Genomic DNA, 72,089 nt, shown 5'->3' with positions numbered 1-72,089 from the left:
TTTTACACCACTTTCAGACTAATTTCTGTTTTATTTTAAGTACATTTTTGGATTTATTGATTAATGCTACTTTGGAAGTTTACAGGAAGTACTTGATTTGCTGCCACAAGTAGTGGCTTTGGGTGTTTTACCATTTTAATCTTCAGAGTAGTTACAGATAAATGATCCTTACAAGGAAGTAAAGGAGGTTAGGCTGACTGGCATGCATGCAGTGCAGGGCTCCAGTGTACTGGCTGATGAAAGGTTCAGTTAATTGTTAAATGGTTATCATTAGCTTTAAGAAAGCAAGGTGTTACTTATAAATGTAAAAAAAATCCTTTTTGACGGGAAAAAACATTTTAAAGGACTGTCAAGATTTTAGACCGTCATTTCTGTCTAAGGCACGATGTACATCTTTTGCTTCTTTGCAAATGTAGAGCACATAATTACTGTTGTCAACAAAGCTGGAAAAATGCATTCTTAATGCAGCTGAAACTGTTTTCCATGTCAATGTGTGATTATTTTTTTAAAATCATGTCCATTTGAGAATATGAAGTGTACAGCTGTGTTTCATTAATGAATCATACCGAAAGGGATCGGATTTATTTACAAGTAGAGGGGGAGTTTATATAACTGATATAAAAATGCAGAGCACAGTCTGTTGCATTGCAGATATGTATTTGAGGTTTTTTTTATGTAGTCTACATTCTGAGTTTAAACACAGTAAAGTTTGTATGAGCAAATGAGGCTGTGTACTTAAAACCATGAGGAGCCTTGTCAGCTTCTACAGTGTAAGGGACTGAGACTCTTGTTATGGTGCTTGTTGAAATCGGATAAATATATAAAATACAGATGTGTTGCTTGTTTTCATGGTTTTGTGTGATTGACTTTAGTCATAAAATACCAGGCTTTGCTAAATATTAGTATAAGGAAAATGTAAAATATTTTTGGTGATCCCAGTATTTTATTCGCAGTTAAATATGCTTTTTATGACTTCTGTAGCTTAATCTGACAGATGCAGTTAATTCCTCAGAGTTGGCTAGTGTAGGTTCTTATAACTTCTTTGGTCTACTATGCAGTAGACCATTGGCTGCCTGTTGTGCTTTCTCCTTGATCTTTGACACTGGACGTCATTCCTCACCAGAGTATTCCTAATCCGATAATTTTCCCTACTGTCTGAGAAAAGATTGAGGCAGCCCAGTGCATCATACTCACACCCAAAGGAATTTTTTGGATTATTTTATTTATTTATTGGCATTTGTTGACCAGGAAAGTCCACTGGGTCAGAAACCCATTTTCAGTGGAGGCCCTGTGAGAAAAGCTCTAGGAGGATACAAAACATTAAATCATGTAACACACAGCATAGTACATGGAAGTAGTATTCAATTTTTAGTGTAAACTAACAATACAATATTTTTTACAGCTACAGATACAAATTGGTCATCTTAACATGTAATAAAGTATACAGACAACTTGAAAAATTAGCTGAAATGTGAGGAGGAGAAATTATTCTTTACCCATGTCCTGCCCCTGCTGCTGACATGCAGTTACAAAAGACCATTAAGGTCAAGAGCATGTGCCATTGCATGCCCCACTGTTTATAAGCTTAAGATGCATTCCATTTTGAACATCTTTCCTTCAGCGTTTCTCTTTAGGTAAAGCTTTTCTGTGGTAGTTTCCCTGTTTCATGGTATGCCTCACCTGTCAGATTGGCACTTGCACAGCTGATGATGGTGTGGTGTAAACGTGGATCCTTATTTCTTTAAGTTTAATTTCCATTTGAGGTCATCAGTATTTGAAGATTAACACATTCTCCTCGATGTTCATCATGTTACACTGCTGCAGTCATTACACTTGGGTTATCCTGCTGTCAGGCGGTTCCCCAGTCGGCCTGAGTTCCAAAGTCTTGGTCCGGCGTCGGTTGCTGTCGCCGCCTCCCTGACGTCAGTGCGATGGGTATATAAGATGCAGCCGATGCCATTTTCTTCAGTCTTTCTTGCCACGTGGTGCCCGAAGCAGAAGCAGTTCGCAAGTGCCGGTCAGCCGACTCCTGAGATTTTCATTCCGAATCCAGAACTGAAGTCTTCTACAAAGCTAAGTACCTCGTTGGGGAAACTTTTTCTTGCCTCAGACCGATGTCAGTAAAAGTTAATAACTGTATTTCATGTGGGAAGCAAATACCTCCTAAGGATTTCCACTCCTATTGTATTCCATGCCTAGGCCCAGACCACGACGTCACTGGTTGTCTATTTTGTGCTAGGTTTAACAAGCGTACTATTAAACATCTGATTTTGCCCAACATTATTTTGGCAGAAAATTCAGTTACACCATGCTGTCGGAACTCCCGATGACAGGATTACATAAAAAGCGCAAAGACAAGGACAGGCATCCGAGGCCCAAAACTGACTACGAGGCCTCTTCTAGGCCGGCCGCCGGTTCTCCGGTGTTAAGCGAGGCGCCTTCGCAGCCCCTGACGACCGGTTCCACAGAACCACAGACCGCATCCGACTCGCACGTGGAGCTTGCTAGGCCTTCGGGTGCTACATGTTTTCAGCCTACCGAAATTAACCCATCTGAGGGTACAGAAGTAGCTGAGCAATCCACAGCCTCAGAGGGTGTCTTCAGACCTACCCAGTTAACTATTAAACCCTCTACTAAGTCTAAGGTCTCCTTAAAAACAAAAACAGATTCAGCATTCTCCAGCATAGGCTTCCATGCCTAAGAAACAAATGCTCAAAATGGCCGAAGCCCTAATCACCCTGATCAGGGGGTCCCATCCCCCTCCTAATAAAAGGCCCAGACAGGAGGCAGACTATGAATTTTCCGACCAGGTGACCATTTCTTTAGATTCATCCTCAGATCTAGGATATTCCTTACCCCCTTATGAGGATTCTGATGCTGAGGAATCAATTCCATCAGCTTCTCGGCCTGAGGACTACTCCTTTGGGGAGACATTACATACCATGAGGGAGCACTTCTATTGGGAAGGCCAGGATTACTCAGAATCCAAGAAAAGGCTCAGAGACTTCCTTTTATTGCTTCAACACAGACCCCTTGCTATTCCGCCAGTGTTGGATATTGTGGATGATGTCTACACTGAATCCAGCTTAAACCCTGACTCCTTACCACCAGCCCCGGTTAAACCCGATAGATGTTACAGAGTTCCTGACTCTCTCAAATTTATGTATAAAAGCCCTGTTGCTGACCCTGAAACTATTTCTCAGGGACCCAAAGGGATTAAAGCCTCATCAGCAAAAAAAACAGTTCCCTCTGACAGAAATTCCAGAGCATTAGACAGATGATAAAAGTATATATGTCTGCAACCTTAGCAATGAGAGCCTTAAATTGCCAGTTTCACATGCTAAAATATCAGCAATTTTTGATGTCTAAATTAAAACAAAAAATGCTTCCAGATTCAGATCCTCCTAATTTTAAAGAAATGCAGGATTTATTGCATGCTGCTGAACAAGTGGGAAAGCGTACTTTGCAATGTGCTTTTGATTCTTTAGAGGCCTCCTGTAGAGCAGCAGTTACAGGCACTGTCATTAGAAGGCATGCTTGGTTAAAAGAACATACGTTACCAGATCATGTTAAAGCAAAATTATTGGATGCACCTTTACAGCAGGATGTGTTATTTGGAGTTAAGGCAGAAGAGGTATTAAAGAAAATGGAGGATAAGGCAAAATCTATGCAAACGGTAAAGGATTTCTTACAGGTTCAGCCACCAAGATTTAGCAGAAATTGGCCAACAAGGAATTGGTCCTTTCCGGCTGCACTCAGACCTCAAAGAGGAAGATATAGACGTCCGAGAGGTAGAGGTCAACCACAAGGTTCTTACAGGCCTCGACAATGGGGTGAACCAGGCCAGAAAGAAGGGGAAGACAGGCCCCAACCATATAAAAAGCAGCCTCAATGACTTCCCATTACAGCTGCCAGACAGCTCTCCCTTGGCAGCCCCCTTGGGAGGAAAACTAGCACTTTTCTATCACAATTGGCATTGGATCAGCAAAGACAAATGGGTTCTCAACGTTGTATCTCAAGGTTACAGGTTCCACTTTCACACTCTGCCAAGGTTAAAAGGAATGCCAAATCTGCCACCAAATCAGTGGGCAGAGGCTCAAAAACAAATTACAGCACTCATGGAAATGAGAGCTATTCAAGAGGTACCACCACCAGAGCAAGGACAAGGATTTTATTCAAGACTCTTTCTGGTTCCCAGAAAGGACAAAGCCTGGAGGCCCATTCTGGATCTTTCTTTAAACACATACCTGGATGTTCCGAAATTCAAAATGTTAACACTACAGCAGCTTCTTCCCATGCTGGGCAAGAAAGCTTGGCTCGTGACTTTGGACCTCAAGGAGGCATACCTGCATGTCCCTATCAGACAAAGCTGCAGAAGATACCTCAGATTCATAGCAGGTTCAATGCACTGTCAATTCTCTGCACTGCCCTTTGGCTTATCTACTGCGCCCAGGGTCTTTACAAAGTGCCTGGCACCAGTAATTGCATCTTCTAGAGCATCTGGCATTTGTAAAACAGTTAAGTTACCTGGGGTACACAGTAAACAAAAAGAAATCAAAACTAGTGCCCTCACAAGAGATAATATTCCTGAGTGCCAGCTTGAACACAACGGCCCAGATGGCTTATCTCATGCCAGACAAGCAAGGACAACTGACTCAGTACTTTCAATTGATGGCAACAAAAACCCAACTCCCTGCAAGAAAAATTCTGCAGGCCTTGGGTTACATGGCATCCTGCATACTACTAATTCCATATGCCAGACTGCATATGAGGAAACTACAATGGTACCTAAAGAATGTATGGTCTCAAACACTGTCAGAGTTTGGAAACAGTTATACCACTAATTCCTTGCCTTCAACAGGAGTTTCGATGGTGGGCTCAAGCTTGTCACCTCAACAAGGGGACAGCCTTTTACTCAACCCACAGCCAGGCAAACACTGACAACAGATGCATCGGATTACGCCTGGGGAGCACACATGGCAGGAAAATGTATTCAGGGCAAGTGGCCTGCAGAACAAAGGCATCTTCACATCAATCAAAAAGAGATGTTAGCTGTACAAAATGCCCTTGTAGCTTTCAAGGACATGTTGCATCCAGGACAACTGTTACTAAAAACAGACAACACCACAGTAATGTGGTACATAAACAAGCAAGCGGGCACTCACTCCTACCCCCTCTGCAGATAAGCCATGACCTTGTGGAACACATCTCTAAACTATCAAGTTCATCTTCAAGCACAATTCCTGCCAGGAGAGAAAAAAACACTGGCAGACGACTTAAGCAGAAACATCATGGATCCCCACGAATGAGAATTGAATCCACAAATATTCAGAATAACACAAAAATGGTGGATCCCGGACATAGATCTGTTTGCATCCCCAATGAACTGCCAGCTACAGAAATTCTGCACAAGGAGTTACCATCCACAAGCATGGAAAGTGGATGCCCTCTCATTCAGCTGAAAAAACCTGCAAGTATACGCTTTCCCTCCACTACCTCTCCTTCCAAAGGTTCTCATAAAAGCCAGGCAAGAAGAGCCAAAGATGATCCTGATTGCTTCAGACTGGCCACGCCAGCACTGGTGCCCAATCCTAAGGAATTTAGCACAAGAACCACCCTGGATATTGCCTCAAATCCCACACCTGCTGACTCAGCACAACAGTCGGATACTTCGCAGTCAGCTACAGACCTTAAACCTAGCTGCATGGAAAATTCTTCCTTAGTCAAGCAAGCGATGCCTCTCTCCAAAGCTGTTATGGATGTCATTCTGGAGGCCAGAAGGCCTAGTACCAGGAAAGCCTATTCGGATAAATGGAAGGGATTCTGTGCCTGGAACCAGGCTCACAGCCTTCACCCTCTTGTCCCAAACATTCCTCCGATTCCATAATTAACTGAGATGCTGGACAAAGGTCTCTCTTTTTCATCCATCAAGATCCACGCCTCTGCCATCTCTGCTCACTACAACACGGATCCTCCAATTTTCTCTAATCCATTGCTAAAACAGTACCTCAGAGGGGCTAAAACATAAGACTGCCCCGGAGAGCATCTACTCCAACTTGGGACCTCAACTTTGTTTTGGAAAAATTAACTTTACCTCCCTTTGAGCCAGCTAACACAGCAGAATTAAAATATATTTCTTGGAAGACTGCTCTGCTCCTGGCAATAACATCAGCTCGAAGAGTTTCAGAATTACAGGCACTAATGGCAGTGGAACCTTTCCTCATTTTCCACCAGGACAGGGTGTCCTTGAGAACTTAACCCTACATTTATGCCAAAGGTGGTTTCAAGTGTGGCTCTAAACCAAACTATTCACTTGCCAACTTTTTATCCAAAACCACAGAATAAAGGGGAGAGACTACTGCATTCTTTGGACATTCACAGGCAGTTACGCTTCTACTTGGACAAAACCAAAGCTTTCAGAAAATCTGTGCAATTACTGGTAGCATATGCTGCAGGAGCACAGGGAAAAGCCATTTCAAAACAGACTATTTCAAAATGGATAGGACATTGCATACGTTTCTGCTACACACACCATGGGAAACCTATACCTAGCAGCATTAGATCTCACTCCACTAGGGCAACAGCCACTTCACCTGCCTGCCTCAGAGGAGTGCCTACCAAGGACATTTTGGAAGCAGCAACATGGAGTTCTGGGCATACCTTCACCAAGCATTACCATCTGCCTTTATACTCTAAATCCAGAGTTGGCTTCGCCACTGCTGTGCTGCAGGTCCTTATAGCCACACCTAATGCCTTATAGAACCAGCCACCCTACCTCAGCTTTGGGATTCTACCCAAGTGTAATGACTGCAGCAGTGTAACACAATGAACATAGTACAGTTCTGTACCCACCGTAAATGTAGATGTTCGAGTGTCTACACTGCTGCAGTCCAGGTTACCCTCCCTCCTTCCCCTCTTACTTGCTGGTATGTACCTATGTCTTCTATCCTTTACTACCTATGGGGAGTATTTGCTGGCAACTGAAAGTTGTTGTTTGCTTTTCTTATGTATGTTTTATTAGCAGTTTGAATTGCCTACCTTTTTGGGGCATCTGACATCTGGGGCAAGAAAAACTGAAGAAAATGGCGTCTGCTGCATCTTATATACCCCTGTCGCACTGACGTCAGGGAGGAGGCGACAGCAACCGATGCCGGACCAAGACTTTGGAACTCAGGCCTGACGGCAGGATAACCCAAGTGTAATGACTGCAGCAGTGTATACACTCGAACATCTACATTTATGGTAGGTACAAAACTGTATTTTTTCCAGATGAAAGTTGGTTTTCCTTCATTTTTGTAAGTTCCTAAAGAAAATAATATATTGGGTACCCATTTTCCATGTTGTAGTTTTAGAAATATGTACATTTTCACTATTTTACTAGTATACAACATCTGTTATATTTTGAACTGTAGGAATGTTAAACTTGCCCATTATGATTCATATACATGCTGATAGGAGACAGGAAAAAGAGCAAAATACAAAAATATTGTTGCATAAAATGCTGTATTGCATCTTTTAAAAAGACTGTGCAAAAATAATTTTACATGAAGATGAAAGTAAAATTAAAAGGTGATTAATTCATCAAGTGAAAATCTGTTGCTGGTGTCTTGCAAATGTCCTTGCATATCACTGTTGCAGTGTTTCTTAGATCAGGGATCCCCTGCCAAGGGTAGCCAGATGTCTGGCCACTGTACCAAGTCCCGATCCATTTGTCTTTATTTTCTTATATTTGTTTACCAAGAAAGTCTAACTAGGTGTGAAACACAGAACAAAACCGTGAAAAAAATGACTGTCCACACAGATAAAAAGTTAAGTGCTTTCTTTCGTTTTAATCACAGTTCTGAAGAAGTTTGTTGTGATAAAATGAAAGAAAGTGCTTAACTTTTTATCTGTGTGACAGTCATCATTTTGTCTTTTTTTCACGGTTTTGTTATGATGTTTATTCTGTTTTTTGTGAATTTGGTGTTTTTTACATTACTAGGTGTGAAACACACTTTCAGTTGAAACCGGGGGAGAAAAACTCCATTAATTACAGAGCAGTACAGAGAAGAAAATATCAGTGCTTTTAACATCAGAATACAGTTAAAAAAACACAGAACATGTTCATCTAGCATCTTGTGATTGACAGATTTTGATTACAAAGTTTCTGCATTGAAGGTAAAGCCCTTCACCTGTATTACTCGTAATATATGATGTTAAGTTGTCTATCTCGCCTTCATTCTTGCTGGTTGGGTTCAGAGTGATCCTCTGCTCTGACTCGGCCATTTTCAAAAGCTCGAGAGCTGCTTACTGGCTCGAGGCCCCCCAATATCCCATGATGCCTGGCGCTAGATATCCAGATCTTGTTTGCCGCTTCTGCTATGAGGTTGCGTTTACTGGCTCAGGTCGTATTTTTTCACTTTATTGATATATATTTAGAACTTTTTGTATATTATTAATTAGAATAATTGGTGTTCATACATAGTTGTAGTATTGTAGATATTTGTTAGTGTTTAATTCCCCCCCTTGAAAACTCGTTTTCTTCTTAGAGAGTTTTCCCTTCCCTCCCCCATTCCTGTTTTCCTTTTTAAGGTAAGCCGTTTCAGTTAGAGGCTTATCCTTGTTTCCTTTTTTAAGGTAGTAAAACTTTTTCATTAAAAATTGTGGTAGTTGGTAGGTCCGTTTACCCTTTCTTATATTATAAAGTGTGTGTGTGCTGTTAGGGTGTGGTAACTTGTGTGGACTGTGTGTTTTTTTCTAGTTACCTACTTCCCTGTGTACTCTTTCTTTGTATTTTGATTTTTCCTTTACAGGAATGTCTAAAGACACAAAAGTGTCTGGATTCAAGAAGTGTGACTCATGCTGTCAGAAAATGTCACTGACAGATGGTTACACTTTTTGTGTCTATTGCTTGGGCGCCCTACACATGCAGGACTCTTGTTCAGTGTGTCACACCTTTAGTCCAAGAGTCCTGCAGGAGCGTAGGAATAAGCTTATCCTTAGAGGTTTGCTTAAACCTGAAGGATCACCGGCCAAGGCTCAGTCAGTGAAACCTTCTAAGCCATCGAAGTCGCCGGCTCCCAGTTCGGTGCCGTCGTCGGATGTGGCGTCTGCTTCAACTTCGGTTCTGGCTGGAACCGAAGTACCTATCTCGAAGCCAACTTCGGCTCCGACTGGAGCTGAAGTACCTATCTCCCAGTCAGCCCCGACTCTTCTGTCAGAACCGTCAGGGAGTCGAAAACGCTCCAGATCACCATCCTTAGAGTTGATACATTCGGCTCCGGGGTCGTCCTTGTTGCAATCGGAGAGAAGTCATCGATCCCACTCTTCTCTAGTCATCTAGACTATCTGACCATGATTTGGAGAGAGTGGTGAGCAGGCTTTTAAAATCGCAGGCCCTGGCTAAAATGCTATCCAGCCCCCCTCATCAGGGTTCGGCACTACCTGTCTCTGCAGTAGTTCCTCCTTCGACTCATCCCTTGAGCTTGGAGCCGGAGCATGCTGAGGCTGGGATCGTGGGACAGTCGGCACCGATACCTCCCCTTTCGGTTCTGTCGTTGGCTCAGATCTCTTCCATGGTGCCGTCCTTGGAGGGATCTGGGCACTGGGACTTCCTCGTCGGCTCTGAGGGGGCGAGTGGCATCGGACCCTTTTCCGACCCAGTTCTCCCTCTCGGAGCTTCGGCGCAGGTAAGTTCGGCTCCTACATCGGCTTCGGAGCCGGGAAGGATTCCGGTCTCTTCGGAGCCTTCTCCGATATCGGGAAGAGGCGCCTTCGAGGTCATGAGTGTGCTGGCATCCGAGTCAGCCTCACAGTCAGCCTCATCGGCTGCTCCCCCCATGGTGCCTGCTCCTGCCTCTGCCCCTCCTCCAGACCCCAAGCGTGGGGAACAAGCGCTCCAGGGCACCCCATTGGGTGTATCTTCCTCTTCCGAGGCATCCCCCGTTCATTCAGAGGAGCCCCCTCGAAAGAGAAAATGCAAGAGGAAGCATGTTGACTCCCCTGAGTCTGTCACTTCAGATACCGACTTGGAGGAGTCGGAAGGGTCCCCGAGATCCCCCCCGGAGGACGTCTCCTTCTCAGACATCCTTGAGATTCTTAGGCAGTGGGGGAACTGGACTACCCTTAACCCTTCCGAGGATGAGTCTGTATTCCTGGACGCGTTTGGATCCCGACCCTCCACCTCCTGGGTGTCTCCACCTTTCAATCCACTGATGTCTGTGGTGGCTCGAAAGGCGTGGTCAGCTCCAGACACAATGGAACCAACTCCCCGCAGGCCCACAAAATTTATTACTGCCTCACAAGACCAGCAATTTCTGACCAAGGGTGTTCCTGTTGATGCCATGGTGGTAGCAGCGGCCACAAAAAAGGAGTTGGCTGAAACTTCATCTGTCCATCCCCCTAATAAGGAATCTAGGACGATGGCCAGATATGGGAAGCGGATGTTTTCCTCAGCGACCTTCTCCATGAGGTCGCTGAACTGTTTGTGCCACTTTCGCCTTCAAAGGGATCTCCTTAAAGAGCTAGGAGATAGCCTTCAAGATCCATTAGCTGCGGAGGCCCAGGCTAAGGTTGTCTCCCAGCTGGCGACTCTTAATTCGGTAGTAAACTCCTCCATGCAGCTCATCTCTTATGCAGTCGATGGCGCAAGTAGGGCCGCAGGCACAGGCGTGGCTTTGAGGAGGCATGCTTGGATGCAGTTATGCAACTTTGCGGAACCCTTCAGAGCGTCTTTTACCAACACCCCCTTTGATGGTTCTGCTCTGTTTGGACCACAGGTGAAGGATACCCTTACCAGGTGTGAACAGGAAGGCAAGAGACTCTATGCTGTGGGAGTCCATTTTTCCACTCCTTCAAGACCGTATCCCAAGGGTCAGAAGAGTGGAAAAATGTGGTTCCGGAAACCCCAGGGAGCCGTGCCTGACACACGTGAAGAGTTCCCCTCCAGGGGCAGAGGAGGGAAAAACAATAGACGCCGCCCAAGGGGCAGAGGGGGTCCACAAAATCAGGGCCAAAGAGAATCTTTCTCTGACAAGCCCTTCCAGCATCCCTGAAGTGCTGCCCGGCTGTCCACCTTCGGAGGCAGTCGGGGGAAGATTATCGCTGTACCCAAAAGCCTGGCAAAGTATAACACAAGACAAATGGGTACTGTCTATCATATCTGAAGGCTACAAAATCCCCTTCCTTTGCACTCCACGCATTCCCAACAAATCTTTTCCAGATGTTCCACCCAATCTAAGGGATCAAGCAGTTCAAGAAAATTCAAACCTAAGAAAAAGAGCCATCCAGTCAGTCCCAGCAGACCAGCAAGGATCCAGAATTTACTCAGGGTTCTTTTTGGTACCAAAAAAGACAGGGGACTGGAGACCCATTCTGGATCTCAGCAGACTAAACAGGTCTGTTCAAAGAACGAAGTTCTGGATGGTCACGCTACAGTCCATTTTACCCTTTCTGGGTCAGGACAATTGGATGTGCTCCATAGATCTTAAGGACGCGTACTACCATATCAAAATGGACAGACGCTCCAGAAGATTCCTCCGCTTCCGGCTGGGTGCCAGTCATTATCAGTTCAGAGCTCTGCCCTTTGGTCTCACCAAAGCCCCCAGTGTGTTCCCCAAATGTTTGTCAGTAGTTACCGCTCACCTGAAACAGCAAGGTTTCCAGGTGTTTCCATATTTAGACGACTGGCTCCTTACTGCAACCACCATCCAAACTTGCTCCAAACTAGGCATCACAATAAATTTCGAAAAGTCTGCATTGTCGCCTTGTCAATCTATCACCTTTATAGGTGCAAACTTAAATACAAAGGACATGTCAGCGAGACTTCCAGTAGACAGAGTGTTAGACATTCGACGACATGTGCAGGTCTTATTAGGATGCAAAAAAATTCAGGCCAGATTCGTCCTAAGAACATTGGGTCTCATGGCAGCGGCTATCATACTAGTCCCCCTTGCACGTTTTCACATGAGGATTCTTCAGTGGATGCTGTTCACACAATGGTCCTTCCAGCAACTCCCAATGTCTCACATGATAATGATCACACAGTCATGCAAAACCAACTTTTTTGGTGGATGGTTTCCCCATCATTACACCAGGTCAGACCATTTGTTCCTCCTCCTCCAGTAGCTACGGTGACCACGGATGCCTCCCTGATGGGTGGAGGGGGGCATTTTCAGGGCAGAACAGTCCAAGGCACCTGGCAGTCTCACGAGTACCATCTGCATATCAACGTCTTGGAGATGAGGGCCATGCTTTTAGCATTGCAAGCTCGTCAGAACTCTCTTCCCACCGGGTCCATTGCAGTTCAAACAGACAATATGTCAGTAGTATGGTACATCAACAAGCAGGGAGGAACCAAGTCCCTACCCCTTATGTCGAGAAGCACTCAGACTTTGGCAGTGGGCGATCTCTTCCCAATGGGTTCTGATAGCAGAGCACATCCCTGGTAAGTCCAACATTATAGCAGACAGGCTGAGCAGAGCAATTCTCATGCCTCACGAGTGGTCTCTCAATCAGACTGTGGCAGACAAAATCTTCCGCAAATGGGGTCAGCCTTGCTGCGACCTTTTTGCCACCCCCTTCAACAGCAAGTGCGAAAATTTCTTCTCTCTCCTCCCTCTTCCCGGACACTTTCCCAGAGACGCTCTAGTTCACGATTGGCATCAGGGACTTCTTTATGCATTCCCTCTGTTTCCCCCTGATTCCCAAACTAATACAGAAAGCTACCACATTGGGATGCAAGATGATCCTCATTGCTCCTTACTGGCCTCGACAAATTTGGTTCCCGTTCCTGCATCATCACCTTCTGGAGCAACCCTGGACCCACTTCCAGACCTCCTGATCCATCAGTCGGGCGGGCTGCACCAATCTCTTCAATCTCCAACTCACTGCTTGGTTGCTCCACTTCCGACCTTAGCCAGGCTACCAAACATCTCCCACTCAGTGCGTGAAATCATCTTATCCTCGCATAAGTCTACCACTAGAAAAATTTATTCTAGTAAGTGGAAACATTTTTCCTTATGGGCAGAGACCAGGAATATAGATCCCTTTTCAGCCCCTGTGCACCATATTTTAGAATTTCTAGTGGAACTTTTTCGAGCTGGATCCTCTTCTGCCACGATTAGAGTTCAGCTAGCTGCAATTTCAAACTTTCATACGGACCTAGCTGATACAAGCATCATGTCCCATAAGCTTTGTAAAGCCTTTCTTAAAGGGACCACTCTACTCAGGCCCCCAGTAAGAGATCTCCCGCCTCCGTTGGGATCTGAATTTGATTTTAGCTTCCCTAATACTGCCGCCCTTTGAACCTGCAGCTTCTTGTTCTTTGAAGTTTCTTTCTTGGAAAACCCTTTTTCTGGTTGTAATTACATTGGCTAGAAGAGTTTCTGAACTTTAGGCTCTTTGTGTTCGTCCTCCTTACCTAGTTTTTCACAATGATAGAGTTTCTCTTCGGACTAACCCTTCCTTTCTTCCAAAGGTTGCTTCTGATGATAATTTGAATCAGTCCATTGACCTACCAGTGTTTTTTCCAAATTATTCCAACAAAGCGGAATACAAATTACATCAGTTAGACGTTCATAGACAATTACGCTTTTACTTGCATAGAACCAAGCAAATCAGAAAATCGGACCAGTTGTTCCTGTCCTATGCTGAGGGTAAACAAGGTATACCGGTGTTGAAAGTAGCCTTATCTAGGTGGTTGACATCTATTATTACATTTATATATCAGTTAAGGAATAAAGAGCTTCCTGCTAAACCAAAAGGTCACTCCACTAGAGCTCTAGCTACTTCAGTGGCTTTTCAGGCAAGATTGCCAATGGAAACTATTTGTGCGGCAGCTACATGGGCCAATCCTCATACCTTCATTTCACATTATAAGCTGGATGTGGCCTCCAGGAGCAGAGCTGATTTTGGTTTCACTGTTCTGAAGAGTCTGTTCCGATGAGCCACCCAGGATTGAGGTGCTAGGGATGCTGTCAGGAATGCAGGACCCAAGACTTTTGAATTCAGGCCGACTGAGGGCAACCTGCCAGCAGATTACCCAAATGTAATGACTGCAACAGTGAATACACTTGACCATCTACATTTATGGTAAGTGTACACAACTGTACTTTCCTTAAGTCATAGCCGTTGTTCATATTGTGTTCGGATTTCATTGTAAGCTTCTCATTTCTGTAAGTTGATTATAGATACCCAGTTGTGCTGCATATTGGCATGTTTCTCCCAGGGCTAAAAAAAAAAAAAAATAGTTTAAGCATAATTTTCCTTACAGATTCCATATTCTGAATGTCAGTATTCTCCCCTGAAAAATAAATTAATTAAAAATACGTTTGTCTGATCTTCAGAAGCCCTTTGTTTATTATGGCTGCTTACCACATCAAGAGTTTTGTTCATAATTCATTTGTTGCTCCTCACTACCATAGCTGTCACCCTCCCATCTCCAAAATGAAGAGCAATAGCCCTCATAATGTGGAACAAATGGGCAAAATGTGGAACACATACTAATGGCTAACAACTTTAACTAGGAAGGTCGTAGGATGGTTAAAATATGCCACTTTTACTTATAAAAAGATAATTAATTCTAAAAGTGTATCAATTCTGTTTTAAGCACTTGGGCTTCAGGACAGTTATTTTACATTAAAATGGTTCGTGGTCTGTACTCTTGTGGGAGGAGAGGCTGGACTCTGCCCTTCTGAGCTGGGAATTTCTGGTTAAAGGCTTATAGTGCCTGCATATTTGAACTGCTTCTTACTGAAATTGGTACACCTTGTTTGCTGTAGCATAGACTAGATCCAGGCCTGCTGAATCTAGCTTTGTTTGTATAACTTGACCACTAATCCAGGCATTCTTTAAAGTATTCAATTGTATTTATTACTGCTTGGTAGTAACTTGATTAAAGTGTAACTATCATTCTAAGTCTTTTGGATTAAGCACTTGGGCTTCAGACCAGTTGTTTTACAATAGGAAGGTTTGTGGCCTGCACTGTGGTGGCAGGACAGGTAGCTTACATCCTTCTAAGTTGTGAACTGCTGATTGAGGGCTCAGTGTCTGTTATTCTATAAGTGTATTAGTTGTGGTTTAAGCACTTGGGCTTCAGGCCAGTTATTTTACATTAAGAAGGTTCGTGGTCTATACTCTTGTGGGAGGAGAGGCTGGACTCTGCCCTTCTGAGCTGGGAATTTCTGGTTAAAGGCTTATAGTGCCTGCATATTTGAACTGTTTCTTACTGTAATTGGTACACCTTGTTTGCTGTAGCGTAGACTAGATCCAGGCCTGCTGAATCTAGCTTTATTTGTATGCTGCTTGTTATTTCCCTGAAATGCTAATTCCACCTAAAACGCAGCTTTTCAGCGCTTCTGTGGATCCCTAGTGATATCTGCATTGCTTACTGTACTTATTTCCTTGTTTCACTTGAAAGAAAGTTACTGTTTGTCGTTTTTGCATTTAAGTTACCTGAAACACATTGCATTTAAGTTACCTGGCACTTGCTCACTAAAGCAATTATATAAGTCAGCACTAAAATATTAAAAGCACTACACCCTCACAAACTCCCCTTGAGTACCTCGTTCCCCATTGGCCCTTTTTTCAATTATAAAGGAATTCCCAATACTATTCTAGCATGTCTAAAGGTCAGTTGTCAATCTCCTCTCCGATCCAGCTGGTGAATCTGGGAATCTTGAGGCAATGTTACAACTGCCTCATGTACACAGACAACCTTCTCCTCCTCCCAACAAATTCCAACACGTGAGAGATGCAACCATATAGCCATACTGGAGGCTAAGCTCTCTCAACTCAGTACTGGCAAAACCAGTCAGGAGGAGAAGGAAACCACACTCACTACAATTCCAGTCTCACATAGACCTACCACGACAGCAAACCAAACACATAAACACACAAAAACATACTCGGAGGCTCTAAATAAAAATCTGCCTAAGCAGCAGAGACCTCCAAAGCAGACACCCAAGCAACCGCTACCCCAAAACAAAACACGTGCAACACATAGCTCACAAAGCCAGTGTGCCGAACAGTCACAGCCCTTAAGGCTAAACAACACACCTGATACACTTGTAATAGGTGACTCTATCGTCAGGCACACTGACGTCCCACTCACCAGGCTGAACAAGGAGAAGGTCACGGTGAGCTGCCTGTCGGGTTGCTAGGATCCGCCACATAACACAAGCACACTCAGGTCACTCCAAGGCAAGTACAAATATGACTCAGTCATTGTCCATGCTGGTGTGAATGACCTGAGACATACCTCCCTGGACTACATGAAGAGAGACATAGAGGAGCTTTCTGAGCATGTAGGCCAGGCCGGTATAACCCTGACCTTGAGTACGATCTTACCCTCACCAAGAATGATGCCACAATATGAAGACAAGATGATCACTTTCAACAATTGGCTTAAGTATTGGTGTCATTCAAAGGGGATCCAATGCCTGTCAGCCTGGGATGACATGCTCAACAAGCCACAATGCTTCGCTAGGGACGGCTTGCACCTGTCACCTCTGGGCTTTTGGATATTGGCAAAGGCTCTTGCTACCCCCATAGTGCCTTTTTTAGGCAAGGCTCAAAAGACAAACCCACCTCCATAGGTATCACAAGGGATAAGAAACTAAGAGTAATGCTACTCAATGCCAAAAGTCTAAACCTCAAGATGCACGCACTCGAAACTCTCCTTAGCATGGAGAACATCGATATATGTGCAGTAACAGAAACCTGGTTCAAGGCTCCCGAGAGCACCCCAGCACTACCAGGTTATACCTCATACCATGCTTTTCGGCCCCAAAACTTGGACCGTACCACAAAAGGAGGGGGAGTATCAATATTCGTTAAAGATACCCACACCTCCAGGTTGGTGGCACAGCACGAAGCATCAGAGACTATCCATGTGCAACTAACAGTGGGTAAAACTGCCTTCCAGTTTATAGCCTGCTACAGACTACCCTCCCAAACCCAGGAACCCCACTCGGCCTTCCTGAGAACACTGGAAAATATGAAGGTCTCTCCAAACACCATTATATTGGGTGACTTCAACTACCCAAACAGACTGGGAGCATTACTCTAGCTCCAACACCCTAGCCCAAAGGTTCCTAGAATTTATAAATTCAAATGCTATGGAACAACTTGTTACCACTCCTACAAGAGGGGAAAACATACTGGACCTGATCATCACCAACATGGGGACTCTATGCTCCAGACCAGAAGTGTATCCCTCACTGGTAAGATCAGACCATAAACTAATCTCACTGGATATTCACATCCCGACTCCACCCCCTGCCCTGAAAACCACAGTGAAAAACTTCTCTAAAGCAAATTTCACACTCCCCAAAACCAAGGTGGAATCCTTCAAAGCCCCCGGGCCTGTGGAAAATACAGCCCAGACCGTAGAATCCTTTATAAACGCATTCTATGAACACCTTCAGGAATGCATGGATCATGCAATCCCAAATAAAACCAAGACCCAATCCTCCAAAGGCAGACGTCCTGTCTGGTGGACCCCAGCCATAAACAAACTATACAATGGAAGGAGGAAGCTACTACATGATAGAGCAAAATCCCAAAAAGGGAAGGCATCTCTGATCAGTATTAGCAAAAAACTACGGGCACTCATAAAATCGTCTAAGGCCAGCTTCGAGAGAAAAATTGCACAGGACACTAAGGATAATCACCAGGCTTTCTTTAGTTATGTTAGGAACCTGGGTGGGAATTCCCAGATATGCTCAGAATTAGTCCAAAATGACAAAAAATACACTGAACCCACAGACATTGCCAACATCCTAGCTGACAGGTTCAGCTCAAGCTTCTCCCCCCCCCCCCACCAAAAGGGCAAATATTTATCCCAGCAGAGTGCTGCCCCCCTGACATCTCAGATGCTCAGGTAAGAGCTGCCCTCTCCAAAGCAAAAAACACAGCATCAGTGGGACCAGACGGTGTCCCGGGCTGCGTCCTACATGAACTCCAAGAAGAGCTAAACCCAAACATAAAACTACTGTTCAATCTCAGCCTTACTACAGGATATGTACCCAAAGAGTGGCGTACAGCAACAGTGGTCCCTCTCCACAAAGGTGGTGCCTCAACGGATCCTGGAAACTATCGCCCCATAAGCCTGACTAGCTTGACCTGCAAAGCTATGGAAAGGATCATCATGGACCTCATAAATAAAGATATTGGGACACTGGATCCTACCCAGTTCGGCTTTAAGGGAAGATCCTGCCTCTTAAACCTGGTTGATTTCTTTGAAACAGTCACCAAGGCCATCGATGAGGGAAGGTGGTCCACACAGCCTACCTGGACCTCGCAAAAGCCTTCGATACAATACCCCACTCGGGCATTATAGATAAGCTCACCAGTTTAAATATAAACCCCTATGTCACTAGATGGGTTGCAAACTGGCTCAAGGACAGAACCCACATGGTTAGAATTGCTGGAGCCATGTCAGACTCCAAACCAGTTACAAGTGGCGTCCCACAAGGCTCAGCCTGGGACCTCTCTTGTTCAGTATATATTTCTCGGAGGTACAGGCTAACACGGAAGGACTGTGGCTGGCTAAGTTTGCAGATGACTGCAAACTGGGCGTCATAATCGACTCTCCAGCCGACACAAGCATCCTCCAAAAGGGCCTCATAGAAACAGACAACTGGTGCCAGAGCCATGGCCTCAAGCTAAACGCCAAAAAGTGTATAGTCATCCCCTTTGGCAAAAACAAAGTGCCCATAAATTACCACATAGGTGGTAATCCATTAAGTACAGAAGAAGTAAGTAGGGACCTGGGGACCCAAGTTGATAGCAGTCTCTCATTTGACAACCACGTGGCCAAAGTGGTTAGAAAAACATTTTATATAGCCCACCTAATCATGAAGGGATTCACATCTAGATCAGGGGAGGTCATCGTGCCTCTTTACTCATCCCTCATCAGGCCCATAATTGAGTACAATGCCCCTTTCGGGATGTACCTTACCAGACACCTGCAGCAACTGGAAAGACCCCAAAAGTACCTCACCAAGAGGATCATAGGGCTCAAACAGATTCCATATGCTGCCCGGTTAAAGAAACTCCAGCTCTACTCAGTGGCATACCGCCTGCTCAGAGGCGATCTGTGCCCGACGTATAAAGCCATGTCCAACCCGGAATTAATGGACATGCTGCACCTCAGAAAATCCAAATCCCATCGATCTACGTGCTCAAGAGACTTGAACCTCAGCACTGAAATAAATAGGACATGCTGGAGGGACAGATTCATAACCCAGAGGCTCCCTTCACTCTGGAATAAAATCCCAGTCCAGGTTAGGCAGAGTCCCTCATTGACCCCTCTTCAAGAGGAATCTTGATGAGTGGATGGGAGATCGTAGGTTTACTCCGGGTATCACTTCTGTGTCACTGTTAGACAGAGGCATAGTATACTAAACACACTCTGGGTAGGCTTATAAATGCCCTAGGGCAGATAGCCTAGTATGAACCTATAATACAATTAATTTCGATTTACTATGGATATCAGTTAAAAAAAATCCCTAACACTGGATGTATGATAGACGCTTTCAGTGTGGAACTTCAGGGAACATGACCTTTTGAAGACCCCAAATGAGGTGCATTCCTTGTAATGAGGTACACTTGAGGTATGTTCACTACACACTAAATCAGTCTTTCTTTGGACATTCTTAGTATTTATCCATGTTTGTATAATGTCACCTTTGTGGACTATCAACTGATCCATGCCATAGTCCAACTGTCTCACTTTTCTGGATACCACACTGTTCCTGCCACCTTTCCTTGTTATCACTTTTGACCTCTGTCAGCCATTTTATATGTATTCTGCCTTTCTCTGCTTATGTCATGCAGTACCACAGTCTCCATTATGAGAGACATAACCACGTTTGAAACTAACTTAATTGTGTGCTTAATTCATATTCATACAAAAGCCCATATGTTTTTTTTTTGTTTTGTCTTTGTTTTTTAATAAGGAATCTGTGTTTGTTATGCTCATTATTTACAGCTGAGCTTTCATCTGTACTGTTGAGGAAAGGATGACATCTCCCCAGAGGTGTATTTTGTTCCATGTTATTCTCAGTTTAGCTTCCTTTTTAAAAATGGAGAAACTACTGTGCAGGAAGCAGCTGTGTGGTGACTGAAAAAAGGAATTTCTATGAAAACAGGCTTTTTGGCCTGCAAGTGTTAGCCCAGTCAACAAAAAGTGCTAAATGAAAAGTTTGATTTGTGGAGTCATATTACCATGTTTGCCATTTAAGGTAATATTTACAAAGCTTCCCCTCCAGATGTTCATCGTGCATACAGCTGCAGTAATCACAGATGGGTTTTCTGCCGTCAGGCGGTCCCTCGGTCGGCCGAATTCCAAAGTCTAGGTCCGGCGTCGGTTGTTGTCGCTTTCTCTCCTGACGTCAGCGGGGCCGGAGTATATAAGACACAGCCGATGCCATGTTCTTCAGTCTTTTTTGCCGCGCGGTGCCCGAAGCAGAAGCAGTTCGCAAGTGCCGGTCGGCCAGCTCCTGAATTACGGAAATATTGGAAACCGAAGTCTTCATTAAAGCTAAGTACCCCGTTGGGGAAACTTTTCTTGCCTCAGACCGATGTCAGAAAAAGTTAATAATTGTATTTCTTGTGGGAAGCAAATACCGCATAAGGATTTCCATTCCCTCTGCATACCTTGTTTAGGCCCAGACCACGACGTCTCGGGCTGTCGCTTTTGCGCTACCTTCAATAAGCGCACTATTAAGCGTCGGGCGGAGTTCGTCCAACACTATTTTGGTAAAGCCTTTGATTATAAAAATGTCGTCGGATACTCCGACTACCGTTTTGTCCAAAAACTGCAAGGACAGACACGCGAGGCCCGCGGTCCCCGCCAAAACAGGTTACACGTGGTCCGGTTCTCAGCGAGACGCCTTTGCAGTCCCTGACTACCGGCGACACTCCTTTGGCGGTGTCCTCTGTACCCGAGACCGCTGGTACCTCGGCCCTTTCCCAGACAACAACCACCGAAGCCTTTGCTAATGTTGACCCTACTAATGTGGACAGGTCCACTTCCACCCATGGTGTCTTTAGACCCTCATCATCTTTCTCTATTAAGGCCTTTACTAAATCCAAAGCAGCCAGGCATCCCAAGAGGCCTGTTGCACAGGGCCCATCTCCAGGCCCCATGCCTAAAAAACAGATGCTTAAAATGGCTGAGGATTTAATTACTCTTATCAGGGGTTCTCAACCCCCTCCAGACAAGAGACCCAGAGTGGAGGAAGATTCTCCCTCTTCTGATCAGGGATCCATTTTATCAGAACATTCTGATATAGAGGAACACTCTTACTCCCCTTTTGAGGATTCGGATGCAGAGCAGTCCATTCCTTCTGTATCTCCTCCTGAGGATTTTTCCTTTGGGGAAACCTTGCACACTTTGAGGGAACACTTCCATTGGGAAGGCCAAGACTTTTCAGATTCCAAGAAAAGACTTAGGGAATTTCTTTTGTTACCTCAACACAGACCTCTGGCGATACCTCCTGTTTTGGACATACTTGATGATGTTTATTCGGAGGCTTGCCTTAACCCGGATTCTCTGCCTCCTGCACCAGTCAAACCTGATAAATACTACAGAGTACCTAACTCTCACCAATTTCTCTTCAAAAGCCATAATGCTGACCCTGAAACCATTTCACAAGGCCCCAAGGGATTGAAGGCCTCCACTGCCAAGAATCCACTTCCTGCAGAAAGAGAGTCAAGATCTTTAGAAAGGTGGGGAAAAAAGGTATATACCTCACCCACCCTAGCCATAAGGGCCTTAAATTGTCAGTTTCATATGCTTAAATATCAACAGTTCCTGTTATCACAATTAAGGAGTAAAATGTCTCAACCTGAATAACCAGATTTGAAGGAGTTACAGGATATGATGCATAGTGCAGAGCAAGTGGGTAAACACACCTTACAATGTGGTTATGATGCCCTAGAGGCCTCAAGTAGAGCGGCTGCTACAGGATCAGTCATTCGCAGACATGCCTGGCTTAGGGAACAAAACTTGCCTGACCATGTGAAAGCTAAACTTCTAGATGCTCCTTTACAAAAGGATGTGCTGTTTGGTACTAATGCTGAGGAGATACTACGGAAAATGGAAGAAAAAGCCAAATCTATGCAAACTGTCAAAGCTTTTTTACAGGTCCAACCACCACGTTTTAGCAGAAATTGGCCTTCAAAAAACTGTTCCTTTCCAGCCACTGACAAGCCCCAAAGAGGTAGATACAGACGCACAAGGGGCAGAGGACAATCACAAGGATCATATAGAGGCCGACAATGGCAAACTCTAGCACCAAGAGGTGGCGAAGACAGTGCACAACAGTACAGGAAGCAAACCCAATGACTCCCTCATTTCCATGCCAAGCATGTCTCAGCTGGCAGCACCTTTGGGAGGAAAGCTAGCATTATTTGCAAGCAGTTGGCATATTGTCACAACAGACAAATGGATCCTGGACATTATAAACAGAGGCTACAAATTTCAATTCCACACACTTCCAAAAATGAGAGGCATGCCAAACCTGCCACAAAATCAAAGGGCAGAGGCACAACTACAAATTTCAAAGCTCATAAGCTTGAGAGCTATTCAAGAGGTACCTACTCACGAACAAGGTCAAGGTTTTTATTCAAGACTTTTTCTGGTACCAAGGAAAGGAATCAACTGGAGACCCATTTTGGACTTATCCATCCTAAACACATTTCTACTCGTACCAAAATTCAAGATGCTCACATTACAGCAGCTTCTTCCCATGCTGGGCAAGGAGTTTTGGCTGGTAACATTGGACCTCAAGGAGGCATACCTGCATGTCCCAATCAGACAAAGCTGCAGAAGATACCTCAGATTTCTTGCAGGTTCAATCCACTATCAATTCTCTGCATTGCCCTTTGGCTTATCTACTGCGCCCAGAGTATTCACAAAGTGCCTGGCATCAGTGATTGCCTACTGCAGACTTCAAGGGATACAAATTTACCCTTATTTGGATGACTGCCTGATCCAAGCGGACAGCAAGCACATACTTCTGGAACATCTGGCATATGTGACACGGTTACTGCATTCTCTGGGATACACAATCAGCAAAGAGAAATCAAGGCTAACACCATCTCAGAAAATAACTTTCCTGGGTGCCAACTTGGACACAAACACCCAGATGGCCTACCATACGCCAGAAAAACAGGGGCAACTAACTCAGTACTTCAAAATACTAGCAAAATGTACCAGGCTTACTGCAAGGAAAATCATGCAGGCTCTGGGATTCATGGCATCTTGCATTCTTTTAATCAATTGTGCAAAGCTGCATATGAGGAAACTTCAATGGTACCTAAAAAACCTATGGTCTCAACACAGTCACAGTTTGGAAACAATAATACCAATAATTCCATGTTTGCAAAAGGAATTTCTATGGTGGGCCCAAGCATGTCAAGCAAACACAGGCCTCCCATTCTGCAAGCCTCAAGTAAAGCAAGTCATCACAACAGACGCCTCAGATTACGCCTGGGGGGCGCACATGACGGACAGGTGCATTCAGGACAAATGGTCCCAAAAGGAAAAGCACCTTCACATCAATCGAAAAGAAATGCTAGCAGTAATAAATGCAATTACAGCTTTCAAGGACTTCCTGCATCCAGGACAATTACTGATAAGAACAGACAACACCACAGTAATGTGGTACATAAACAAGGAGGAACACATTCATACCCCTTGTGCAGACTAGCCATGACTCTTTGGAACTTGGCTCTGGAATGGCAAATCGAACTTCAAGCACAGTACTTGCCAGGATTGGAAAACACGCTGGCAGACAATCTAAGCAGAAATATGACAGATCCACATGAATGGAAGTTAAATCCTCAGGTGTTTACAGAAATAATCCAAGCGTGGGGGAGGCCAGACATAGATCTTTTTGCCTCCCACAGGAATCATCAATTGGAAAAGTTTTGTTCGAGGACCTTTCATCCAAAGGCCTGGAGAGTTGACGCCCTTTCTTTCAGTTGGACAGCATGGACAGTTTACGCATTCCCACCTCTGCCTCTTCTGCCCAAGGTGCTTTTGAAAGCAAGAGCAGACAGACCGAAGATGATACTGATTGCTCCAGATTGGCCAAGGCAACACTGGTACCCACTCCTGAGGAGCCTAAGACATACTCCTCCCTGGTCCCTGCCTCTAATGCCTCTTCTGCTGACTCAGCACAGCTACAAAACTCTTCACAGTCAACTGAAAACACTCAGTCTCGCTGCATGGAAAATTCCTTAACACCACAACAGACCCTACTCTCCAAGGAGGTGCAGGATGTCATTTTGGAGGCCAGAAGGCCATCTACTAGAAAAGCTTACTCCGCAAAATGGAAGCAGTTTTGCTCTTGGAATGAGAAAAAAGGCCAGGACCCTAGAAAACTGAACTTGCCTCAGGTATTACAGTATCTAGCTGAGCTGCTGAATAGTGGACTTTCATTTTCTTCCATAAAAATCCATGCCTCCGCCATTTCTGCAGAATTCAACATGGATCCTCCTTTATTTTCTCACCCACTCTTACGACAGTTCCTCAGAGGGGCTAAGAATATAAGACCACCAAGGAAACAACCAATACCAGCCTGGGATCTTAATTACATACTAGAAAAATTAACATTGCCTCCTTTTGAACCAGCTGCTTCAACAGATTTGCAATATTTGTCCTGGAAAACAGCCTTCCTTCTGGCTATCACTTCAGCTCATAGAGTTTCGGAACTACAGGCCCTCATGGCGGTGCAGCCCTTTCTCATCTTCCATCAGGACAGGGTTTCCCTTCGTACCAACCTGTCATTTATGCCTAAAGTGGTATCCAGGGTAGCTTTAAATCAATCCATACACCTACCTACCTTTTACCCCAATCCTCAAAACAAAGGGGAAAGGCTGCTACATTCTTTAGACATCCATAGGCAGCTACATTACTATTTGGACAGAACAAAGTCCTTCAGGGCATCTGAACAACTCTGTGTCCTATGCTGTAGGGGCTCAAGGGAAGCCAGTTACCAAGCAGACTATTTCAAAGTGGATAGGCCACTGCATATGGTTTTGTTATTCCTATCATGGGAAATCTGTCCCTACAGGTATCAGATCACACTCCACCAGGGCCACAGCTACCTCTACAGCCTTCCTCAGAGGAGTTCCTACCAAAGATATTTTGGAGGCAGCCACATGGAGTTCTGTACATACCTTCACAAAACACTACCACCTGCCTTTATATTCCAGAACTAGAGCAGGCTTTGCCACTGCTGTGTTGCAGGGCATTCTGGCTCAACCCAGTTCCTCCTAGTACCTACCACCCTGTGCGTAGCTTTGGGACTCTACCCATCTGTGATTACTGCAGCTGTATGCACGATGAACATAGTACAGTTTTGTACCTAACATAAATGTAGATGTTCGAGTGCTAATACAGCTGCAGTACAGGTTTCCCTCCCTCCTTCCCCACTTGTTAAAGGCATGGGGCCTAACACCCTCTTCATACAACCTGACTGGGTTATCCTTCTATGGTTTATTTGCTTGCAACTACTGATTTTGGATTATATTGCATTGCTTGTATATGCATATAAACATAATTTATGTATTGCCTTCCTTCTGGGGGAACCTGACATCTGGGGCAAGAAAGACTGAAGAACATGGCGTCGGCTGTGTCTTATATACTCCGGCCTCGCTGACGTCAGGAGAGAAAGCGATAACAACCGACGCCGGACCTAGACTTTGGAATTCGGCCGACCGAGGGACCACCTGACGGCAGAAAACCCATCTGTGATTACTGCAGCTGTATTAGCACTCGAACATCTACATTTATGGTAGGTACAAAACTGTACTTTATGCTGCATTTACCTTATTATAGACTTCTCAGCCAACTGTAAACCTGTTCCTGCCTTTACTTGCATTCAGGTACCTTTTATTCTAGTATGTTCCCTCTTGTTACTAACTGATGACTAGTAGTAAGGTTTTTGAAACCTGTGCTGATAATTTCCATTTATGCAGATACTGAATGTGTTTGTGCAGATATTAAGTACATCTAAGGAGGTTTTCTGTATCCTTTCCCCTTAGCAGTTTTTCTGACCCCATAAGTGTCCTTATTGTCTGTGTGTTTATCATTGTAGTCTTTCAGGTGAACTTTGTTTTGATCAGATGTCCCTTTCTGAAGCAGTTAGCATCCTTAAACCTCTATCTAGTCTGTACAAAGATCACATTAGAAATCTTACTAGATATCCTTTTTTTTCCACGCCTACTACCTTAGTAGAATAGCTGCTCGTCCTGAAAACTGCTGCTACTTGAAGTTTCTGACTGTCCCTGGAAGTGTGCGTCTTTCTTTGTATGTATCCGGGGGACCCAACCCACACTACCGCCTTTGGTAGCCCCCCTCACTAACCACTGCATTATTATAATAGCTATTGACATGACTTCCAAGTCAAGCCTAGTAAGTTTTATGCATCCACAAAACTCACATAACTTATCTGGCTTAGCTGTGTCCCTAATTGGTCCTCATCATACAGCACTTTGTAGTTCATTACTTACTTTCTGGCTTTACAGCCATGCAGCACCTGCTCAGTTTGCAGTTTTCATTCTAATCTATATAATCTGTATTACACAACACAGTTGTAGAGAGCCTGTCTGGCAAACCACAAGACCTATTCCTACTTCTTTTTATTTCAGGTTACCATTCCAGATTATTCATGGCCATTCCAAGATTATTTCTACTATCTGTGCAGTTTTCTACAGTTTCCATTCAGACTAGCAAAGTAAATTATTTTCTCCTTCGGCAAGTACAGCAAAAAAGAAAAATCCTACTGAGCAAACCTCTGAGTCAGTAAGCTGCAGTTTATTTTTTTCTGTTAACTCAATCACGCTAAGCGTCAGGAAAGGTTTGTAACTTGGTACCATGAACGCATTAAATTAAGTAAACAAAGTAACTTTGTTCGAAACATGGCTTAACATAAACGTAGAAAACAACATTGCAGTGAACATAGCTGAAAGTAGTTTGTGCACCTTAGACGACAGATACAATTTTTATTAAGCTGCAGGCCTTGGAAGTGAACTTGTGGTAGTGGTGAGGTGTCCTTGTATTTATAGGTTCCTATTAAGTACTAGGCTAGCAGCCCATTTGGACCATTTTAATCCTAGCCAATTTCCCTTTCAAAGGTGAGAATCAAGTCCTGTTTCTTGTGACTGTGAGGTAAACACCTTAACTGTTATACCAACCCCAGGCCCCTAAGTGAGGGTTGGAGTTGATATAATGGTTAAGGTGCTCATTTTAGGTGAACTGGCACCGAAGGTGAAGAGCTGCCAACCTCCCCCATCACTTATCACCCAGTGCCTCCCCACCATTCTGACCTATCCATATCATCCACATTACTTTTTTTTTCCTTTTCTTAAAAGTTTGTCTTATTCATTTATTCCTGCATTCTTTCATTCAGCACGCCCTAACTTGGCAAGATTGTAGTCGGATAACTCTGAAGAAATAACCACATTGAGTTGTGGATCTGGGGCTACTAATCCCCTAGAAATTCTGAGCTACATTTAAGAGTTTTTTAAACAACCTGTTTCATTCAGTGATGGCCTGAAAAAAATCTGATTATGGAAAGAAATTCTTCTTCATCTTTGCTTTTTCGTGCATCTTTTCAACACAACCTAACTGACCAAGACTGCAATATAATAACTGAGGAGAGGAATAAGTGAATTAAGCCTAAAAGCCATGACCGTTCTAGTTGTTCTGAGGTGCATTTCAAAGTTATTTTAAATAACCTTTTCTTCCAGTGATGGGCTGAAAAAAAATCATGATTAAGGAAAGAGATTCAGCCTTATTATTAGTTTGCTTTTTCCTGCATCCTTTTAACACATTCTGACTAACCTGGACTGCAGTGAAATAACTGTGGAAGAAGTAAGTGAATTGAGCTGAGGGTCTGCAGGCAGAGCTAGTCCCCCCCCCAAAAAAAAAAAGCCTCAGGTGGGTCCTAGATTCTCTGAGGTGGATTTCAGAGTTTGGTATGTCATCCAATGATGACCTGAAAAAAATCCTGATTAAGAAAGAAATGTGGTCTTTTCCATTAACTCTTTTTTCCCTGCATCCCTTAAGCACATCTAGACTGAGTAGAACTGTACTGTAATAACCGTGGTGGAGATAAGCCAGGGATCTGGGGGCCCTGGATGCTTTAGGGTGCATTTCAATTTTTTAGAACATTTTCATCCAGTATAGGCCTGAAGAATAATCCTAATTAAGGAAAAAAATTGAGGGTCACTCACTCTTCAGCTTTGCTTTTTCCTGCATCTTTCAACAAACCCTTAACTTGCCAGGATGGCACTGTAATAACTGTAGAGGAGATAATTAAATTAACCTGGGAGGTTCAAGGTGCATTTTAGACCTTTTTCCAAACTGTTGCTCAAAATCATAATTAAAGAACTTCAGTGTTGTTCTGAACTTTCTGCTTTTCCTTGCATCCTTTCAACAGACCAGAAATGACCAAGACTAGACTTGGAGGAATAACTGGATTAAGTGCAAGGTCTGGGGGCTGCTTGACCACCAGTAGCAATGAGGGTTCTAGATGCTGTGAGGTTAATTTCAGAGCTTTTTTTTCCAGCCTTTTGATCCGGTGATGGCCTAAATAATTGTAAGGAAATAAATTCAGTTTTAGTCTCCAAGGTTTAATCCTCAAAGCTGACAAAATAGTTCACAGTAAATTGAGAAATCAAATGTTTGCAGGGATACGTATATTATATCCGAGAATAGTACCCCTCTCCCTACCTCCCCCCAAAAAAACACCTTGTATATATTCTCTTGGTGATAGACTAGGAGAAAGTGAAGGCACAATTGATTACAGTCTTCACATTGTTGCTGCCATTTATATCCACAAGAATGTCTCCCCACCTCCTATCTCCAAAAAATAGCTACACTCTGTGTACCTCTTTGTTAGATTAGGATGAAACTAGGAAAAAAAAAAAAACAGAACATACCATTTTAACATGTTGCTTTTAGACATATAAATGGCATGCCTATTTTAATCCCATAGAAGAGACACCTAATGCATCTGATGTTTGTGAAGAAAGTGAAAAAGTCACTGTAATATGTCCAACTTGTTACTACTAGACAGCACACTGCTCATATGCAAGATGTAGTGATCCTATGTGCACATCTTGAAGTTTGAGAAAAATTAAAGAAATAAAGACCTCACTGTCCCCAGCCCACCACAAACTATAGTGATCTCTGCATAACCTCTGAAGTTTATGAAAAAATAAAAGCATCTTCCCCAGACCCCCAACAAAAAGCACAGTGACATCCTATGCACAGCTCTGAGAAGGGTTGATTTTACACTAGGTGGAGTTCAGAACAGAGACCACTACTAAGCTTGTGTCAAAATCCACTTACACAGCCACCATGCACCCAGAAGCTCGGAAGGTCTGGATGTTCTGTGATGCATTTTATGTCTTCTTTTGAAAGATGATTTGAACTAAACAAATGACAAGAACGTCAGTTACTTTCATCCAGACAACCCCTTCTGTGTACAGTTCAGGATTTACCTTCTATTCGAATAACACATATGTTGAAATCCTGAAGGTAAATCATTCTATGTCAAACCAGAATTTGGCTACCTAGTATGCATGTGCTGAGGAAGGCCCTTGGGGCATTTAACTTTAAAATATTAAAACATATAGTAACTCTAAGATCACACAATCCCCAGGGAAAGGGAATATTCCTTTAGCTAGGGATTGTTAATCTCGCACACTTGTGGAATGTTTGTATATGTGGTCAATTAAACAGATATTGATGGAACCCCCTCTTGACCAAACCGATGGAACCCACAGTTCAGACATCTGACAGTGATAGAAGAAGGTGTCCATGTGATTTAGTTCACTTTTGCTCCACACAAACTGTTGGTACACATTAAAATATTACAAGTTGCTTCACATTTTTCATATTAGTTATGAATAGCCAGGATAATAAGCAAGCAACTACCAAAGAATGTGAGAAGTTGAGCTTTAAAATGAGTAACCTTGCTGTTGCTTTGATTCCAAGGCAAGGAACTGAAAGTTTTTTAAAGTACAGCCAGGATTCTGGTACTTAAGCAATATTGGAACTTTACTGTAGGGAGAAAAGAAGCCTAAAGATTAAGTAAAACTGTAGGACAATGTGGACTTTTCCTTTAAATATTAAAAAGATGCTGCAAAGAATCGAACTGTATAGAGAGAGCTGTTCCACAGCAGGGAGAGTTACTGAGACCCCTGTATTAGAACACAGCTTTCTTGTTCTGTACAACAAAACTTCAAGTCTTGTCATACAGAATCTGTCTGTTCATGATGCATTGTTCCAGTAAGGAACATCATCGTCAAATACTGCCATAAGCATCTTGTCTGCCCATCATAGATTACTTTCATCTTTGCAGAACTCTGCTAGCAAATCTTTTTTTAACACTTTTATTGAATTATCACTTAAGACAGGCACAAATACATTAATAGAAAACAAAGTATATTGACATTTTTTCTTTTAGTTTACATACATTTGTTTCTTCATTTATTTATAACAACTCTCATTTAGTCCCTTCCTCACGAACATTGTTTTGTATGTATTGCCCCACAAATTCCATTTATGTAATTTGCTCTTTCCCTTTCTAAAGATTCCATTTCCAGTTTGTGTATTTCTTGTACAATGTTGAATACTTCAAACACGGTTGAGGTTTTGTTTTCCATTTTCTAGTAATTGTTTTGGCAGCCACTGTAATTAAAATTAATAAGGCCTTACTTTGTTTAGGCAATTCAGATAATGTGCCCCAGCTCAAAAGAATCATTTTCTTATGTGCAGTCATTTGGTTCCCCAATATTTATGACAAAGTGTTCTATAGGAAATTTTTTAAATCTGCCAGCTTATTACACCCCCCCAAAAAAAAGTAATGTTCTGAGTTATCTTTTTCGTCGCCATCATTCAAACCTTCAACATTTAATATATACCTGAGGAAAAATTCTTTGAAGTTTGCCTGGGGTATAAAAGCAACTATGCAAATAATCCTAAGCAAAAATCTTAAATGTCTGGACTTTGTTGCATACTTGGGAGTAATACATATGTCCTCCCAGTGTTCTCTTGTAAATTGCTTTTCCAGCTTCTGTTCCCAATTTTTTCTAACCTCCTCTGGTTGATTCTTATAGTTGTCATGCAATATTTTATATACCCTACTAATTGTCCTCCTTTTCACAACAGCTAATTTTCTAGATGTAACTAAAAACTGCAAAAGCAGATCTTTCATTTCAGACTCCCTTGTCTCCCTTTTCTGTGTGTATACTGTGGTGTAGAAGGCAGTCTCTAACCTGCAGTCTAAACTACTAATTGTCCTCATTCCACTGCTATTACCTTTCCCTTTCTAGTCAATTGATCCCAATACCTTGGTTTTCACCTGTAAATTCCAGCCCCATCTTGCCTATTTTCTGTATCCCTACTTACCTTCATACCCAATGCCATTTCCTTTCTCCATTTCTGTTGGCTTAGTACTTAGAATACTTTATGCATCTTTATGAATGTAGTAATCTGTATGTTTGTTATTCTCAAGTGTCTGTATCTAGAATCCCACTCCCTCCATATTTCTTGACCTCCCCGCTTCATCATCTTTCCATTTTGAATTCTAACCTTTTGCTTGTGTTACATATATGAGCCTTAACTGCATAGCTGTAAAATATCCTTTCAGATCATATAATCCTAAGCCGCATTGTTCTTTTGGGAGGATCATCAGCGTATCCCATTTAATTCTTTCCCTGTTGCCCTCCTGAATAAATTTCTTGAACTCTTAATTATTGCCCACAGCTTATCTTCTGGTTTACAAAAATATGCCAGATATGCATATAAAACTAAAGGGAATAAAATAATTTTCACTGCTTGCATCTTAGTATCCACATCTATAAATAAGCGTTTCTAGTTTCTCCGTTTTTGTACTATCTTTTATTCTCTTTCCACATATCCTTTGCTGCAACAGAAATCTTTTTAATCTATACTCCTAAATACATCATATCATGTCCCCATAAATAGGGGCATTGCCGAACTGATTTGTGTGTGGGTACATCATTTCTGGCTATAGCTTTTATCTTCATTAATTTAATATCTTACAAAGACTTTAAACCATCTCAAAAATGTTCCACAGCACCACAATGTCATTTTTTGGTTTTATCAGGTACAAAATAGTACAATCTGCAAATAAAGCCAACTTTTCTTGATCACCACCCTAATTATATTGTTGAATCTCTGAGTCCCCTTATTTTCTTTGCAAGTGGTTCTAAGTGTAAGGCAAATAAACGGGAAACCCCTTTCACTTTAATTCTTGTCTTTGATCCTTCATATATCCTCCTAATTAACCATATTATTATATCAGGAAGTGCAAATACTTCCACTGCCCTAATCATAAAATCCCAGCTTACTGAGTCAAATACTTTCTCTGCATCAAGATCCACCAACAACAGCAGCCTTTTCTTACATTCTACTCCCCTGTGGGTCACCTTTATTCTGTTAATGTCAAATGTTTTCATCCCCTCCACAAAAACATATTGATCCATATCTATCAATTTTGGCAATACCTTTGCCATTCTTTCATAGACATAATCACTTTAATCATGGTTTAAAGTTGAAATTGTCTGTATGAAGTTGCACCTGATGGTTCTTTACCCTCTTTGGGTAATATAGCCACCACAGCTTTCTTCCAAGATAATACTAGTGCTTCCCCTCCTTTTAAAATACTATTAAACAAAGCCTTCCAGATTTGTATTATTTTCTTCCCTCCTAAGTTTCAAACTTTTACTGAAATACCATCTGTTCCTGGAGACTTTCCTGCAGATGGAGTATGCATTACTGTTTTATCTCCTACTGTGTTAACTGTTGGTTGAACTGCATCTTCCTCTGAGCTTGGTATGATTGTGTCTTCTGTAAATAATTTATGCTATTTCTTGTTTTCCACATTCCTCTGCTTTATACAAATTTTCATAAACTGAAATATTTCTAATGGAGCTATAGGATCTCTGGTTATTTTTCCTGTCATTTGGTGACAACCATTTCTACTTTGTTTTCTAAGTTGTGTTAACTCCAAAAATGATCAAAAAGTAGTTGCTTAACAGCAGTCTTTTTAAACTCCTGCATCTTTTCCAAATACTCATTTATTTTCTCATTAGCACTGTGCACTTGCTTCTGTTCTTGTTTGTGATTCCCCTTATTTTGCAATACTTTAATCTTTGTCAGTCCCTATAAATAATACCTATTATTCCTTAACCATATCTTTCTCTTTTATTTCTGCCCTCTTTCAACTCCATTTTAATTTTTAACCCCACTCACTATCACTTCTGTAGAAATTTTTATCTTCTCTATTCTCAGATAATTTCCACCATCCACTCCCTGAATTCCTCTCTTTTTAACTGGTAGGTGGGAATGGGCCATTGTCTCATTTTTACTTCATTACCCTTGCATTTTATCATATCTTTTATTGGTGTATGATCCAAAATAGTTATTGGATATGTGCTGAAGTTTTCAGTTAAATGCATATGCTGCATGAAATGTAAATTCTATCTAGTCTAGCCCAGTTACTGTATCTTGGGGATTAATATGTAAATTATTTCCGAGTTCCTACTAATTCATGTTTTCCAAACCAAATATATTCATAAATTTATTCAGAAATGCACCTTCTTTTGTTATATTTTCAATACTACATCCCCCTATACCTCCTATTTATTTCAAGTTCAGTTATAGTCGCCACATATAAATAATATTTCCTGCTGAAAGCTGATTTTTTTCCAAAATTTTCATAAGGTCCATAATAGCAAGTTTTGGTAGAATGTAAATGTCAGTGTAATCCGGTCCTTAATAGCAAGTTTTGGTAGAATGTAAATGTCAGTGTAATCCTCTTCCTTTGCCAGTATCCCCTTACTGCCATATATGTAACATTGTTTTTTTTTTCCTTTTTATCAGTATTAGAGCCTCTATAGCAATACGTATCATTGCTCCCTTTTTCCCTTTGCTTCTGATGTTTTGTGAATATTCATCCCAAAATCTTTTTTTGTCAAGTTTGTATGTTTATTTCTTTCTAAATGTGCCTCTTGCAGCATTGCTATTTGCATTCTACATTTCCTAATGTTATTCAGTACTCATTCCCATTTGTCTGTGCCTGTAAAGCCATTTACATGCCAAGATAGTATGGTTAGAATATCCAATGTTAAGTTGTCAATCTCGCCTTCATTCTTGCTCGTTGAGTTCGGAGCCGAACCTCGGCTCCGACTCGGCCGAATACTAAAGCTCGAGAGCTATTTTTACCGGCTCCAGGCTATCCTATGTCCCATAATGCTAGACGAAATATACCCAGATCTCGTTTGCCACTTAGCTACGAGGTTGCGTTTTCACCGGCTCCAGGTCATATATTTTTATTAATAACTTTTTGAGGTAGTTTTTAATCAGTCTTTTATCCTTTTTTGTCCTTTTAGTATTAGTGTAGTTAGCGACTAGTCTTTCCCCCTTTTTCTAGTGGCTAATCTCCCTTTTTCTCCACCCTTAAGTTGGTTGGGCCTCTGACCCTCCCCTTGTAGTACAGTTTTCCCCTGGTTTTTCTGTGTGTGTATGGAATTCTGACCCTCTACTTAGTGGTAGTTCCCTGTTTTATAGTAATTGTTATTATAATTTAGTGTATTGTGTGTTTGTTTTACAGTATGTCTAAGGATACTAAGATATCGGGTTTCAAGAAGTGTGACTCGTGCTGTCAGAAGATGTCTCTGACAGACGGTCACATTTCTTGTGTGTATTGTTTGGGCCCTCTGCACCTGCAGGACTCTTGTTCCATCTGCCATGCTTTTAGCCCTCGAGTCCTGCAGGAGCGCAGAAACAAACTCATACTTAGAGGCTTGTTAAAGCCTGAAGATTCCCCGGCTAAGACCATGGCTGGGAAACCTTCAAAGCCCGCCAAATCGTCGGCTCCATGTTCAGAGCCGGCGCCGAGTGGTGCTCTTGCTCCCTCGTCGGTTCCGGCCGGAACTGAGGCATCTAGACCTCAGTCGGCTCCGACTTTAGTGTCAGAGCCGTCCCCAAGCAGAAAGCGCTCTAGGTCTCCGTCTCTCGAGTCGGTTAGATCGGCTCCGAAGTCTCCACTGTTGTCGGAGCGGAGCCATAGATCTCATTCCTCTAGGTCTTCCAGGCTTTTGGACCATGACCTCGAGAGGGTAGTCAGCTGGCTTTTAAAGTTGCAGGCACTGGCCAAGTTGCTACATAGCCCGTCTCAACAGACAGGGGCTACCCCTACACCCGCTCAAGTTCCTCCTCCGACTACCCTGCTGAGTTCGGAGCCGGAGGTAGTCGAGGTGAGTACTGTGGGGGTGTCAGAACCGATCCCCCTGTTGTCGGTTCCTTCGTTGGCTCCGATCCCAACCTTGGCTCCATCCTTGGAGGGATCCCGGCACCGAGACTCCCTCGTCGGCTCCGAGGGGGCGAGTGGCATCGGACCCTTGTCTGACCCCGCTCTCCCTCTCGGAGCCTCGGCGCGGGTGAGTTCGGCCCCGACATCGGCCTCTGAGCCGTCCCTGTCGGTGCCGGGGGGGAGTTCTCATCTCCTTGGAGTTGGGTCCTTCTTCCCTGCCTGACAGAGGCACCTTTTGAGGTGATGAGCGTGCTGGCTCCTATACCGGCCCCACGGTCGGCCTCCTCGGCCCCTCCCTCCATGGTGTCTGCTTTGGCCCCTGCCTACCCTCCTGATCCCAAGCGAGGAGAACCGACGCTCCAGGCTGCCCATTGGGCCGTTCTTCCTCTTACGAGGCCTCCCCTGACCCTGCGCGGGAGCCCCCTCGGAAGAGGACATGTAAGAGGAAACATGTTGACTCTCCTGAGTCAGTGACATCTGACACCGAACTGGATGATTCGGAAGGGTCCCCAAGGTCCCCCTCTGAGGATGTCTCCTTTTCTGACATCTTAGAGATCCTCAGAGGGGGAACTGGTCTGCCCTTAACCCATCCGAGGACGAGTGGGTGTACCTGGATACCTTCGGATGTTCATCGTGCATACAGCTGCAGTCATAACAGATGGGTTATCCTGCTGTCAGGCGGGTCCTCGGTCGGCCGAATTCCAGTGTCTAGGTCCAGCGTCTGTTGTCGTCGCTTCCTCCCTGACGTCAGCGCAGCAGGGGTATAAAAGAGGCAGCCAACGCCATTTTCTTCAGTCTTTCTTGCCGTGCGGTGCCCGAAGCAGAAGCAGTTCGCAAGTGCCGGTCGGCCAGCTCCTGAGATTTACGAAAGTATTTCTGCTGAAGTCGTCTTGAAAGCTAATTACCCCATTGGGGAAACTTTTCTTGCCTCAGACCGATGTCAGACAAAGTTAATAATTGCATTTCATGTGGGAAGCAAATACCGCATAAGGATTTCCACTCTTACTGTATACCTTGCTTAGGCCCAGACCATGACGTCTCGGCCTGCCGTTTTTGTGCTAGATTCAACAAACGCACTATTAAGCGTTAGTGAGTTCGCCTTCACTTTTTTGGCAAAAAATTTATATTATGTCGTCGGATACTCCGACTCCAGTTTTGAGCAAAAAACGCAAAGATAAGGACCGACATACGAGGTCCGCACCACCTACTGATACCACGCTAAGGCCGACTACCGGTTCTCCGGTACTCAGCGAGGCGCCTACGCAGCCCCTGAGTACCGATGACAATGCATTACCGGTGTCTTCAGTACTCGAGGTCGCAGGCTCCTCGGCCCCCATTCCTACTACAGATACCGACGCCACTCCTGGCGGGGAAACTCAGAATTTAGACAGGCCTGCCATTTCTCCAGGGGTCTTCAGGCCTTCCTCCTCTATTAAAGCCTTCACTAAATCTAAAACAGCCCTGAAAACCAAAAAACAGGTTCCTCAGACACCCTCTCAAGGCACCATGCCTAAAAAACAGATGCTTAAAATGGCTGAGGATTTGATTACTCTTATCAGGGGTTCTCAACCCCCCTCTGACAAAAGGCCCAGATTAGAGGAAGACTACCCTTCCTCAGATCAAGCTTCTATTACCTCAGAACTATCTGAGGACCAGGATTGTGCCTATTCTCCATTCAAAGATATATTGGATGATGTGTACACAAAAGCCAGCCTTAATCCTGATTCTTTGCCTCCAGCTCCTGTTGAACCAGACAGGTATTACCGGGTTCCTGATTCTCACCAGTTCCTATATAAAAGCCATACTGCTGACCCAGAGACTATTTCACAGAGTCCCAAGGGAATTAAGGCCTCTAATGCTAAGAACCCATTACCTTCAGAGAGAGATTCCAGATCTTTAGAAAGGTGGAGGAAAAAGGTGTACACCTCGGCCACTTTAACCATGAGGGCATTAAACTGTCAGTTCCATATGTTAAAGTATCAACAGTTTTTGATATCTCAGCTGAAAAGCAAGATGACACAACCAGAACAACCAGATTTAAAAGAGTTGCAGGATTTGTTGCATGGTGCAGAGCAAGTGGGTAAACATACCTTGCAGTGTGGTTTTGATGCTTTAGAGGCCTCATGTAGAGCTGCTGTTACGGGGTCTGTTATACGTAGGCATGCTTGGCTCAGAGCAAACCTTACCAGATCATGTCAAAGCTAAATTATTAGATGCACCTCTTCAAAAAGATGTATTGTTTGGTGTTAAAGCAGAGGAGGTGCTAAAGAAAATGGAGGAAAAAGTGAAATCAATGCAAACAGTGAAAGATTTCCTGCAGGTACAGCTTCCACATTTCAGCAGAAACTGACCTTCAAAAAATTGGTCCTTTCTAGCCTCGGACAGACCTCAAAGGGGCAGATACAGGCATCCAAGGGGTAGAGGGCAACCTCAAAGATCTTTCAGAGCCAGACAGTGGCAAGCACCAAACCCCAAGAGGTGGCGAAGACAGATCACAGTCTTTTAGAAAACAGACACAATGACTTCCCCCTACACCTGCCAAGCAAAGCTTTAATGGCAGCACCTTTGGGCGGAAAACTGACATTATTCTCAATAAATTGGCATATTGTTACAAAAGACAAATGGATTCTGGACATTATAGACAGAAGCTATAGGTTCCACTTTCACACTCTTCCAAAAATGAGAGGCATGCCAAACCTGCCACAAAATCAAAGGGCAGAGGCACAAAAACAAATTTCAGCTCTCATGGACATGAAAGCAATTCAAGAGGTACCTGCAAAAGAACAAGGTCAAGGGTTTTATTCCAGACTATTCCTAGTACCAAGGAAAGACAAAGATTGGAGACCTATCTTAGACCTATCCATCCTAAACACATATCTACAGGTGCCAAAATTCAAGATGCTCACATTACAGCAGCTTCTTCCCATGCTGGGCAAGGAGTCTTGTCTGGTAACATTGGACCTCAAGGAGGCATACCTGCATGTCCCTATCAGACAAGATTGCAGAAGATACCTCAGATTTCTTGCAGGTTCAACCCATTACCAATTCTCTGCATTGCCCTTTGGCTTATCTACTGCGCCCAGAGTGTTTACGAAATGCCTGGCATCAGTAATCGCCTTCTCCAGACTACAAGTGATACAAATCTACCCATATCTGGACGACTGCCTGATCCAAGCGGACAGCAAGGACATACTACTGCAGCACCTGGAGTTTGTAATAAAACTTTTGAACTTCCTGGGATACACAGTCAGCAAAAAGAAATCAAAACTAATACCCTCTCAACAAATAATTTTCCTGGGTGCCAGCTTGGATACAACCACCCAGATGGCCTACCTCACGCCAGACAAGCAAGGGCAACTGTCTCAGTACTTCAGAAAAATGGCAACTTACACCAGGCTAACTGCAAGGATAGTCCTGCAGGCTCTGGGATTCATGGCATCTTGCATCCTACTAATCCCATGTGCAAAGCTGCATATGAGGAAACTTCAATGGTACCTAAAAAACTTATGGTCTCAACACAGCCACAGCTTGGAAGCCATTATACCACTCATTCCATGCCTTCAAAAGGAATTTATGTGGTGGGCTCAAGCTTGCCAAAGAAACACAGGTCTTCCTTTCTGTGTACCTCAAGCAACTCAAATCATCACAACAGTTGCCTCAGACTACGCCTGGGGAGCACACATGACAGATCAGTGCATTCAGGGAAAATGGGCACGAAAAGAGAAGCTCCTTCACATCAACCAAAAGGAAATGCTAGCCGTGCAAAAGGCTATTATGACCTTCAAAGACCTACTGCATCCAGGCCAGCTATTGATAAGGACAGACAACACCACAGTGATGTGGTACATAAACAAACGGGGGGGAACTCATTCATACCCCCTGTGCAGGCAAGCCATGACCCTATGGAACACAGCACTGGAATTAAAAATTCAACTACAGGCACAATTCCTGTCAGGGAAGGAAAACACACTGGCAGACAACCTAAGCAGAAATATGACAGATCCACACGAATGGAAGTTGCATCCTCAAATTTTCACAAAGATAACTCGGGCATAGGGACAGCCAGACATAGATCTCTTTGCTACCCACAGAAATTGCCAGTTGAAAAAATTTTGTTCAAGGACCCATCATCCACAGGCCTGGAAAGTGGATGCACTTTCCTTCAATTGGACAACATTGACAGTCTATGCCTTCCCGTCTCTTCCTCTGCTAACCAAAGTTCTATCAAAAGCCAGAGCAGAGAGGCCGAAAATGATTCTCATTGCTCCAGACTGGCCAAGGCAACACTGGTATCTGCTCCTGAAGAGCCTGACACATTCCGCACCATGGATCCTACCTCTAGTCCCTCTTCTGTTGTCCCAGCACAACTACAAAACTCTACACAGCCATCTCAAAACTCTAAATCTAGCTGCATGGAGAATTCCTTGATTTCCCAACAGTTTCTCCTCTCCAAGGAGGTGCAGAATGTCATCTTGGAGGCTAGAAGACCTTCTACTAGAAAGGCCTACTCCGCCAAATGGAAACTATTTTGTGCCTGGAATCAAAAGAAGGGACAGAATCCTTGTGTAATAAATATACCTCAAATTTTACAGTACCTAGCTGAGATGTTAAACAATGGACTTTCCTTCTCCTCCATTAAGATCCACGCTTCAGCCATTTCTGCACAATACAACACAGATCCTCCTTTATTCTTTCATCCTCTCTTAAGGCAGTTCCTCAGAGGGGCAAAGAATATTAAACCCCCGAGGAAACTACCAGTCCCTGCTTGGGACCTCAACTTCGTATTGGAAAAGCTGACTCTTCCTCCCTTTGAGCCAGCTTCTTCATCAGAGTTACAGTATTTGTCATGGAAAACAACCTTTCTTCTGGCTATCACCTCAGCTCGCAGGGTTTCGGAGCTACAGGCCCTCATGGCTGTGCAACTATTCATCATTTTCCATCAGGACAGAGTTTCCTTACGAACCAACCCTACCTTTATGCCAAAGGTAGTATCCAGTGTAGCTTTGAGTCAGACTATCCACTTACCTACCTTTTATCCTAATCCACAAAACAAAGGAGAAAGACTACTACATTCCTTGGACATTCACAGACAACTTTATTATTTGGACAGGACAAAGCCATCCAGGAAATCTGAGCAACTCTTTGTGTCCTATGCTACAGGTGCTCAAGGAAAGGCCATTTCCAAACAGACAATTTCAAAATGGATAGCCCACTGCATACACTTTTGTTACTCATTTCATGGAAAAACTGCCTGCATACATGAGATCCCACTCCACCAGAGCCACAGCTACCTCTGCAGCCTTCCTCAGGGGGTCCCTACCAAGGATATTTTGGAAGCAGCCACCTGGAGTTCAGTGCACACTTTCTTCAAGCACTATCACCTCCCACTATACTCTAAATCTAGAGCAGGCTTTACCACAGCAGTCCTGCAGGACATTCTAGCCCCTCCTAGTTCCACTTAGTGCCTACCACCCTTACTTAGCTTTGGGATTCTTCCCATCTGTTATGACTGCAGCTGTATGCACGATGAACATAGTACAGTTTTGTACCTACCATAAATGTAGATGTTAGAGTGCTCATACAGCAGCAGTCCAGGTTTCCCTCCCTCCAATCCCTCTTAGGACAGGCCTTATGACAAACCCTTTTCATATAATCTTTTGGGGTATTCTTTTATGTGCATTTGCTTGCAACTACTGTTTATGATTTATCACCATTGCATTTCTGCATAACATTATGTTTGCCTTCCTTCTGGGGGCACCTGACATCTGGGGCAAGAAAAACTGAATAAATGGCGTCGGCTGCCTCTTTTATACCCCTGCTGCGCTGACGTCAGGGAGGAAGCGACGACAACCGATGCCGGACCTAGACTTTGGAATTCGGCCGACCGAGGACCTGCCTGACGGCAGGATAACCCATCTGTTATGACTGCAGCTGTATGAGCACTCGAACATCTACATTTATGGTAGGTACAAAACTGTACTTTCTCGCCCTTCCACCTCCTGGGTGTCCCCACCTTTCGACCCACTTATGGAAGTAGTGGCTCGGAAGGCGTGGACGGCTCCGGATACTATGGAACCAACTCCCCGGAGGCCCACAAAATTTATTACTGCTCCCACAGATAAGCAATTTCTTTCCAAGGGTGTCCCCATGGATGCTGTGGTGGCGGCAGCCACTAAGAAGGAGCTGGCTGACCCTTCTGTACCTGTCCATCCTCCTAATAAGGAATCTAGGACGATGGATAGGTACGGCAAGCAGATGTTTTCCTCAGCGACCTTTGCTATGCAGTCGCTGAATTATTTATGCCATTTCACCCGACTTCAGAGGGACCTTCTCAAGGAACTGGGTGAAACATTGCAGGATCCAACAGCTGTGGGGTCTCAGGAAACGATCAGCTCTCAGCTAGGAACCCTGAACTCTATCGTCAACTCTTCCATGCGGCTCATCTCTTATGCAGCCGATGGAGTGAGTAGAGCCGCAGGTACGGGTGTTGCTCTAAGGAGACACGCCTGGATGCGGCTCTGCAATTTTGCTGACCCCTTCAAGGCATCATTCACTAACACCCCCTTTGATGGTTCTGCTCTTTTTGGACCTAAAGTGAAGGATACCTTAACCAGGTGTGAACAAGAAGGCAAGGCTCTCTCTGCCATGGGAGTCCATTTTACCGCCCCTTCTAGACCATATCCTAAGGGTCAAAAGGGCGGGAAAATGTGGTTCCGCAAACCTCAGGGGTTCTGCCGGATGCACGTGGTGAGCTTCCCTCTAGAGGCAGAGGGAACACTAACAGATGCCACCCTAGGGGCAGGGGGGGTCCGCAGAATCAGGGTAGCAGAGAATCTTTCTCTGACAAACCCTTTCAGCACCCTTGAGGAGCTGCCCGACTGTCCACCTTCGGAGGCAGTCGGGGGAAGACTTTCGCTGTACCCAGAAGCCTGGTTCTCCCTTACACAGGACAGATGGGTACAGTCGATCATATCTGAGGGCTACAAAATCCCATTTATCCACACCCCACATCAACCAAAAGGGCCTCTTCCAGATGTTCCGTCTGGTCTGAGAGACCAAGCAGCACTAGAAATTTCAAAGCTGCTTTTAAAAAGAGCCATCCAACCAGTCCCGGCAGACCAACAAGGATCCGGAATCTACTCCAAATTCTTTTTGGTACCAAAAAAGACAGGGGACTGGAGACCTATTTTGGATCTCAGCAGACTGAACAAATCGGTTCAAAGAACCAAATTCCGGATGGTCACGCTACAGTCCATTCTTCCCTTTCTGGGTCAGGACAATTGGATGTGCTCTATAGACCTTCAGGATGCATACTACCATATCAAAATGAACAGGCGTTACAGGAGGTTTCTCCGCTTCTGGCTGGGAGCCAGTCACTACCAATTCAGACCCCTGCCCTTTGGCCTCACCACAGCCCCCAGGGTGTTTACCAAATGCATGGCAGTGGTTGCGGCTCACTTGAGACGTCGAGGATTCCAGGTGTTTCCATATTTGGACGACTGGCTCCTTACTGCCACCACCAGGCATCAGCTTCTTCAAGCCAGGGATTACGCTGTACAAACCTGCAAAGCGCTAGGCATCTCTATAAATTTCGAAAAATCTGCCTTGTTGCCTTGTCAGCATATTACCTTCATAGGCGCCGTGTTAAACACGGTAGAGTTGTCAGCAAAACTTCCTACACAAAGAGTATACGACATTCGCAATCATGTTCAAGTCCTGCTACAAGAGGACAGGGTCCAAGCCAGGTTTGTACTGAAAACGCTTGGTCTGATGGCTGCAACAATCACCTTGCTCCCCCTAGCTCGTTTTCATATGCAGATACTACAGTGGATGCTTTTTTCCCAATGGTCCTTTCAGCAGCTTCCCATGTCACACAAGATTCTCATCACTCAGTCTTGCAAACGACACCTATCTTGGTTGATGGACTCACCCCAGGTGCTTCAAGGCAGACCGGTTGTTCTCCCCCCTCTGGTTGCTACCGTGACAATGGACGCCTCCCTGATTGGGTGGGGGGGGCATTTTCAGGGCAGGCCAGTCCAGGGCACATGGCAACCCTTTGAGTGCCACTTGCACATCAATGTCCTGGAGATGAGAGTGGTGCTGTTGGCGTTGCAGGCTCTCCAGAACTCTCTTCCCACTGGGACAATTGCGATACAGACAGACAATATGTCTGTAGTATGGTACATCAACAAACAGGGCGGAACCAGGTCCTACCCTCTTTGTCGGGAAGCGCTCAGACTCTGGCAATGGGCGATCTCTTCTCAGCAGCTTCTGGTAGCAAAACACATTCCTGGGAAGTCCAATGTCATAGCAGACAGGCTGAGCAGGGACATTCTCATGCCCTACGAGTGGTCTCTCAACCAACTAGTAGTGGACCAAATCTTCAGAAAGTGGGGCCAGCCTTGCTGCGACCTTTTCGCAACCCCTCAAAACAGCAAGTGTCAAGACTTCTTCACCCTCTTCCGGGCCTCTCTCCCAGAGACGCTGTAGTCCACGATTGGCCCAGGGGTCTCCTTTATGCTTTCCTGCCCTTTCCCTTAATCACTCTGTTAGTCCAGAAAGCAACTGCCTTGAGATCCAGGATGATCCTCATTGCCCCTTACTGGCCCCAACAAGTCTGGTTTCTGTTCCTACGACGTCATCTACTGGAGCAGCCCTGGCATCTGGATCCTGTGCCAGACCTTCTGACCCATCAATCGGGCAGGCTGCACCAATCCCGGTCATCTCTCAACCTCACAACTTGGTTGCTCCACTTCCAACCCTAGCCAGACTTCCCTTAATCTCTCCCGTCAGTACGTCAGATTATCCTTGCCTCTCACCAGAAGGACGTACGCAAGTAAATGGAAACGTTTCTCTATTTGGGCAGAAAAGAACCAAGTTGATCCCTTTACTGCCCCTGTCCAAACAGTTCTAGATTTTCTAGCGGAACTCTTTCAAAAAGGTTCCTCTTCAGCCACTATCAAAGTCCAGTTGGCGGCTATTGCAGATTTCCATGTTGGCTTGTCAGAGTCTAGTATTATGTCCCACAAGCTCTGCAAAGCCTTTCTGAAGGGTACCCTATTACTTAGGCCCCCAGTCAAAGACCCTCCTCCACCATGGGATCTAAATTTGGTACTGTCGTCTTTAATTCTACCTCCTTTTGAGCCTGCTGCCTCCTGCTAGTTAAAACTGCTCTCCTGGAAAACACTTTTCTTGGTAGCTATTACCTCAGCCAGAAGGGTTTCGGAACTACAAGCACTTTCTGTGCGCCCCCCTTATCTTGTTTTTCACAAAGATAGAGTGGCTCTTAGGACAAATCCGTCTTTCTTACCTAAGGTACAGTCGGAAAGAAATCTGAATCAGACCATTGATCTCCCAGTTTTCTTTCCAAATTACACTGATAGAGCTGAGAGAAGATTACATTGTTTGGATGTCCATAGGCAACTACGTTTCTTTCTGGATAGAACCAAGCCAACGAGAAAATCAGCGCAACTCTTCTTATCTTACGCCGAAGGGAAGCAGGGCCTTCCGGTTTCTAAAGTGACCTTGTCAAGATGGTTGACCTCTCATCTCTTTAACCTATCAATTGAGGCATAAGGAGCTCCCTACCAAGCCTAGAGCTCATTCAACTAGAGCATTAGCTTCCTCAGGTGCTTTTCAAGCTAGATTACCTATGGATTCTATTTGTGCAGCGGCCACATGGGCCTCTCCTCATACCTTGATCTCTCATTACAAACTGGATATTGCCTCCAGAAATAGGGCAGATTTTGGTTCCACTGTACTTAAGAGTCTGTTCCATTGAGCCACCCGGGAATAAGGTGCTAGGGACGCTGTCCCATCCAGCAAGAATGAAGGCGAGATTGACAACTTAACGTTAAGAAGTTATGTACTTACCATAACGTTCCATGTTAGTTGTCTTCTCGCCTTCTTTCTTGCGTCCCACCCTCCATTCCCCCTAGCCTGGAAAGACCTAGAGAATTGGGTGAGATTTTCCTTGTCACCAGGATTATCCCTTCAGCTAGAGCTCTTCTTCCCCTTTGGTAGCCCTAGTGACAGACAGGCTGTAGGGTTTATAGTTCTACATAGCTCTTAGTTTTATCCTTTTCTAGTGGTGGGACATGTCTGTCCATAGTGTTAGCTATCAAACGAGATCTGGGTATATTTTGCCTAGCATTATGGGACATAGGATAGCCTCAAGCCGGTAAAAATAGCTCTCGAGCTTTAGTATTAGGCCGAGTCGGAGCAGAGGTTCGGCTCCGAACCCACCCAGCAAGAAAGAAGGAGAGAAGACAACTAACCTGGAACGTTATGGTAAGTACATAACTTCTTATGTTGAAATGCTGGTTCCAATGTATTATGCATGAGTTTTTTTGAATGTATATTTACAGTTTTTGATTTGTATGCTCATACTGGCAGGCTGATATTTTGTACAGTTGATCTGATCTTGTCTTTTCTGTCCGACTCAACATATAGGTTATCCAATCCAACTGGAGCTGACTTCTACACCTTTTTTTTCCAGTCTCTAGTCTCCACAGCTCAGAGTCCTCGTCTACCAGTAATTTCCTCTCATCTCCTGCTATACCCCAGATCTCCACTGCTACCTGAAAAGTCCAGAAGTGATCAGAAAGGGGTCATCTTTCTGTAAAGTTAAATCATATATTTATGGCTATTTTCTGCAAGATTGTAGGTCCTTAGTTACTATATATAGTCTATATCGGGGGGGGGGGTTACCCTTTGTAATGCACATCTAAACTTTTCTGTGTAAAAGTTTCCTGTGGAGGTTTTACCTCCCACTTTTATCCTCTTGCTTGTTAAAAAAAATCCTATTTCTATTCTACTTTTGTTACTAGCGTTATAGTAGTTTTCTAGAATTTGAGCTATTCTAGTTTTGGGTAGGATAGTGTTGTACTAGACCTTGTCTTTGTGTGTGTTGCCTGTCTTGTCCCTTTCAAGGTATAGAGGTGTTTACTAGGCTAACAACCACAGGGGCCTTTTTAAGCTTAGCTGTGCATCCTAAATCTCTGACAAGTTCTGATACCCATGATGAGTGTAAGCTTGAACGATGAAACGTTTACAATGAGGAGCCTTGGAGATGAACCATTTATAAGTTGCCTGTGTCCACTAGAGACATAGGTGCTAAACCAGGGATGTATTGCCTGTTCCACATGCAGTTGTCCAGGTTACACTTGAATTGGGTTAGGATCATAGGAAGTTACTAGGCTAATGGCCCTAGGGCCCTTACAAACCTAGCCAAGTTCTACCCTAATTTACATGATCAGCACCTATTGCCCCTGTCCAAGAGGGACACAGGTGGAACTCCCAGGGTGAATTTACAGTTACCCATCAAATCGTCCAGATTGCATTTGAAGGAGGACAATGAGGTGCTCTGCTTGACATGAAGTGGGAGTCTGTTCACCTCTGGGAGGCAAATCTGCCCCTCCAGCAGGTTCTATTAATGTCACATACAAGGTTAAGGTCTTTAGAGTGAGTAACCCATGTACCATTTGACTTGAGGAGATGCAGCAGTTCCAATAAAACGAGGAGGAACTCTGCTTCACATGGATTGGGAGCCTGTTCCAGACACACATTAGTCTATGGGATACATACTTTTCTCTCCAGCAGGTCCTATTTATATCGCAGGTAAGGTTTAAGTCTTTAGAATGGGTAAATCCAGCATTGTTTATTTTGTGGATATGCATGAGGTCCATCAGAGAGGGGTCTGACAATGCCTTGTATGTCAGGCATAAATTTCTCTTCAAAAACCTGTAGGAGACTGAATACAGGGATATGGCCTTGACATGGTCTGCATAGGACATTTTACTTATGCCTTGTATTGTTTTAATGAGGATCCTCTGTGGACGTTCCAATTGTTGGATATGCCTGGTTAGGTACATACAAAAGGGGGCATTGTACTGAATAATAGGCCTAATAAATGCTGAGTACAGTGGAACAATTGACGTCCTTGGACTTAAATGCCATACCTTTATAAGCTGCACAACATAGAATGACTTCCTCATTACTCTGTAGACACGTGATGGTCAAAGGGTAGATTATTGTCTATGTGTATCCCTAAGTCTCTTGACAAAGCCACTAGTTTTAAAAAATGCAGTGCCTGTGGGCACAAGATTCCTCTGCAAGACCAACATGATCTGTGCATTTACAGCTTTTGAGCAGGCCATTTAAATATTGAATGCAAGTGTTTCCTTTAGGGCTGGGCTCTAGGAGATCAAAGAAACAAATTTGCTTTAAAGGGTCTTCTTCCCACCTAAGTGGGAGAAATGACTCCTAATGCCTTTACTTCACCCTCTCCTTTTTCCAAGAATGAAAAGTCTAAGTCTAACAAAGAAAAAGACAAGAGTAAGGAGAAACTAAGATAGACCAAGAAAGATGATGTGATGATGCCCTGTCTTGCCTTCATTCTTAGCTGTTTTTTTTTCAGAACCGATCCTCGGTTCCAACCTCAGCCTTATACAAAAGTTCGAGGTCTTCTGCTAGCTTGTGGCTGAAAACCATATCCCATCATGCACTAGGAAAGCTTCCAGATCTCGTTTGCCACTAAACAAGATTGGCTGTTCTCCTACTGGCTCTGGCCAAGTAGAATTATTTTTTCTTTACTTTGTCAGATTTGATGGCGTTTTCTTATTATAATTAATATTTGAGTGAATTGTGTGTATTTCTGTTTCTCCTTTGAGTTATTGCTGCTGTTGGACCATCGTTTTTTCTGCCAAGGCATTTTTTCCCCTATCCCAGCTTTAAAGCCCATTTTAGTTAGAGGCCTTTCCCTTTCTTATGTTTCTTCTTCCTCCTCAACTTTAAGCAGATTCATTTAATTTAGACAGCTGCCTTTGCCTGTTTTAATTAGAGCCCCCTCCCCCGAGTGTTTTTTGGCATGTTTGTTACTGTTCTTGCTGTTGATATTTAAAAAATGAAAAAAGTAGTGCTAGTATAAATATATCGATATATATTTTTTTGTAGTTGTTAGCTGCTGCTATTTACAGTTATAATATCTAAGGATCCCAAGGAAACTAAACCCCGTGGGTTCAAGAAATGTGTGAAATGCAGTCAGAAAATGACGCTGACTGACGGTCACACCATTTGTGTATAGTATTTTAGACCAGTTCACTTGCAGGAGTCCTGTGCCATCTGTCACTCCTTTAGCCATAGAGTTCTGCTTGAAAGAAAGAATAAGCTCACATTGATAGGTTTGTTGAAGACCCCTCCCCCTTTGCTGAAGCAATTGAAGGTCAGGGTACCTTAAAATTGGCCAAATCCCCTTCTTCAAAGTCTGACAAGTCGGGGAAAAGGTCCTCCTCTTTGAGCGCTCAGTCGGTGCCATTAAAAAAGTTGTCTAAAGTTTCATCTCCAGACCCGAAGGCTGTCTGGCCCGAGAAACTTGCTACCTCTGCTCCTTCTGTGTAGGTGCTGATGGAAATTAATTTGCGGAGCTGGTCCCTGGAATTGGAACCGGTTTCTCCCACTTTGAGATCTCCTTTACTATAGTCTACTAGATGATCTGTTCCAGCCTCTCGATCCTCCAGGACCCTCTCTGATGATGATGTGGATTGTGTGGGGTGGAGGCTAAGGACACCGGCACTCGCCAAACTGTTGTCAGATCCAACCCAGAGGACTTCAGAGCTGACCAAGCCTACCCTTTCATCATCGATTCCTCCTCTGATCTTGGACTTCAGAGTCAGAATGTCTAGAACTGATCATAGTGGAACCGTCGGAGCTGAGACCTATCTCAGGATCTTCAGGTCTGACTTACTGCTCCAACATCCTTGGTTCCGTCTGAACCTGAGGAGTCTAGGAGCCAATGCTCTCTGGTAGGGTCCGAGGAGGAGAGCCGGATTGGACAATCGTCTGACCCAAACTTGCTTCTCGGGACTTCAGTGTGGGTGAGCTCGGCTCCTACATCTGGCTCAGAGCCAACGCCCTTGGTTCCAAGGATGCCCTCTGGTTCTTCGGAGCCAGGAGCTTCCTTAGATCGGGGTGGGGGCTTTTGAGGTGATGAGTGTGTTGTCTCCACAGAAAGGTCCACTCAGGTCCGAACATCCTTCCCCCAAAGGCACAGGTGTCTGTCTTGGCACCACTGCATCCACAGAGACATGGAGACCCAAGGCTTCAGGATGCCCTTTGGGTGAACCCCTCTCTTCCAAAAACCTCTCTAAAATACCCTTCTGAAGAGGTCCCTCGAAAGAGACTATGCAAGAGGAAGCATTTAGACTCCCCAGAGGAGTCCATCAAATCCGATACAGACTTTGATGAATCGGAAGGGTCCCCCCATGGTTGCCCACTGAGGATGTCTCCTTCATGGACATTCTGGAAATACTTGAACAGAGAGGTGGCTGGAAGCCCATCAACCCTTCTGGGGAGGAGTCTGTATATCTGAAGGCCTTTAGGTCTCGCCCTTCCACCACTTGGGTGTCTTCGCCTTTCGACGTACTGATGGACCTAGTTTGTCAAAAGGCATGGACATCTTCAGACTCAGTGGAGCCTGTTCCTCGGAGGCCAAACAAATTCATCACGTCTCCTACAGACAAGAATTTCCTTACAAAGGGAGTCCCAGTAGATGCTTTGGTGGTGGCGGCGGCCACCAAAAAGGAACTTTTAGAGACGTCCTCTTCTGTCCATCCACTGAACAAGGAGTCTCATTAGATGGACAGATACGGAAAGTGCACCTTTTCTTCAGCTATCTTTGCACTTCGGTCATTGAATTCTCACCCACTTTACCAGACTTCACAGAGATCTCCTGAAGGAGCTAGGAGATACTCTCCAAGGTTCAGTGGTTGAAGGGGTTTCAGAAAAGGTTTCTCAGCTGTCCACCTTAAATTCTGTGGTCAACTCCTCCATGAGACTCATTTCTTATGCAGCAGATGAAGCGAGTAGGGCAGCAAGTTCAGGAATTTCCCTAAGGAGACATTCCTGGATTCGCTTGTTTGACTTTACAGAGCCCTTTAAATCTTCCTTTAATGCCCCTTTTGATGGCTTATCCCTGTTCAGGCCAAAAGTCAGACACTAACCAGGTATGAACAAGAAGGTAAAACTCTCTCTGCCATAGGAGTCCATTTTTCCCTACCTTCTAGACCTTACCCAAAAGGTCACGAAGGAGGAAAAATGTGGTTCCAAAAATCCCAGAGAGCTTTCCAGGACACGTGGTGTATATTCCCCCAGCAGCAGAGGAGGAAGCAGTAATGGAAGACGCCAACCACATTGCAGATGGGGTCTGCAAAATCAGGGCGACAGGGAATCTTTCCTTGGTAAGCCCTTTCAGCATTCCTGAAAGAAGGCCCACCTGTCCGTCTCTGGAAGCAGTCTGGGGTCACTTATCTTTGTACCCAGAAGCCTGGCTAAAATTAACAAAAGACAAGTGGGTACAAAGCATAGTATCAAGAGGTTACTCCATACCCTTTTCCTTCCCCATCCTAAACATAAAAAACATCCCAGACATTCCACCCAGTCAAGGGGAGCAGGCAACTCTAGAAATACAAAGTTGCTAGAAAAAAGTGTCATCCAGACTGTCCCTGCAGGCCAAATAGGATCTGGAACTTACACAAGATTCTTTTTGGTTCCAAATAAAATGGGACTGGAGACCCATCCTGGATCTCAGCAAATTAAACAAGCCAGTAAGGAAGTCAAAGTTCCAGATGGTAACACTGCAGTCGATACTTCCTTTTTTGGGGCAAGACATTTGGATGTGCTGTATAGACCTCCAGGATGCGTACTACCACATAAAAATGGACAGGTGTTCCAGGAGTCATTTGTGCTTTCGGCTGGGAGCCAGTCACTACCAGTTTTGAGCTCTGCCTTTTGGTTTCACTACAGCCCCCAGAGTGTTCAAGTGTAAGGCAGCAGTCACTGCTCGCTTGAGACACCTAGGATTCTGAGTGTTTCCATACCTAGACGACTAGCTCCTAAGCTCCGCCACCGCGCATCTACTAACAAAAAGTGAGACACACCACCTTGCAGCTCTGCAGTTTCCAAGGAATCCTAATAAATTATGGAAAATCTGCCTTGTTGCCATCTCAGTGTATTGTTTTTATAGGAGCAGATCTAGATGTAACAAAAATGATGGCAAAACTTACTCCTGAAAGAGTTCAAGTCCTACGACATCAGGTCATAAACCTACTTTCCAAGAAACAAGTACAAGCAAGAACAGTCCTGAAAGTCTTGAATGCCATAGCAGCAGCAATAAACTTGATTCCACTAGCACACCTGCATATGAGAGTTCTGCAGTAGCTACTGTTCACTCAGTGGTCCATGCAGGAACTACACGTCCCACCAAATTATGCAACAGAATCTTGCAGGAAAGACCTTCATTGGTGGCTTCACTCCCCTTACTCCATTCATGTGACATTAGGTCGATCCTTTGTTCTTCCACAACCTTTAGCCACAGTGACCACGAATGCTTCTCGGATGGTGGGGGGCATTATCTGGGAAGGGCAGTCCAAGGCACTTGACAGGATCATGAGGCCCATTTGCACACCAGTGTCCTAGAGATGAGAGTGGTGCTTTTAGTGTTGCAAGCATTCCAAGACTGCCTTCTGCCAGGAACTATTGCAATACAGACCGATAACATGTCGGTTGTTTGGTACATAAACAAGGAGGAACCAGTTCTTACCACCTTTGTCAGGAGGCCCTGAGAGTATCGCAGTGGGTGACCTCCTCCTACTGCTTTCTGATAGCAATGCTTATCCTTGGGCAATCCAGTGTGATATCAGAATCACTCTGCTGAGTTTGTCTGCTGTCTCATGAGTGGTCCCTAAAACAAGAAGTAGCAGAGAAGATATTCCACAAATGGGGCCTGCCTTGCTGCAACCTTTTTGTCACATCCATGAATACCAAATGCAGCAGCTATCTTGCCATTATCCCCCCTCTGGGGGAGTCACCAAGGGATGCACTTGTACACAATTGGCCCTCGGGTCTCCTCTATGCCTTTCCTCCCTTTCCGTTGATACCCAGAGATCTTCAGAAAGCCAGATGTTCTTCGTGTTTCACTATTGCAGTCATTACATTTGGGTTATCTACCTGCAGGTAGCCCTCAGCCGGCCTGAATATCAAAGTCTTGGGTCCTGCTTCAGATGCTGTCTCATCTTCCATGACGTCAGGTAGTCAGGGGTATAAACCATGCAGCCGACACCATTACATCAGTCTTTCTTGCCATGCGGTGTCTGAAGCAAAAGCAGTGTGCAAGTGCCGGTCGGCTGACTCCTGAAATTTTAGTTTTCGAGTTTCAGAACCTAAGTCTTCAAAAAAGCTAAGTACCCCATTGGGGACCCTTTTTCTTGCTCTAGACCGATGTCAGAAAAAGTTAATTGTATTACCTGTGGAAAGCAAATACCTCGTATTTTCATTCATACTGCATTCCTTGCTTAGGCCCAGATCACGATGCCCCTTGCTGTTGGTTTTGTGCCTTACTGAATCCTCAAACTATTCATAGTCAGTCCATTTTTGCAGCAAACTATTTCTGTACTCTGTTTAATTATCCAGAAATTACTTCGGTAAGCCATCCGACTACTGACATTCCGAAAAAACATAAAGACAGACAGACCACACAGGTCTAAAGCTGCCGATGATGCTTCCGTTAAGCTAGTCGCCAGTTCGCTGGTACACAGTGAGGTGCCTTCGCAGCCCGATACCTGCTACTTCAGATTCGCAGGCCTCTACTGAGACCCATTTGGAGTCCAGTATGCCGCGAGATGTTCTTCGACTATGGAACCTGCGGCTGTCTCTACCTTGGATGGGTCCGGAGCCGCTGTGCAGGCACCGGCTTCTGAGTGTATTCAGGCCTACGGACATGCATTTCAAACAGACGCCATCTTCTTCAAGACCTAAAACTTTACCCACGCCTAGAAAACTGATGTCCAAACTGCATTGTCAGGCACATATGCCTAAAAAACAAATGATAAGAATGGCTGAAGACCTTATTAGTCCTAGAATTGATTTTCCTTCTGATTCTTCTGATCAGAATTCTGAAATTTCTGTTTCTTCTGATTACCAGGATTTGCCCTTATCTACTTATGAGGATTATGATGCAGAGGACTCCATTCCCTCTGCTTCCCTCCAGAAGATTTTTCTTTTGGTGAAACCTTGCACACTCTTAGGGAGCATTTCCGATGGGAAACCAGGATTACTCTGACTCCAAAAAGAGCCTTAGGGAATGCTTACTCCTCCCTCAACACAGGCCTTTAGCTATTTCTCCTGTCCTGGACATTGTAGATGATGCCTTCTTGGTATCTAGCCTGGCCCCAGACACTTTACCTCTGGCTCGTACCTGACTCTCTCAAGTTCCTTTTCAAGAATCCTTCTGTGGACCCAGAGACCATTTCCCAGGGACCTAAAGGCATTAAGGCTACTACTAACAAAAATCCTACCCCCTCTGATAGAGATTCCAGGTCCTTGGACAGATGGGATGAGAAGATATACACTTCTGCTACTTTGGCCATTAGGGCCTTAAACTGTATAAGCAACATATTATGGGACTACTTAAACATAAAACAATGTTGATTCCTGACTGTGCTGAAAATAAAGAATTACAGGATTTTAATGCATTCTGCTGAACAAGTTGGTAAACATACTTTGCAATGTGGTTTTGACTCTTTAGAAGCATCTTGCAGGGCTGCGGTCACTGAGTCAGTTCTTAGAAGGCATGCTTGGCTTAAGGAGCAAAATTTGCCAGATCATGTTAAAGCTAAATTACTGGATGCTCCCTTAAATCAATATTGCCTGTTTGGCAGTAAAGCGGAAGTCATCCTTAAAAAGATGGAGGAAAAAGCTAAATCTATGCAAACTGTTAAATATTTCCTGCAAGCACAGACTCCCAGATTCAGTAGGCATTGGCCTTCTAAGAATTGGTCCTTTCCTGTCTCTTCCAGGCCTCCTCAGTCCAAACCCAGGAACAGCAGACCACCTAGGCTGCAGTCTCAAGGTACTCACAGGCCTAAGCAGTGGGGGGCTTCCACTTCCAAAGCTGGAAGTAGTAAGGCAACCACCTATGGAAAACTGTCACAATGACAACCTTAAACCTTCCCAGTCCTGCTCTACTGCATTCTCCCTTAGGGGGAAAGATCGCACTGCATGCAAAAAACTGGAAACTCATTACCCAGGACAAATGGGTTTTAAATATAGTTTCCCAAGGGTACAGATTCCTCTTTCACACCTTACCCAACCCCAAATGGTTGGCCAGACCTACCCCCAAATCAGTGGGCAGAGGCTCAACAGCAGGTTCTTTCTCTTCTAAGTATCAGGGCTATTCAACCTGTCCCAGCAGAAGAAAGGGGACAAGTTTTTTACTCGAATTTTTGTGGTACCCAGAAAAGACAGCTCCTGGCATCCTATCCTTGACCTGTCTATTCTAAACACCTTTTTGGTAATCCCAAAATTCAGAATGCTAAGACTTCATCAGCTGCTTCATATGCTAGGCAAAGATGCCTGGTTGGCAACCTTAGACTTAAAGGAAGCTTACCTGCACATTCCATCAAGGAAATCTTGCAGGAAATACCTATGCTTCAGAGCAGGCTACATGCACTATCAGTTCTCTACACTTCCCTACCATGCCCAAGGTATTCACAAAGTGCCTAGCTCCAGTCATTGCATTTTGCAGGCAAAGAAATATTCAAATATATCCATACCTGGACGATTGTCTAATTCATGCAGAAAGCCAGGACATGCTACTAAATCATCTGACATTTGTAAAGAAACTTCTAACCTCACTGGAGTACACCATAAATGAAAAGAAATCTCATCTAGTACCCTGCCAACAAATTGTATTCGTGGGAGCAAGCTTGAACACAACGTCCCAGATAGCATACCTCACGCCAGAGAACCAAGTTTATTTGACAGCCTACTTTAAACTATTGGCCACAAAGACCCAGCTATCTGCAAGGAAAATCCTGCAAGCCCTGGTGTTCATGGCCTCTTGTGTTCTACTAATTCCATATGCAAGACTGCATATGAGGAAACTACAATGGTATCTAAAAAGCCTATGGTGTCAACATTCACAGTATCTGAAATCAATGATTCCAATCATTCCTTGTATAAAGACGGAGTTCCTTTGGTGAGCAGAGGCCTGCTACCACAACAAGGGACTGACATTCATTCTACCCCCTGCTGCCCAACCCCTAACAGACGCATCAGACTATGCATGGAGGGCTCACTTGGCAGGGCAGTGCATTCAGGGCAAATGGAACCTGAGTCAGATGCACCTGCATATCAATCAAAAAGAAATGTTAGCGGTACAGAATTCACTGACAGCCTTCAAGGACCACATTCTTCCAGGACAATTATTGGTAAAGACAAAGACCACTGTTATGTGGTACATAAACAAGCAGGTGGGGACCCACTCGTATCCACTCTGCAGACTAGCCATGGCTCTGTGGAACACAGCCTTGAGCTACAAAGTGCACCTGCTCAGTTCCTGCCAGGCAATCTAAATTCACTGGCAGACAACCTAAGCAGAAATCTCATGGACCCACCTGAGTGGAAACTGGAAACAAAGATATTCAACATTTTGAGAAACAAATGGGGGAGCCCAGAGATAGACCTGTTTGCCTCCTCTCAGAACTACCAGTTGGACAAATTCTGCACAAGGACTCCCCACAGCCAAGCTTGTAAAGTGGATGCCCTGTCCTTCACCTGGGAAAGCCTCTGTTTATCATTTTACCCCTCTGCCTCTCCCGCCAAAAGTTCTGCTAAAGATCAAACAAGACAAACCAAGGACAATACTGATTGCAGCAGACTGACCACGCCAACACTGGTACCCCCTCTTGTGCAGTATGTCACTGCTGGATCCATGGCACCTGCCTCAGACCCCTTGCCTGCTGTCCCAGCAGGAGGGCCAGATTCTGCACCCCCAGCTTCAAACCCTGAACCTTGCAGCCTTGCTAATTCCCTCAGATATCCAATAGCATCACTCAGTAAGCAGGTACTAGATGTCATTCTGGAGGCCAGGAGGCCTAGTACTAGAAAATTCTATGCTGAAAAGTGGAAAAGATACTGTGCCTGGAGCCAGACTCGAGGAATGGGCACAGCAGTGCCCAGCTTACCGCATATTCTTCAATACCTAACAGAGATGCTCCACAAGGGCATTTCCTTTTCATCAATTAAAATTCATGCCTCAGCCATTTCAGCACATTATAATACTGAGCCTACCCCTCTTCTCTCACCCCCTGCTGAAACATTTCCTCAAAGGGGCCAAAAATTTAAGGCCACCCAGGACAGCCCCTACTCCAGCCTGGGGCCTTAACTTTGTATTGGAAAAACTCACTCTACCTCCTTTTGAGCCAGCTGCAACTACAGAGTTGAAATTCCTTTCTTGGAAAACTGCTTTCCTTATAGCCATCACTTCAGCAAGAAGAGTGTCTGAACTTCAGGCCCTCATGGCATTGGAGCCCTTCATCATCTTCCATGCTGACAGGGTGTCCCTCAGGACCAATCCTTCCTTTATGCCCAAGGTGGTATCCAGTGTGGCCCTTAATCAGTCCATTCATTTGCCTACCTTTTTTTCCTAATCCACAGAACAAAGGAGAACGAATACTGCACAGACCACAACGATTTTATTTGGACAGGATTAAGCCTCTCAGAAAAATGAACAGCTACTAATTGCCTTTGCTGCAGGGGCAGAGGGGAAGGCCATTTCAAAGCAAACCATTTCTAATTGGATAGGCCATTTCATTTTTTTCTGCTATAAGCAACATGGAAAACCTACCCCTCGGGATAAGATCACATTCCACCAGGGTTGCATCTACCTCTACAGCCTTTCTCAGAGGTGTCCCTACCAGGGACATCCTAAAAGCTGCTACATGGAGCTCTGTACATACCTTTACCAAGCATTACCACTTGCCTTTGTTTTGTAAATCCAGAGCTGGTTTTGCCACTGCAGTCTTGCAGGGCTTAATAGCTGGTCCTAATGCTCTCTAACTTCCTCCTCCCCGACTTAGCTTTGGGAATCTACCCAAATGTAATGACTGCAACAGTGAAACATGAAGAACATAGTACAGTTGTGTACACTTACCATATATGTAGATGTTAGAGTGTTTTCACTGTTGCAGTCCTAGTTACCCTCCCTCCAGCCCCCTGCCTTCTCTTGGCTATACCTTTCTTCATGTTTAGTGTATTTCAGCTTTCTGGTGTATTTGCTTTTTGTTGGAGGTGTAACCTTTATATATGTATAATTGCTTCCCATTATGGGGGCACTATACATTTGGGGCAAGAAAAACTGATGTAATGGTGTAATTCTTTATACCCCTGACTACCTGACGTCATGGAAGATGAGAGAGCATCCGATGCAGGACCCAAAACTTTGATATTCAGGCCAGCTGAGGGCTACCTCCCGGCAGATAACCCAAATGTAATGACTGCAACAAGTGAATACACTCGAACATCCACCTTTATGGTAAGTGTACACAACTGTACTTTCCTTGGGAAGAATTTGATACTCGTAGCCCTACACTGGCCTCATCAAATCTGGTTTTCCTTCCTTTGGCTTCTTCTCCAGGAGGAGCTGTGGATTCTGGACCCATTTCCAGACCTTCTGACTTGTGCATCAGGGATGCTCCACCCCTCCCTTCAAACCCTCAAATTGACAGCTTGGCCACTCCAGTTCCAAACATAGCCAGGCTCCCTAACCTTTCTCCATCAGTGAAGCATATCCTGATCTCATCTCATAAGTCTTCAGCAAGAAAGTTATATATGACCAAATGGAAAATATTTTCTTCTTGGGCTTTCAATCATCACATTGACCCCTCCTCTGCCCCAATAGCTTCCATTCTTGAATTCTTAGCAAAGCTATTTAATGAAGGGGCAGCTGCAGCTACTATTTGAGTTCAGTTAGCAGCGATGTCTAATTTCCATCTAAGTGAATCAGGCCCAAATGTGATGTCCCACAGACTGCAAGGTGTTTCTTAAAGGCACTATTTTATTAAGACCAGCCATTAAAGCCCCTCCAGCACCATGGAACCTGAATTTTGTCTTATCCCATTTGAACCTGCATCACTCTGCAATCTCAGATATTTGACTTGGAAGACTATTCTTTTGATAGCCATACTTCTGTTAGAAGAGATGCAGAGCTACATGCATTGTCTGTAAAGTCCCCTACATGCTTTTCCACAAAGAATATCCCTATGAATAAACCCATCCTTTCTACCAAGTGTATGCTCAGAATGTAATTTGAACCAATCTATAGAACTGCCAGTTTTTCCCCAACTGTGGCAGCAGAGCAGAATATATAATACAACAACTAGATGTACATAGACAATTACATTTCTATTTACATAGGACAAAGGACTTCAGAAAATCTGACCAATTATTTGTATCATTTTCAGACTCGTAAAAAAGGTATTCCTGTGTAAAGTCACACTGTCGAAATGGCTATCGGAATCAGATTGTATTGCATTTACTTACCAATCTCAAAACAAAGGACTCCCCCATAAAGTAAAAGGTCATTCTACAAGAGCCATAGCAACCTCTCTTCTGCCTTTCGGGTCAGACTACCAATTGATACCATTTGTGCTGCAGCAACATGGGCAAGGCCTCATACCTTTATCACTCATTACAAAGTGGTTTTGGCCTCCAGGAACAGGGCCTCTTTTGGGTCCACTGTTCTGAAGAATATTCTCCCTTGAGCCACCCAAGAAAGCTGGTGCTAGGTATGCTATCCCAACCAGTTAAGAATGAAGGCGAGATAGGACATAAAGAAATTATGTACTCCCCCTCTAATTCCCCCTACAAAAAGTGGACCTTTACTTCAGAATTGTAGTTATTAGAAGACCAATCTCTTAACAGTCTCCTCGTAGGACCCAGTCTAAATTCTATCATTACCCATCACTGAGGGAAATAAGAAATTAAAGATCCTGCTTTACAGAGAGCGCTTAATGTACTTTAATATAACTGACTGAGGGGGTCATTATCTGGGAATACCTATTCAAGGCAGTTAAACTCTTGAAGGACAAGGTAGCATTCTGAAATTCCCAATACTCTAGCTAGTAGTCGAACAGCAAACCTGTAGCATACCCAATATCCAGCTCTGCTCCCAGGTCTAATTGATAGTTTTTTTTTTTTGAGGCTTACCTTCCATCTCGGTCCTACAGGTGGTAGCCCTATCCTGCAACAGGCGGTCGTAATCCCTCCCCCTGCTTCTTACATCACCCGAGGTTATATTACAACCCTGTGGAAGGGCGCCATTTTTAAATTCCACTATCCTGCCCAGCCTGCCTGCAACATGCGCGTGTCATCTGTAGTGTAGGTTTTTAACATGTTGTTTCTTAAGGGATCCGCATAAGCTTCTGTAAATGTCTTATATTTTACTGCATATTTGAATGTAGTTATACTAGACTCACTTGTGTATCAGATGTTGATATAACATGTACCTAGAGCTGCTTAGTGTAGTACCATAGCAGTGGTAGGGTTACGCCACTTATATTTAGTGTGTCTGTCTGTGCAAGTACCTTTACTTAACACAGTGTGGAAGCCAGATGCTCTACATGCTGGAATTGTGTGTGTGTGTGTCATATAGCGACTGAAGTCCGGACAGCTGTAAGTGCTAAAACAGGCATTTACCCCTATGTCTGTTATCCAGGACTGAGTAACCACACAGTTATAGTTTTTTTTCCCCGGACGCTCATGGTTTTGGCACTGGCCGCAACTGCGTCTGGGTTTCTTGGCTAGGTGATAATGGCTGGGCCGTTGAGATTTTCAAAGTGAAACAGCCCCGTGAGGAGTTTCTGCAGCTGTACCTGAAACCAATCTTTCACAGCAAGGTACGGCCAATGTAAAGTAACTGGGCTCGGTATTATGCTATGCAGTCAGTATAATTACAGCTGAATTAGCATCTAGTGTTCATTCTCCCCTTACTCCATCAGAATAGTAGGATTAAGTAGTTGTAATAGATGTGGAGTCAGACTCTTATGTGCAATGGGAATGCACACGATGTAGTTTTAGTACAGAAATGTGCCATACCTGTTGTGCTATACCCTTTGCTTATGTTTGTTCAACAATACATGGTGTTAGCTATTAAAACATACCTGCCTGTACATATTGGAAGCCTGGATTCACAGCTACAAGATACTATTAAGAAACCACCTTATTAGTTGTTCTAGCTGCTTTGAATGCACATTTTTGAGTTGCCTAGACTGGGACATCTAGTAATAAGTTAATGTCGCTGTCGAATTTGAGTTGCCTAGACAGTGATGTCTAATAAGTAAACATTGCTGTTGGATTATCGTATGAGTCACCTAGACAGAGACATCTATTGATAAGTTAATGTTGCTGTTGAATTATATATGTGATAGTGTTCAATCTCGCCGTTTGTTCTTACACATGGGTTCGGAGCCGATCCTCGGCTCCGTGTCGGCCGCTTGCAAGCTCTGCATCGAGAAGAAGCTCGAGACAATCTAATACCCACAATCCCCCTCTGCTTTTACCTCAGATCTAGTTTGCCGCTGCTGCGTTCGCATCGCTGGGAGCTAGCTCGAGCATCTTAAGTTAAGATATAACTTATTTTTGTTATATTTTATTGGATAATTTGTTCTCATAGATAACAGAAAAGATTAGTTGATATACTGAGTGTATGTGTGTTTGAGTAGGTTGAATTCTCGGTACCGTTAATTTTATTAATTGGTTAGAGTTTTTCGGGGCCTACCAACCCTTCTTAAATTTGAACCGGACTTGACATTTAAATCGGATTTGACTCTTTTTCACCGGATTTGACTATTATACTGGACTTGACTCTTACTTGTAAAATGTCTGATAAAGTAAAATCAGGTTTTAAGCGTTGTCAGTGTGGCCAAAAAATGTCAGTGACTGACAACCATAGTTCCTGCGTCTACTGCCTTGGCCCTCTCCACTTACAAGAGGACTGTTCAATCTGTCACTCTTTTAGTGGGAGGGTCATGACAGATAGGCGCAGGAAACTCATGGACAGAGGTTTATTAAAACCTTCTTTTCAGGAGGCTCTGGATGCTTCTGACCAGGCATCGAAATCCTCGAAGGAATCGAAGACGTCGGAGCCCAAGTCATCGGCTCCGAGGTCTTCGGGTAAAGTTAGATCACCGGTTCCACAGACTTCGGGGCCGAGTGTTCAACTGGTGTCGGTTCCTGAGCCTCGAGTCTTGGAACTGGTGATGGAGCTCCCTCCTTCGACTTTATTGAGGTCGGCTCCGTCTTCGGTTCCTTCGACCCGTTCTTCTTCCAAACTCTCCGATGTCAATGTGGATCGTGTGGTGCAGAAGTTATTGGAGCATTCGGCCCTGTCCAAACTTATTTCAGTTTCCACCCAGTTGGTGTCGAAACTTGAAGGCCTCCCAGTGTCTCCATCCATTCCTCCTCCGAGACCTGTCCAGTCTTTGGAGCCGGAAGAGGTTGATCTTCTGATTGTGGAGCCCTCGGGTCCAGAACCGTCCTTTTCTCGGTCTGTTCCTCTCACCTCGACTCCGTCGGACCCGATACCGGAGTCTCGGAGCCGACGATCTGTCCTTGGTTCCGGGGCCGAGAGTCGAACCGGCGTTTGGTTCCGACTCTTCCCTCAGGGCCTCGGCGGATCGATTCGGCTCCGTCCTCGGGTCGATGCCTTCGGTGCCTGTTTAGGGATTCTTCCCATTTCTTTGGAACCGGGAGATTCTTCGATTCGGGACCGGGGCTCGACCTAATGAGGAAGGTGTTGTCTACCCAGACAACCACATCAGTGGAAGCAACCTCTCCTCCCCATAAAGGGCCGTTATCCTCCTCTGCACCCACGGCCACATCCAAGCGTCGAGCACCAGTGTCTCAGCCACCCCTGGAGGGTGCCCCCTCTTCCTCGGAGGCTTCTTCGGATGCTCCCCACGAAGAAGTCCCTAGGAAAAGATTGTGTAAGAGGAGACACTTGGATTCTCCACAAGAATCCTTGACATCCGATACTGACTTAGATGAGTCAGAAGGGTCCCCTAAGTCACCTTCAGAAGATGTCTCTTTTTCGGACATATTGGAGATCCTGAAACAGAGAGGTGACTGGCAGTCCCTTCCCCCATCTGAGGATGTCAATTTTGTTGAAGGCATTTGTTGCTCGCCCTTCTTCCTCCTGGGTCACTCCGCCCTTCGAATTAATGGAACTAATTGCTCGAAGGGCGTGGGAGGCTCCTGACACAGTGGAACCAGTCCCAAGGAAACCCAATAAATACATCACTGCACCTCAGGACAAGACCTACTTAACAAAAGGAGTTCCAGTGGACGCTATGGTGGTGGCAGCGGCCACGAAAAAGGAGATGTCGGAATCTTCCTCATCTGTCCATCCCCCTAATAAAGATTCTAGGACTATGGACAGGTACGGGAAGCGCATTTTTAGTTCAGCGGCTTTTTCCATGCGATCCCTGAACTATTTGACCCATTTTACACGTCTACAGAGGGATCTAGTCAAAGAGTTGGGAGATACCCTCCAGGGTACTACAGATGCTGCTGTCTCAGAGAAAGTGACAGCGCAACTTAATACCCTTACATCCATTGTGAACTCGTCCATGAGGCTGATTTCCTCGCAGCGAAGGTTGTGTAGGGCAGCAGCTTCAGCGATTGCTCTTCGCAGACAATCCTGGATGCGCTTATGTTCATTGCGGAAGCCTTCAAGTCTTCCTTTACTAACGCCCCATTTGACGGTGCCACTCTCTTTGGCCCCAAAGTAAAGGAGACCCTTACCCGGTGTGAACAGGAGGGAAAGACTCTGTCTGCTGTCGGAGTCCGTTTTCCACCCCAACCAGACTGTACCCCAAAGGGCGACGTGGTGTAAAAATGTTGTTTGCAAAACCCCAAGGCTCTTTCACAGCCACACAGGGTGATACCCCTTCCAGAGGCAGATGCAGGGGCAGAGGTGGAAGACGCCGCCTGGCGGCAGAGGGGTCCGCAGCATCAAGGTGACAGGGATACACTCCTGGTAAACCTTTCCAGCACTCCTGAGAGGAGGCCCGACTGTCCTGCTCTGGAGGCAGTCGGGGGTCGCTTAGCTTTATACCCTCAGGCCTGGCAAAATATAACTACAGACAAGTGGGTAAAAAGCGTGGTTACCAGAGGTTACAGCATACCCTTTCTATCCCATCCCATTCCAAAGAAAAGACTCCCAGATGTACCGCCCCATCTGCGAGAGCCAGCAGCTATAGAAATTTCAAAGCTGCTAGAAAAAAGAGTCATCCAACCAGTCCCAGCGGACCAGCAAGGATTCGGGACTTACTCAAGGTTCTTTTTAGTTCCAAAGAAAACAGGGGACTGGAGGCCCATCCTGGACCTAAGCAACCTCAATACCTTCGTCAAGAAAGAAAAGTTCCGAATGGTCACGCTTCAATCGATCCTTCCATTCTTACAGAAGGACGACTGGATGTGCTCAATAGATCTGGAGGATGCATACTACCACATCAAAATGGCCAGGGCATCCAGAGATCATTTGCGCTTCGGCTGGGGCCAGTCACTTTCAATTTCGAGCCCTGCCCTTTGGTCTGACCTCAGCCCCCAGGGTCTTCACCAAATGCATGGCAGTGGTAGCGTCTCACTTGAGACGCCAAGGATTCCAGGTGTTTCCGTATCTGGACGACTGGCTCCTTTCTGCCACCACCCAGCGTCAACTATTACAGGCCAGAGACTATACCCTTCAACTGTGTGTTCACCTAGGAATTTCCATAAACTTCGGAAAATCCTTACTTCAGCCATCACAGAGTATCTTGTTCATAGGAGCGGAATTAAACACACGTCAGTTAATTCTAAGACTTCCTCCAGAAAGGATACTATCACTTCAGACTCACATACGTCTTCTTCTCTTGTCCAGGAAATCTCCAGCAAAACTGGTACTGAAGGTTTTGGGACTCATGTCAGCTTCTCTTATTGCAATACCCTTGGGAAGGCTGCACATGAGAGTCCTACAATGGCTACTGTTTGCACAATGGTCGTTCCAACAACTACCTCTAACACACGAGATTCTTATAACGAACACATGCAAAACACACCTAAACTGGTGGCTTCAAACGTGCAACCTTTCCAAGGGGAGACCATTTGTGCTACCCACGCCTACAGTTACGGTGACCACGGATGCTTCCCTGATAGGGTGGGGGGGCATCTTTCAGGGACAGACAGTCCAAGGCGAATGGACCAATTTGGAGTACAATCTGCACATCAATGTTCTAGAGTTGAGGGCAGTGTTTCTAGTGTTGCAACACTTTGCTCCCCTTCTTCCTCTGGGAACTATTGCAGTTCAGACGGACAACATGTCGGTAGTCTGGTACATAAACAAGCAAGGGGGAACCAAGTCCTATCAGCTATGCAGAGAGGCCATGAGAATCTGGCAATGGGCGGAGTCCACGGGTCGCTTTCTAATAGCAACGCACATCCCGGGTCATCCAACGTCATAGCCGACAGGCTGAGCAGAGCAATTCTGTTACCGCCGAGTGGTCCCTGAACAGTCAGTGGCGAAAAGATTTTTCGCGTGGGGCCAGCCTTCCTGCGATCTGTTTGCGTCTCCAATGAACGCCAAATGCAGGAGCTACTTTGCCCTATTACCTCCTCCAGGGGAAGTCCCCAGGGACGCACTGATTCACGATTGGCCCCGGGACTCCTGTACGCATTTCCTCCATTTCCCCTGATATCAAAGTTTCTCCAGAAAGCCAGAAACCTACACAGGACAATAATCCTCATTGCCCCATTCTGGCCTCGTCAAATTTGGTTTCCCTTCCTGAAGACACACTGCATTCGGGGACCCTGGATCCTGGACCCAGAGCCAGATCTATTGACTCACTTGTCAGGGGCTCCCCATCCCGCGCTCTTGTCCCTCCATCTAGCAGCTTGGCTGCTCCAATTCCCAACTTAAAAATCAACGACAGTTGAGTAAAAAAACCTTTATGATAACAACACAAAGCTTTCAGGTTAAGAACCCTTTTTCAATGTATTCCCAACTTAGCCAGGTCTGATCTTCTTTCACCGGCAGTTCAGAATATATTGGTGGCTTCTCATAAAGCTTCCACTACTAAAACATATTCTAGTAAATGGAAGCGATTTGTATTCTGGGCGAATACACAGCAAGTGGATCCTTTTATAGCTCCTTTGAATAAAATATTAGAGTTTTTAACGGACTTGTTCCATCAGGGTGCTTCTCCTGCCACACTAAGAGTTCAATTGGCTGCCATCTCTAATTTCCATGTGGAAGAATGTGGGGCTCCTGTTATGGCCCACAGACTTTGTAAAGCCTTTTTAAAAGGAGTTTTTCATATTAGACCACCAATTAGATCTCCTACGTCACCTTGGAGTCTAAACTTGTTGTTATCTAAATTAATGTTGCCCCTTTGAACCAGCCTCCTCTTGCCCATTAAAATTTTTGTCCTGGAAGACTCTCTTTTGGTAGCCATTACATCCGCTAGGCGTATCTGAACTTCAAGCTCTCTCCATCAAGCACCCTTATTTGATCTTTCACTCTGACAGAGTTTCTCTTCGAACTAATTCATCCTTCCTCCCTAAAGTTTGTTCTATTAGCAATATTAATCAGTCCATTGAACTACCCACCTTCTTCAAGAATCACTCCAACAAAATGGAGTATATGTTGCACAAATTAGATGTTCACAGACAACTAAGGTTTTACTTGGATAGAACAAAAGATCATAGAAAAACTGATCAACTTTTTGTGGCCTTTGCTGATAACAGGAAAGGATTGGCGGTTACCAAAAGAACTCTTTCTAAGTGGTTAACGGATTGTATAATTTATGCCTATGATTCTTCAAATCAAACTCTTTACACAAACCCAAAGGACATTCCACAAGGTCAGTATCTACATCTCTGGCTCATGCAGCCCGCCTACCACTAGACGCTATTTGTGCGGCTGCTACTTGGTCTAAGCCACATACATTCATTTCTCATTATAAGGTAGACAAGGTTTCTAGGGACAGGGCAACCTTTGGTTCCACTGTGCTCAAGAACGTCCTTCCGTGAGTTCCTCAGGAACAAGGAGCTAGGGACGCTACCCATGTGTAAGAACAAACGGTGAGATTGAACACTATCACATATAGAAGTTATGTCCTTACCATAACGTTCCATGTGGAGTGTTCATCTCGGCTTTGTTCTTACATTCCCACCCTCCCGCCCTTAAGAAGAACGTTCTTTTTTGGTGCCTGGCCTGGGGCATTCTGCTTCTGCTTTGCAGATTTTGTGTACATAGTTGACATGTATATATATGTGTATGTGTCTATATATATGTTTATATATAGACTCTTAGTTCTGTGCATATGTGATGTAAGCATGAGTGTGCTCTCTCTAGAGACTGGTTTGCTTGCAAACTAGATCTGAGGTAAAGGCAGAGGGGGATTGTGGGTATTAGATTGTATCGAGCTTCTTCTCGATGCAGAGCTTGCAAGCGGCCAACACGGAGCCGAGGATCGGCTCCGAACCCATGTGTAAGAACAAAGGCGAGATGAACACTCCACATGGAACGTTATGGTAAGGACATAACTTCTATTTATAAGCAGTTGTAAGTGCTTCAATACCATCTAGTGTTCAGTTTGGCTTACCATATACATGCTGTTTTTGGTACGTGCTGGTGTATGTGAACAAAAGTGTATATTTTTTTCTACCTTCTCACATTTTTTATCTCCTCCCTTCTAGACCTACCAACCACCAATAATCGATTCCCAGCCCAAACTTTCCTCTGAGTGATTGTGTGCTGCTTCGAGCTTCTACTGCACAGTCCACTCCAGCAAAGACTACAGCCTTCAAATAATTAACTACAGTAAGGTTAATAGCATTTTATCTCTATTTTGTAAGCACATCTAAGGGCAGGCGGCAGAGATAGTACTCCCCCTCTATTTCCCCCTACAAAAAGCGGACCTTTACTTCAGAATTGTAGTATTAGAAGACCACTCTCAACAGTCTCCTCACAAGGCCCAGTCTAAATTCTATCATTACCCCTCACTGAGGGAAATAAGTAATTAAAGATCCTGCTTTACAGAGAGCTCTTAATGTGCTTTAATATAACTGACCGAGGTGGTCATTATCTGGGAATACCTGTTCAAGGCAGTTAAACTCTTGAAGGACAAGGTAGCATTCTGAAATTCCTAATACTCTAGCTAGCAGTCGAACAGCAAACCTGTAGCATACCAATTATCCAGCTCTGCTCCCAGGTCTAAATGATAGTTTTTTGAGGCTTACCTTCCAGCTCGGTCCGGCCCCACTCTGTTCGCCCTCGCTAACGCTCGGCCCCACTCTGTTCGCCCTCGCTAATGCTCGGCCCCACTCTGTTCGCCCTCGCTAGCGCTCGGCCCCACTCCGTTCGCCCTCGCTAGCGCTCGGCCCCACTCTGTTAAGCCGTAGCTCGGCCCCACTCCGCTCGCCTGGCGCCCCACTCCGTTGCCTCGCCAGTGCTCGCCCCACTGCTCGCCCGCTCGCCGCCCCACTCCGTTAAGCCGCTAGCTGGCCCCACTCTGTTCGCCTCGCTCGCCGCCCACTTGCTAAGCGCCGGCCCCACTCCCCTACCCCCAATTTCCACCCACCTCAACTACATTTATACCAAGCTATCCACTCCTCCCACACACCCAACAGCCAATCCACATCCCTCCCAACCCCACACATACCACACCTAGAAATCCAACCAGTTAACAACCCTCCTTAATAATGAAGACATACCTTCTGTAAATGTCACTACCCAGGACAGGACAACTTCCCACAACCCCATAAATCCACTGCCAATTTCTCTCTCATCCTATCTCCTTACTCCCTAACAATTAACTCCAGCTTATACAATACTACTGCTATGAGCTATAGCCATATTAAACTCTCTAGCTCTTACCCCAAATCAACAGTAACCCAAAAATACTTTACCATACTACAAAAACTAGCTAAATGAATGCAAAATGTCCATCCATAGCTCCTGAGTGCTGGAAATATCTACCCAAACCCAGGGCCTAACAATACAAGTCCTCTGGCCAATTCATATCAGCTTCCCAAGACAATACAACTTAACTGTAGGCCGTTAAACAGTCTACTCCTCCTTAACCTAAATATTAGAAGCATAAACAACAAAATACATGAACTACACACTCTAATCTCAATACTCCCCAGATATAGGCAGTATAACAGAAACATGGCTAAAACCATCTACCCAAGATACTGAGATCCTACCACCTGGTTATAGTATCCTTAGGCAAGACAGACTAGGTAAAAAGGGTGGAGGCATTGCCTTGCTGTACAAAACTAGTTTATCCATAACTAAAAATGTGGTAACCACGCTCCCTTTTGAAAAAGCAGAAATTCTCTTAGCAAAGCTTAAAATACCAGGCAATAATATCCCTACCATAGAGACATTCCTTCCGTGGTCATCACAATCCATGCCTCAAGAGACCATTGTATTAGGTGACTTTACTATAGACTGGCTCACATTCTCCGCTCAAGTATCCCCTAACCATATCAATCTTCATACCTTCTCTCAAGTAATCAAACAGCCCACCAGAATAGTCAAAAACAGTAAAAAAGAAAGCCTATTAGACTGGATCTTGCTAAATAAAGTACCCTGCTACTATTTAGCCGGTACCCTTCCAGACTCATTGAATGACCATCAAACTACTTTCTTACCTAAATCAACTCCCACCACCACCAAAGTCCTATACTTCAAACAATTAGAAACAAAAAAACACTTTAACCCCACTAACTTCAGACAAGAACTAAAGCTATATAATTGGTCTGACCTTTATTACCTACCCTTAAACGAAGCTATTGAACACTTCAACTCCACCTTCTTAGATCTATTAAACAGACACGACCCTGCAAGAACTACTAAAGTCAAAACCAGTTCCATGGTTATCTAGGGAAACTAGGCAAAAATGGCTGAAAGAAATAGAATCTGGACAACCTGGAGATCCAATAAAAGTCCTAGTACACAGCAAGCCTACCAACAGATTAGGAATCTAACCAAAAAACTAGTTATCCAAGACAAGAGAAACTACTTCATTACCCATTAAAACCAACACATGAATAATCCTAAAAAATTCTGGGCAGGTTTAAACAAGTTACTACACCCTGGTAAAACCATTACCCCACCCCCAACATAAGGTTTAACAAAAGACAACATAGCCAAGTCATTCAATACATTCTTTACTGAAACCGTACAAGCTCTAGCCCAATAACATCTCAGTGTCACTACAACAGGTGTCCACACCTCCACTAACTACATGCCCACTTTTAAACTGCAAACCACCCCAACCTCGTACATAAGAAAACTACTATCCCAGCTGAAACCCACAACACCAGAAGCAGATTCCCTCCCCAATGAATTTCTAAAACTGGCAGCAGCAGAAATAGCTGTACCAGTTTCTATACTAATCAATAGATCAATCACTGAAGCTACAGTGCCCCTGATTTGGAAAACTGCCTATATCATGCCTCTTCACAAAGGGGGCACTTCCTATGACATATCCAACTACCACCCAGTCACAGTTCTATCTCCACTGGATAAAGTATTAGAAAAATGCATCCACTATCAACTAATGTCCCACCTTATAAATCAGGAACTCATATCTCCAACTCAGCATAGTTTCTGTCCAGGTCATAGTACCACCACAGTTCTGTTAACATTCACAGAAACCACAACAGGAACAATGGTAAACTTACTTCTGCTCTTTTCTTAGACCTATCAAAAGCCATTGATATGGTTAGCCTCCTCAAAAGCCTAGGCTTAGACAACCAATCAATCTCCTGGTTCGAAAACCATCTTAGGGACAGGCAAAACGCAGTCCAGTGGAACAGTAACTTGTCTCCATTTTACCAGTCGCTCTTGGGGTACCTCAGGGATCAATACTGGGTCCATTACTATTCTCACTTTTCACAATCTCCACTTAGCGGCAAATAGTACTAGCCTTTGCCTCAACCCAGCAAGAACTACACAATAAAACTCAGGATGATTTCCACTCATTTGAAAACTGGCTTACTGACAATGGTCAATTCTTAACCCCAAAAAGACCAAGATCCTGCTATTTCACCCCTCACTAAATACCAGTCTTGCTGCCACTTTCAATATACACTCTAAAAATGGTACACTTATCACACCCGAATCCCACACAAAACTACTAAGCGTCACCATTGATAAGTTAAAATTTGATATCCATATTAATCTAGCTATTAAAAACACACAAAGCTAGGTAGTCTCTACAAACAGGAATCCTTCCTGACCCGTACTGCTAAGACCACAATTGCTTGTACTCACTTGCTGTCAACATTAATTTATGCATCCCCAATCCTAACAAATCTATCCAAAAAAGAAACCAGTAACCTGCTATAATCAAATAGCCAAATTTGCTAATAACTCATCTTTTAGAACCCATTACTGTCATAACCTAAAACAAGTGGGCTGGCTTGAACTACTAGATTTACTAATCTGCAATCCACTTATAAGCTGCTCTCCCACTCAAATAAAACACCATCTTTAAGCAACCTAATTCAGCATTATTCCTGTCCTAGGCAGCTCTGCTTCACAGATAAGTTACTATTAACAGTTACTAGATCCCACAGCCATGCCGGTGACTGTCTACTCATCTTACATATCCAAAATTTGGAACTCCTCCTCTATCCAAATTTTAAAAATTTATCAAAAGCCATCTCAACAACAAATGGTTATGTCCCTGCTCCACACCAGACTAACTTCAGTCCTACTCCACTACTGCGGTAACTCTTGCCTTAAACACATTTTCTCCTGATAGGACTGCACAGTCTTATCAATGCCACATTCAGATGCATGATGTGACTCTAGATATTTAACATACTTTAATATTGTTTGTATATGTATTGATCATTCTATATGTCTTTGTCAATGAATTAATGTGTGCTTTTCTCTATATGGTCTGGTTGTATATACTAGAAACATTTTAGAATATTTTGTTTGTATGTCTTGCATATATGTTTCTTTGGAGCTTTTCTCCCCTCGCCTCTACACTGAAAATGGACATGTATCCAGTTGAACTATCCCGGTTAACAAATGTAAAATGAATAAATAAATATGTACTCACCATAACATTCCATGTATGTTGCCCATCTCATCTTCATTCTTACATCCTACCTTCCTTCCCCCAGCCTTTGACTCCTGGAGGATTGAGTGGATACAATTGGTAATTAATGTTCTCTGACCTTCTTGATTGCTTTATAAAGTATTTGATAGTTATTTACTACCTTTTTTTTTTACATCAGCAAACAAGATCTGGGGAGCTTTCCTAGTGTATGATGGGATAAGGTTTTCAGCCACGAGCTAGAAGAAGACCTCGAGCTTTTGTATAAGGCTGAGTCGGAGAATTGGTTTCGAACCCAACCAATTAAGAATGAAGGTGAGATGGGCAACATACATGGAACACTATGGTGAGTACATAACTTCTTTTTTCTGGATCTGATTTTTCAGTCGAACACAACCCTGTAGAATCCAAAATTGTTGGATCTGACACCAGATCAGGAGCAGAGACTGGTTTCACCACCTCCGGCATGTCGCTTCTCCCCAGAGTTAGCAAGTGAAAGACTTCACTCACCCATCCTTCAGAATAGACATTGGTCTTCTAGGCAGCCTTCTGGGGCATCTTCATGCAGGTCCTTTCTGTCACTGAGAAGCCTTTCTGAAGCTGGCATTGATAGGATGAAGAGGAAGATTCTTTGGACTCTGATTCAGATGGGGGTCCTCCCTGCAGCCCCTCCACCAGTCTCCTGGTCTGGCCCAGTTAGTTCCCCTTTTGGTTACACCTTTGTCAGTCTGACCTTTGGACCCAGGCTGCAATATTCCAAATGGTACCCATGGGAGATCCATGTCAG

At 44.3% G+C, this 72,089-nt stretch overlaps 1 protein-coding gene across 1 annotated transcript in view; it reads left to right on the top strand.

Moving 5' to 3' along the window:
* CDC73 (cell division cycle 73) overlaps positions 1–830 on the top strand; it is a 2,122,897-nt gene extending 2,122,067 nt beyond the window's left edge. The window contains exon 17 of the mRNA XM_044085321.1: positions 1–830. This exon is cut by the window's left edge and continues 853 nt beyond it. The gene's annotated coding sequence lies outside the window, so the exon portion shown is untranslated.
* The last annotated feature ends 71,259 nt before the right edge of the window (positions 831–72,089 follow it).

This window comes from Protopterus annectens, chromosome 10.part0 (assembly GCF_019279795.1).
Source record: "Protopterus annectens isolate FY-2018-M chromosome 10.part0, PAN1.0, whole genome shotgun sequence".
Taxonomy (NCBI): Eukaryota; Metazoa; Chordata; order Ceratodontiformes; family Protopteridae; genus Protopterus; species Protopterus annectens.
This window is presented reverse-complemented; position numbering and strand designations above follow the sequence as displayed.